Source organism: Halichoeres trimaculatus, unplaced genomic scaffold, assembly GCF_033239565.1.
Source record: "Halichoeres trimaculatus isolate MK-OKI-2021-1 unplaced genomic scaffold, fHalTri1.1 fHalTri1_scaffold_25, whole genome shotgun sequence".
NCBI classification, from domain to species: domain Eukaryota; kingdom Metazoa; phylum Chordata; class Actinopteri; order Labriformes; family Labridae; genus Halichoeres; species Halichoeres trimaculatus.
Genome location: NW_027437203.1, coordinates 367206 through 428065, shown reverse-complemented (window position 1 = coordinate 428065; position 60860 = coordinate 367206). Strand labels below are relative to the sequence as shown.

General features: G+C 43.1%; 2 protein-coding genes across 2 annotated transcripts; one reads left to right on the top strand and one right to left on the bottom strand.

Moving 5' to 3' along the window:
• Positions 1-11289: 11289 nt before the first annotated feature.
• Positions 11290-47492, top strand: LOC141786320 (5-hydroxytryptamine receptor 3A-like). Its single transcript, XM_074665048.1, has 12 exons — positions 11290-11406; positions 28592-28660; positions 28854-28922; positions 29362-29513; positions 34906-34950; positions 35055-35164; positions 36719-36888; positions 37960-38120; positions 39969-40179; positions 40291-40464; positions 40645-40730; positions 46751-47492. The coding sequence occupies exons 1-12, from the start codon at positions 11370-11372 to the stop codon at positions 46985-46987; spliced, it is 1521 nt and encodes a 506-aa protein (XP_074521149.1). The 5' UTR covers positions 11290-11369; the 3' UTR covers positions 46988-47492.
• Positions 47493-55255: 7763 nt separating this feature from the next.
• Positions 55256-56848, bottom strand: LOC141786317 (uncharacterized). The gene has a single exon (XM_074665044.1). It carries the CDS (start codon positions 56846-56848, stop codon positions 56015-56017), a length of 834 nt encoding a protein of 277 aa, XP_074521145.1. The 3' UTR covers positions 55256-56014.
• Positions 56849-60860: the final 4012 nt, after the last annotated feature.

Below are 60860 nucleotides of genomic sequence, written 5' to 3'. Positions count from 1 at the left end.
CAATGTTGAGGAAACAGAGTGCAAAGAACAACACACCAGAAAAAACATTAACATATATATATATATATATATATATATATATATATATATATATATATATATATATATATATATATATATATATAAAGCTGACCTATGTTGGACACAGTACAACACATTTCATTTGTTCAGCATACTGTACAAACTGGTCTAATTTTGTCAGGTTTTTCATTCACTAAATGTTACCTTGTGTATTCTTCTGTTTTAATTCGGAAGAGTCAACTTGTTGACCCAACAGTCCATGGGTTGGAATAGAAGAAAGAGAGTCAGCCTTCATCAGGCATTAGCACAGAGATTTGTCAAAGTAAGGGTAATAACAGTTCTCTCATTTGCCTGTATTTTGAGGTTTACCTCACATTTATATAGATTTCTATATTCTTTCTTATCCTGATTACAAACACACGGTGCTTGTATTGTGGAGCTTTTGTCTGATTCTTTTTTTTTTCTTTTTTTTCCCCCTCTCTCTATTAAAAAGACAACAGACAGGGCAAAGGTGCAAGCTGCTGCCCTGAGCAACATCCTGAGCACACCACCTTGACCAGGAGACTGAACAGCAGTGGGTGTGTGATGTGAGATAATGGGTAGTCACAGGTAAAACATAAAGTACTTAATGTTTTGATGTTAATGACTGACTTCAATGTTCACAACATAAGTTGGCTAAAGCCGTTACAGATCACTTCTCAATGTCTTTCCCCCTATTTAGAGAGGGTCCTTTTAAGGAAGAAGCAGGATCTTTACTGCTTGCATGGTAAGTCAGCAAACAGAGTTATTTCAAAGCATGATTATAAGAATATCACTGATAGTACGAAACTCCCAGTAGTTGTAATGATTTTGTTTCTTTTTGTAGTTGCTGTGGAGTGTCTGTGTGAGCTTTATGTGGACTTCAGTAGAAAATCTCTGGAAACAAATCTGGCTCATTTTTCATTTAATTTGACTTTGCAGGTAGCAGTCAAGCAAGACTGAGGCAAAGGAAGAAAATGACAGAGCTAAAGAGGAAGCTTCGAGAACAGGTTTTGCAATACAACGCCTTAGTGGAGGAAGGTCGGATTGACGTTGAGTTAGCTTGCAGTCTGACTGATGGCTGCATCCTACCATGGGAGGGACAACATGGAGGTATGACAAAGTCTACTTCCCATGCCGTGATCCTCCTTCGTATTGAGAGAAAATCTTTTTTTTTTTGCTGAATATTATTTTTTTTTTGCGTGGGAATTCCAGATTTCACTGATCCCACTTTCCAAAATAACAGACAGCAGCTCTAAACGATATCAGTTTTACTCAATATCTTTTTCAAAACAAAACTCAGAGTAAAACATATAGGACAGAAAAGGGTTTGGTGACATCAGCACTGTTAAACTGTTCAAAATTTCACATCTCCATCCAAATACAATGGCACTGGGTCATGAATACACTCTTATAAAATATATACAGTATAGTGTGTGTGTGTGTGTGTGTGTGTGTGTGTGTGTGTGTGTGTGTGTACTGTGTACTGTGTATGATTTTTGGCTCACTTGTCCTTTCCTTTCCTTAACCTTAGGCAACACCTTCTGGCTGAAAAGGTCTGTTTTTGACTAGGTAATGCTGCTGCAGCGCTTGATGGAGGAGCAGATCATCCTGGTTAGAGATATGTCTCAGCACATCAGATACCTACTAAAGGAAATCCAAGTAGTTGAAACACTCAGGGCACAGACTTCAGAGAGCATTAAAAGTGGAAGTATGTATTGGTTATTTTTTCTACACTGAATGATACATGGCTTTTCTTTGTGAAACACAACAATGCTGAAGTGAAAAAGCAGAAGTATTTTTTTCCCATAACATTGTTGAGAATTTCATTATATGGTAAACAACAATGAATTTCCAATCAATTGACTACTTGTTAAGCACCATATCAAACATTAACCAAGTATCACATTTATTTCTAACATAATCTTGTTTATGATGCAATTATGCCTTGTAGTGTTTATTTGTTGTTGTAGGGTGTAAATTGCCTTTACTTTTCTTGCACCTTGCTACTGTGTAATTCATTTTTGTTTTCCTCTCATTTTCACACAGATTTTGGTGAACTAACTATGGATGCAGCACAGGGTCTCCATAGTGTCCTCAGTCAGAGGTTGCACACAGTCAAACTAGAACACAAAGAGGCTGTGAATTTGTACAGTGGGGGAGCTGCCATGGAAAGAGATCTTCTCGATTTGCAGGTGGACGCTGAGGAGTGGGATGGCTTCACCAGCCCTGAATCAGAGGATGAAGACTAGCAACCAACTGCTATCACAAGTTTGAGAGACTGTATGCAGCCATTGTTCTGACAGAACTGTGAGCACATTCAAACTGTCACCATGTAACTCTGGCAACAACGACATACCAGCACTGGTACCTTACTTGTTAACAGGTCAGCCACTAAAAAATAATTACGGCAAATGAAAATTGTCCTTGAGATCTTCTTGAGTTTTTTTTTTCTTTTCTTTTCTTTCCCCTCCATCTCTCAGCCCCTGTTTCTTCAACACATGCAGCTCTAACACTGATGATTCACTATCAATAAATTATTGTAATGTCAAAACAAGATTTCATTTGTCTTTATTAATGCAAGCTCACATGAGACAACTTTTGTTTATGGATAAAGTGAAAAATTACCGCCAGAATGCAGAGATTGAATCTTGAAAGACAGATAAATGCAGTGAAAGAGCAGGGGGAAGCCTTGCCCCATCTAAAATTAACCTATATTACACCTGTGACCTTGAGATAGTAACAATATGTTGTTAAAGAAGTGTTGTGATAAGACTGTGTAAGAGAATATGTGATTTCAGATTGTTATGTTTTTTTTTGTTTTTTGTTTTTTTAATAAGATAAGATAAGATAAGATATACTTTATTAATCCCCGAAGGGAAATTCATGTTGTTTGGGCTCTCTTCCAAGAAAAGAATTGTACACTCTGATGGCTGCAGGGAGGAACGATCTTCGGTATCTCTCGGTCCTGCAGCGCACAGAGGTAAGACGTCCCCTGCTGCTTTTTCTCTGGATTATGATGGTGTGAAGTGGGTGATCAGAGTGACGGATGATAGCCTCCACTTTCTTCTGTGTATACCTTTCCACCACAGCCTCCAGTGAGTCCAAACTGGATCCAACCACGGAGCTAGCTCTCTTCACCAGTTTTTCCAGTCGCCTCTTGTCCTTCTGCTTTAAACTATTTCCCCAGCAGACTGCACCATAAAACAAAGCACTGGCTACCACGGACTGATAAAACATCTGCAGCAGCTTACCACAGACGTCAATTGATCTGAGCTTCCTTAAGAAAAAGAGACGGCTCTGCCCCTTCTTAAAGAGTGCATCTGTATTAAGGGACCAGTCCAACTTGTTGTCCAGATGTACACCAAGATATTTGTAGGTTGGCACCACCTCCACATCCACCCCATGGATGTTAACTGGCTGATGGCAGAGCCCAGACTTTCGGAAATCCACAATCATTTCCTTTGTTTTTGAGGTGTTCAGTAGGAGACAATTTCTATGACTCCAGTCACAGAAAGCTTTTATCAGATCCCTGTATTCAGATTCCTGTCCATTTTGGATACACGCCACAATAGCAGTGTCATCTGAGTATTTTTGGATGTGGCAGGACTCAGAGTTGTATTTGAAGTCTGCAGTATAAAGTGTGAATAAGAATGGAGCCAGAACAGTTCCTTGTGGAGCCCCCGTACTGCTCATGACCGTCCCAGAGACGCAGTTTCCCAACCTGACAAACTGTGGCCTCTCTGTGAGATAGTCTGTGATCCAGGATCACAGACTTAAGTTCAGCAAGGCTCAACTCTAAATGTTACATGTCAGTGATGTAAAGACTGCACATGCCAGTGGCCAGGCAAGAGGTTTTGACCAATGCCTGACTATCTTGGCAAGAACTCATGTGTTCAAATGCAATAGAACAGTGATTCCCAACCTGTGGGCCGCGGCCCCCTGGTGGGCCGCGAAGGTACTGCAAGTGGGCCGCCAAAGCTTTTCCAAAATAGTTTGATTTTTTGTGGGGGTGGGGATTAAATTTTGTAAAAATAAAAACGTTTCAACATGTTATAGATGCTGTGTTAAGGACTGTGGAGCCTCCAACATGTTTTTCTTGTATTCAGTTCAGTCCTTCATGTTCAATCTTTATTTTAAAAAAGTGCTCCCAGAACGCATCGTATGGCTGGGTTTCCGCTACATGTATAGGATCGGGGCACACCGCCACGACAAAGTAAAAACCGCCATACCTTCTGAATTATGATCTTTTCTTTTTCCGATGTTTCAGGCTTAAATTACTTTGCACATAGCTCTTATACGAAACTAAAACTTTCAGAATGCCACAGACATTTTTGACGCTGCCCAGAATCAAACACTTATCTTTCAGAAGCAAATCATCTCTCCGTGTTCTCATGTGAACGAACTCACACTCATGGTTGAAATCATGTCACGGTCTAAAATAATAAAAGAGAGAGCTCTGGTGGGTATTTGCCGTTCACAGTTCTCAGCTCTCAGCATCGCGCACAGCGGAGTTCTGCTCGAACGCGCACAAGACGCACAAGACGCACAAGACGCACAAGACGCACAAGACGCACAAGACGCAGAGTTACTGGAGAAAAACAATTCCACGCTCCCTGATCATTCATCTGTGTTTACAGATGCACGTTTTCTGTGTATAAGGTCAGCGTAAGCAGAAGTGCCCCTGTCACTCTGTGTTTTATATTTGCTTTAAACTTCATCCTGATCAGCTTGTGGAGTCTGTGATGATGATCAGTGCAGTGCTTACGCTGAGTTCACTCGCGCACACAGATGTAGCGTTGAATATAGTGTTACTCTCACGGCTCTTATATTAATTTGTGCTTATTGCAGCCATATAATAGATAATGTGTGTACTTGCAGGAGGTTGAGGGCTCCTGAGAGACTACAGATCACTCAGTACGAAGGAAGAGTGGACACCATTAACATGAAAGGTGTGGTGATCTGTGTTTCTCTGAGCTCCCTCCCCTCCCCTCACTCTGCTCTGATGACTCTGCACACCTGCGAAGGATCACAATCACCTGGAGGCTGCATATAAGCTCTGTGGAGGAAGGACTCTGTGCCAGATTATTCCCTGCTCACCCAGTGGTACATCGGCTGTCACTTTTGAGTATCTCATACTTAGAAGAAATCTTACTAGTGATTTTCATTGTGAATAACTTGTGTTCTCCTTTGTTCCCCCCAGTGTCTCCACGAGCCTCCTGCCTCTCCGCCTCACTCTGCCACGCTCTCCCACACTGCCTCCTGGACTTTTGCCTGCCTCCATCCCCCACCCCCAGCACTCCTGGAATAATAAAAACCCTTTGCAACTGCTTCCTTTGCCTCCGCCTGCTTTTGGGTCTGAAGTTGAATTACTGGTTGAATACCGTAACAGAATAATCTGGCCATCATGGACCCAGCAACCCCGGATGCTGTGAAGGAAGCTCTCACAAACCAAGGCATGTTGATCGGACGTCATGACAAAATGCTCCACGGAATCATGGAATCTCTCCAGGAACTCCACCAACAAATTACTCAAATTGCCTCCCAGGTTCATCAGCCCAATCCGCTCAGCACCAATCCACCTGTGAGTAACCCACCAGAGCCAGCTCCACGTCTCCCCTCACCTTCCCCCCCACATAAAGAGCCTTTTGTTCCACCTCCTGAGCCTTTTTCTGGTGATTTTGGTTCCTGTGGACAGTTTATTTTGAATTGTTCGCTGGTTTTTGATATGCAGCCCTTGAGTTACCCTTCTGATAAAGCTAAGATTGCTTACATGGTTAATTTGTTACGTGGCCGAGCCGCCAAGTGGGCTACTGCTCTCTGGAAGAATGCATCTCCTGTGTTGACCTCGTTTGAGTCTTTTTCTAGTGAATTAAGTAAAGTGTTTGACCATCCAGTTAAGGGGAGTGAGGCTACTAAGCGCCTCCTAGCACTTACTCAGGGTTCTCTCTCGGTAGCCTCTTACTCTGTAGAGTTTCGCATTTTGGCAAATGAGTGTGGGTGGGATGAGTCCGCATTAATGGGGATTTTTGTTAAAGGACTGTCAGAGCAGCTAAAAGATGAGTTAGCTTCCAGAGATGAGCCATCCACGCTTGAGGAGCTGATTTCCCTGTCTATTAAGATAGATAATAGGCTGAGAGAGAGATCTAGGGAAAGGGCTGATAGAACCCGTAGATCGGCTCCCCCAGTGGGTTCCTTCGCTTCTGCCACTCCTCAACCTCCCCTTCCTCCCACGGTTCCTCCCACACCCCCTGCTGGCCAAGAGGAGCCCATGCAATTGGGCAGGGTCCGTCTGGATCCTCAGGAGCGTTTAAGACGCATGAACAACAAGCTCTGCATATACTGTGGCCAACCTGGACATTACATTGCTTCCTGCCCCCTGACAGTAAAAGACAGGGCTCGCCGTTGACTGAGAGCACAATGGTGAGCCAGACCACATCTCCACCCAGCTCTCCACTACGAATGACAGTCCCATCTAGCATTCTCTGGCAACACAACACCTCTTCTGTTTTGGTTCTTATTGACTCTGGTGCTGATGACAGCTTCATACACGAAGAACTCGCTAGACAACTTCAATTACCTCTCGAGGCTCTCCCTTCACCCAAGAGGGTTACGGCCCTTGATGGGCGTCTCATCTCTCAGGTTACCCATCAGACAGTGCAATTCACACTCATCATCTCTGGGAATCATAGAGAAACCATTCAGCTGTTTGTCATCCATTCTCCAGTGTCTCAAGTTGTTCTTGGTTACCCCTGGCTCAAGAAACACAACCCCCACATTGACTGGAGAAATTCCACCATCACCAGTTGGAGTACCCACTGCCATTCACACTGCCTCCTGTCGGCAGTTCCTGCCTCTAGGAACCCACTAGGGCCTCCTCCACCCCCAGACCTCAAAGGGGTCCCTCCTGAGTACCATGACCTCGCTCCTGTGTTTAATAAAGACCGGGCACTCTCCTTACCCCCTCACCGCCCATATGATTGTGCCATAGACCTCCTCCCAGGGGCACCTCTACCCACCAGTCGCCTGTACAATCTGGCTCGCCCTGAGAAAGAAGCCATGGAGGCCTACATCAAGGACTCCCTTGCCTCTGGTCTCATTCGTCCCTCCTCCTCTCCTGTTGGTGCAGGGTTCTTCTTTGTCAAGAAGAAAGACTCCTCACTCCGCCCCTGTATTGACTACCGGGGCCTCAATCAAGTCACTGTCAAGAATAAGTCTCCTCTCCCACTCATCGATCCCTCCTTTGAGCCCCTTTGTGATGCTCAAGTCTTCTCTAAGCTGGATCTGCGCAACGCCTACCACCTCATTCGAATCAAAGAAGGAGACGAATGGAAGACTGCTTTCAACACTCCCCTGGGTCATTTCGAGTATTTGGTAATGCCATTCGGACTCACCAACGCCCCAGCAGTATTCCAGACCCTCATGAATGACATCCTGAGAGACATGCTCAACCGGTTTGTCTTTGTCTACTTGGACGACATCTTAATCTTCTCCCGTTCCCTCGAAGAGCACCAGAGACATGTTCGTCAAGTTTTACAACGGTTGCTGGAGAACCGTCTGTTTGTCAAGCCCGAGAAATGCGAGTTTCACGCCACCTCAGTACACTTCCTGGGCTACATAATTGCCAAGGGACAACTCCAACCTGACCCCGTTAAGATCCAAGCTGTCATTGACTGGCCCATACCCGCCAACCGCAAGGAGCTGCAGCGCTTCCTCGGGTTTGCTAACTTCTACCGACGCTTCATAAGGGATTACAGCAAAGTGGCTAGCGCCCTCACTCGTCTCACCTCCATCTCATCGCCCTTTCAGTGGACCCCTGAGGCTTTGACTGCATTCAACCGGCTGAAGACCCTTTTCACTAGTGCCCCCGTCCTGAGACATCCCAATCCAGACCTCCAGTTTATTGTGGAAGTGGATGCTTCTGACACAGGGGTGGGAGCAGTCCTCTCCCAGCGAGATCCTGAGACCCAAAAGCTTCATCCGTGTGCCTTCTTCTCTCGCCGTCTGTCTCCTTCGGAGAGGAACTATGATGTTGGAAATAGAGAGCTGTTGGCAGTAGTGTGGGCCCTGCAGGAGTGGAGACACTGGTTGGAGGGATCTGTCATCCCCTTCATAATATGGACCGACCACAAGAACCTTGCCTACCTTCGCACTGCTAAGCGGCTAAACCCCCGTCAAGCCCGCTGGTCCCTCTTCCTGAGCCGCTTTAACTTCACTCTCTCCTACCGTCCTGGGTCTCGGAACATCAAGCCAGATGCCCTTTCTCGCCTCCATTCAACCCCCTCCAGTTCCGAGGAACCTGACCCCATCATCCCCTCATCTTGCATTGTCGGCGCTGCGTCATGGGAGATAGAACAAGTGGTGAAGGAGGCTCAAAAGGTTCAACCTGACCCCAAGACTGGACCTCCAAACTGTCTCTTTGTCCCGGACGCTGCTCGTTCCCAGGTGCTTCAGTGGGGTCACTCATCTAAATTGGCCTGCCACCCCGGAGTGACTCGAACTCTCCTATTCCTCAAGCAGCACTTCTGGTGGCCTAACATGGCCAGGGACACTCGAGAGTTCGTTCTTGCCTGCTCTGTCTGCGCCAGAGGTAAAGCCTCTCATCAATCACCCGCTGGTTTGCTGCACCCCTTACCCATTCCCAGCCGCCCCTGGTCCCACATTGCTGTGGATTTCGTCACTGGGCTCCCTCCATCCGAAGGTAACACTGTCATACTCACTATTATTGACCGCTTCTCAAAGTCTGTCCATTATGTACCCCTCCCAAAATTGCCCTCTGCTCTCGAGACCGCTAATCTCCTCGTTCTCCATGTGTTCAAGCTCCATGGTATTCCAAGTGACATTGTCTCTGACAGAGGTCCCCAGTTCTCTTCACTTGTGTGGAAGGAATTCTGTAGGGCGGTGGGTGCGGCAGCCAGTCTCTCCTCAGGATACCATCCACAAACTAATGGCCAGACAGAGCGGGCCAATCAAGATTTGGAGTCTGCTCTTCGTTGTGTGGTTGCTCACCATCCTGCGTCATGGAGCACCTTCCTCCCCTGGATTGAGTATGCCCACAATTCCCTCACCAGCTCTGCCACAGGTATGTCTCCTTTTATGGCCTGCTTTGGTTTCCAACCCCCTTTGTTCCCAGATCAGGAGCATCAGGTGGCAGTTCCATCGGTGAGGGAACACCTCAGACGGATCAAGGAGGTTTGGAGGAACGTCAGGGCTGCTCTTAACCGGTCTGCAGAGAGAAACAAGCGGCTGGCTGACATCCATCGCTCCCCAGCTCCCAATTATCAGCCAGGGCAGTTAGTGTGGCTCTCCTCCCGTGATCTCCCTCTCCAGACTGATTCACGTAAGCTCACACCACGCTTCATTGGACCATTCCCCATTGTCAAAGTCATCAACCCTGCCTCTGTTAAACTCAAGCTCCCTGATTCCCTCAAGATACATCCCACTTTCCATGTGTCTCTCCTGAAGCCTGTTTCTTCCAGTGACCTTAGCCCTCCAGCCGTTCCCCCTCCACCCCCCCGGATCATTGACGACCATCCAGCTTTCACTGTATCCAAGATTCTGGATGTCAGGCCTCGGGGTCGTGGCTTCCAGTACCTTGTGGATTGGGAGGGCTATGGTCCTGAGGAAAGGTCATGGATCTCACGTAAGCTCATTTTGGACAGTTCCCTTATTGGTGACTTTTATGTGGCTCATCCAGAGAAGCCTGGAAGGACGCCAGGAGGCGTCCGTTGAGGGGGAGGTACTGTGGTGATCTGTGTTTCTCTGAGCTCCCTCCCCTCCCCTCACTCTGCTCTGATGACTCTGCACACCTGCGAAGGATCACAATCACCTGGAGGCTGCATATAAGCTCTGTGGAGGAAGGACTCTGTGCCAGATTATTCCCTGCTCACCCAGTGGTACATCGGCTGTCACTTTTGAGTATCTCATACTTAGAAGAAATCTTACTAGTGATTTTCATTGTGAATAACTTGTGTTCTCCTTTGTTCCCCCCAGTGTCTCCACGAGCCTCCTGCCTCTCCGCCTCACTCTGCCACGCTCTCCCACACTGCCTCCTGGACTTTTGCCTGCCTCCATCCCCCACCCCCAGCACTCCTGGAATAATAAAAACCCTTTGCAACTGCTTCCTTTGCCTCCGCCTGCTTTTGGGTCTGAAGTTGAATTACTGGTTGAATACCGTAACAAAAGGTTTTGTTTTAAAGCTAAATGATTAATATTGTTTACCCATCTACTTATCTAATGACTGCTGAGGGTTTCTGTTGAGTTTTCAGAAAATAACTGCATAATATAACTGTTGAATGTGCTGTGTGTGTGCTGAAGTGAAACTTGGGAGATGCAGCTGCAGGCCTTGAGTTGAAGGGGAGTAGAATATAAAGTACCTTGGCAGCAGACAACATTTTTAATAAGGCAGCATGAAAGTGTGTGATGTGTGTGAGTGTACATTTAACCTTTATTAGGAAAACACAGGATGATGCTGGGAAATGAGAGGAGACATCACTGGCTCACCCCAAAAATAACAACATTTCAGATTTGAAACTGAATGTCTAGAATAGGCTGATCTTAAACTATAGAAGGGTTCAAGAGAGAGTAACCCAAAGTTCTTCTTCAAAGGAAGGCTTTGAGATTTGTATCAGGGCTGTTAGGGAGAGCTAAAGAGGAACCCAGAGCTCTGTCGCATGTTCTTGACTTGCTGTTATCATAAAATCTGACTTAACCAAGAACTTTGATGCATCCTGGTCATCATCTCTTCGATTAACCAACACTCTGGGAATGGTGAAAAGGTAACTGAGATATCCAGGCGTCAGAGAATTAGAGCATGGCTTTGAGGGACAAATAATATCTGTAGAGTACCCTCTCTATTTGTAGAAGGCGGTAGTCAGGAAAAAAAAAAAAAAAGAGTGCACAATTATAGAGTACCTGCTCCTTTTAACAGATATTGCAGTAAGGCAAAAACAGTAAGATTGTCACTTGGAGATAAATTTAAAACACCATTTCCTTTCAATTCAAAGATCAAAAGCACTGAAGAGGAATGACACATGACTGTGTGGAAGCTGCTGGGTAAAGCTCTTCCATTAAAAAGCTTTTCTTGGCAAACTTTGGAGCCACCACAGAGGATGTGCAGAGGAGTAAACTGCTTTGTTTGGAGGAGAAAATGGATTTACCCACAGTGTGCTAATGGTTGAGCTTGATGCCATTTAGAGGAAGAAAAAAAGCTTTTGTTGTAGGTGTGGCCTGCCCTCTTCCACAACAAGGCAGTGATGTGTAAAGTCAGAATCTTGCAGAGAGTCTGAGGGACAGGGATCCTGAGTGACTGGAGACGTTCCACAGTCAGGATGTTTGCAGGGTTCCTCTTTCTGCTCCTCCTCACAGGTAAGCTGGCTCTCTTCTCTTTGAAGCATGCTGCTGTGGAGCTCTACACTTTGATTCCAACTATTCACAAACATTCATGCAGAGTTGATTTCATTGAAGCAAAGTGTTGATGGTGTGTCAGTGAGCTGTGAGCTCTGTGAGCGTGTCAGGTAGAAGCAGCTCCAATCACACACAGCCTCCTGATGCTGAAGGCCTCTACAACCAGAGCCAATTGGACGGTATAAAGAAAGGGATTTTGTTTCTCAGTGGGAGGCTAACAGCTGTAGAATCATTGGAAGGCCAACTTCAGAATGCATTGGGTGAGAGGCGGGGTACACCCTGGACTGGTCACCAGTCAATCACAGGGCTGACACATAAACAGACAACCTTTCACGCACACACTCACACCTAGGGACAATTTAGAGTGATCAATTCACCTGGTGAGCATGTTTTGGAACTGTGTGAGGAAGCCAGAGAACCCACACATGCACGGGGAGAACATGCAAACTCCACATAGACAGGTCCACCGGCCAAGCTGGGAATCGAACCTCTGACCTTCTTGCTGTAAGGCTGCAGTGCGAAACGTTGAGCCACCATGCAGCACCATATTATTGATAATAATAATGATAATGATGATGATAATAATAATAATTTTATTTGTTTAAGACTTCAAAAAACAGAAGTTTACAAAATGCTTTGACAGTCATGAACATAATAGCAAACACAAGCATTTAACATGGAACACAAGCTTCAACCCATATGAACTCAGGCAATACAAGAACCATGCAATATAAAATGAGAGCATAAGGACCAAGATAAAAGGTAAAAACATCAATCACCAAAAAAAAAAAAGACAATAAAAAGGAAATAAAAGGCATATGGAAGCAGAGAACAGGACAGCAGGTATAAAAAGACAATAATAAGAGTGTAAAAAGAATAATAAAACGATGAAATTATAATAATAGTGAAGATAAAATAATGAATGGTAAAACAGTTACACCAAGGTAAGACAGAAATAAAAGAGATGAAATATAAAAATGGAATGGACTTGAGCTTATATAGCGCTTTTCTAGTCATGGACCACTCAAAGCTGCTTTACATCACAGGTCACACTTACCCATCCACACCTATTCGCCCTCACATTCACTCACTGATGGATCCAATCTTTACTATGGTAGCTATCCATCAGTACATTTAACACAGTTACGCCCTTTCATACCCATTCACACCCATTCACACACCACTGACGCAGCAGTGGGAGCAACATGGGATTAAGTGTCTTGCCCAAGGACACCTTCCGATCACCGACTAAGCGCATTCTCCAACTGCGCCACCGACGCCCCTAAAGAAGACAAGATAAAGGACAAAAAGACAAAAAGATGGCATCACATAAAAGCAAGTCTATAAAAGTGAGTTTTTAAAAGAGACGTAAAGGAAGCACCTCTGCACACCTTATGTCCTCTGGCAGGTCGTTCCGAAGTCGAGGAGCTTTGATGGAAAAAGTTTGATCACTTTTGGTTTTGAGCCAAGACTTTGGAATGACCAGAAGGCCTACGCCAGAGGATCTGAGGCTGCGAGGGGGCTCCTCTGGGTTGAAGGCAGTTAAAGATGCAGAAACAATAAGCTTGGTAAACTTGCTGGCAGACGTTGGATTAAAAACCCTTCAATGAACAGGAGTATGATCAGGGGTGTATTTAGTGGTTTGGGGGCCCAAGGCAAACCCAGTCAATGGGGCCCTCCATGTCCTTGTAACTCATCTTCCTCAGAGCTAGACTGGCCTTCCCTGGGTCCACTGTCTCTTTCCCAGAGTCAAGGCATGAGACAGTGCTAATCTTGTACATGGTAACTTAACGCAACTAAATGTATTTCCTCAAGTTCTGTACTTTAGTTTGATTCTGAAAAAAGTGAATCCATAATTTAGTCCACCTTGTCCTGGATTTGAAATCTTTTATGGTCAATTGACAGCTTATTTGTCCCACAGTGGGGAATTTACAGAGTAACAGTAACAAACAAGAAAGTATGAAGTGAAAAACATTACAATAGGTAAATATTGAAAAAAAAAAAAAAAATTAGTAAAGAAAAAATGTGTAAATATCAAGCATATGTAACCCAGGTCACTATTTTAGATACTTTTGTAAAGGTGAATGTGCATTGTTAAAATTCTGCCAGTTCTATAGTTTTACTTTGTTCTTCAACTCTATATTAATTTTCGTGTTACATTAGATCTCGCGTTATTTGTAGATCTCGCGGTAAGTGAATTGTCCTATCACGTTCCTGGATTCAGCGTGAATCAGGAAGTGTAGCTATAAGACGGCGCAGCTGATAGCGTGAGAGACTCGACTTGACTCCAGATTGAATCATCTGAGATCTGATCTATAGTAAAGCTTGTTGAATAGTACGCGGAGTAACTGAACTTATGCTCTAAACATAAACGTGCTAACTGAACTTATATTTTGAACTTAAACGTGCTAACTGAACTTAGAAGACGAAGAAGTGGAAAAACTGAACTTATACCTTGCCAAGTTGTGCTGGACGAGACAAGCCGATGTATTAAAAATAGATTTTGATTGGACTTGGTAAGTTAATTATAGTGACTGGCATGAATCTAATACAGTGTACACTCATCTGTTGGTATGTGTGTTGTTGTATGAATGAGTATGAGTAGGTAACTGTAACAGTTGAGGTGTTGTGTGATGTACCTTTAAGAAACACGGTGCAACGTCACCAGAGGCCGCGGTTGTCATCTTTGTTTTCAGTCTGAGTGGCACTCTCGTTATGGACGCATCCCTGAGTCCAAGAGCTCGTACTCCTTTTTCTATCACTGGACTCACAAGTGATGTATGGATATGCACTTGCTATTTTGTTTGTATGATGGAATAGTAGCCGTATAACCGGGCTTGGTAAGGTTATGCCGTTTGTTAATAAACAAGAGCACTGTAAAGACCCCAGACCTGTGTGGCTGTGCACTTTTGACTACATCTACTAACTTCCAACGCTCTCAAAACCTCACTAAATACGGAAGTATGTATCCAGAACCATCACAATTGGCGCCCGAACATCTTTTCCTTGGACCTTCCTAAATCATCCGGAGTCTACGAGCCATTTCCAGTACTCAGAAAGAGAGTAAACACCGTTAGCCGTTAGCGCTAGCTCACCGCGTGCGTCGGCAACATCAAGGATTCAGACGGACCACATTTTGCTGCACGGAGGAGAGAGGGAACCAGCCTGCCGGCGGGAATTTCCAGGCATCGTTGGACCTGCTGCACGGAGGAGGACGTCCAGTTGAGGTTGGAGCTGGATCTTTTTCTCTGCCACCGGATCTGTCCCTCACCTTTTGCCTGGCGGCTGCGTGTGTGGATTCCCGTTCTGTATTTCTACCGGCTTTGGATGAACTATGAAACTTTAAGGATTCTTGGAGCTGAACTGAACTGTGGATTGATGCCTGCCGCGATCGTGGGATAAACGGACAAGAGAGTGATTTGAGTACTGTGAGTAATGAACATAAGGACTCTGACTGCGTTGTTAAACTCATAAATATTTGAGAGTTGAGAGTGATCAATATAGTTGCTTTATTAATAAGAAATAACAATTTATTGGGGTTATACTCGGTTGAAGTAACTTTTTGAGTCTGTTTCTCTTATATTGTGGCAATATTCTTACTTCATATTGCACTTGCAAAGCCTTAATTGATAATTTGCTGGTGTTTTTTTCTATATATCTCTGCAACTGCAAGGTTGCAGTTTGCTTAAAAAAAATAAAAAAATAAAAAAATAAAAAATCCTTTTGGTTTTGCATGTTTAAGTACATTTGTGTTTTCAATTTTCTGCAGTGGCTTAAGTGTTTTTTTTGAAAAAAGGGAAAAACTTTAGAGACTATAGACGACATTGATAGTTAACATCATGGCTAAGTTTCCTCAGTTTATTGACTTTGAAGACCCCCAAGATGACACTGACTTTGCAGCTCTCCCGAGACTGCCTGTTACAAGACATGTAAGCGCCGACCTTGAACACAAAGTGAAAAGCTTACAGGCCTCAGTCGACATGCTTCAGCAGTGCCTACATGAGTCTCTTGATCTACAGGGGAAACTTCTGGAACACTGGGACAGAAATGACAAGTTAGCTGCTACTAAGCCCCCTGATGACCCCCCCAACCCCATCCCATTGGCTACCTCAACCCCTCAATGTCCTGCTTCTCTTACTGAGGTACCTCCATACTCCAATGTGGCATCGCAATCTCATGCTAAAGTTTCAGAGTATGCAGGGCACCAACAGTCAAACTCTCTCGACATTGCTAATACAACCAGGGTCCTAGCAGCTGCTTTACACCAAGCTAAACTGGAGCCTCCTGTGTTTGCTGGAAACGGTGTGATCCACCCAGAAGACTGGCTGCAATCCGTTAGTACTTACAGGTCCTCTCTTGAACTGTCAGACGCTCAAATCCTTAGGGAGCTGCCACGCTTCCTGTCTGGAGAAGCAAAAAAATGGTTCAGTGTACTCAATAACCATGTTGTCAAATGGACAGATTTTTGTGTGCTATTCAGAACTGTCTTCCTCCCCTCTGATAACCAAGAGCGTGTGATGAGAGGCATCCTTGACCGCGTCCAGGGTCCTGAGGAGCCCCTACCCACATTTGTAGCCCACATGCTCAGTGAGTTCAAGAAACTGAGGAACCCCCCATCTGATATAGAGCAAATAGAACTGATCTGTAAGCACGCTCAGGAGAAATACAGAGTTGCTCTTTTTGGCACACACGTTGACTCGATCATTGACCTGATGTTGAGAGCACATGAACTCCACTCTGTTCTTGGCCCCAGTACCATGCAGCTTCCTCGTTCTCAGGTAAAGAGGATTAATGATGGTGGCACCCACTGCTTCAAATGCTCCATGCCAGGTTTTACATCTCGCACCTGCCCTAACTGCTCCATTACCCAAAAGGGTCCCCAGAGTCCTCCCAAGTCCACACCTGAACCTCCGCAGACTGAGCCTCAAGGCCTGAACTCCAACACTAATGGAGCAAGTACTTCTGAGGGTGGCTCAGCATCAGATCTGGGACCCTCTAGTAGGAGGCAGGGAAACTTCCAAGGGGGGAGGTCATTTCGCAGAGGCAACCCTCCCCCCAGGCACTGACCCCCCCTCCCCTACCTCCTGTTTCGGATGAGCAGCCTGCGCTCAATCACGTTGAGGATGAAACGTCTCAGTCTCCATGGAACACCCCATTGAGAGTCAAAGTGAACTTTAAAGGTGCAGCAATGGATGCCACACTTGACACGGGAGCCTCACTTTCAGCTGTGAGGGCGGACTTGATTTCAGAAAGCAATCAAAGCAAAATAGTTACTACAGCCTGGTCAGGTTTGCCCATTCTCCTGGCAAATAACACGTACTGTGACCCACTAGGAATCACCTGGCTTACCATTGGATTTATGGGAAAGCGTTTCTACCAGAGATTTGTGGTGATCCCTGAACTATCCTCCCCCATTGTTTTGGGAATGGACTTTGCGATACGTGCCTCACTGATCATACATGTACCTACCAGAACAGTGTTCATGGACTACAAACAACCTTTCCCTGATGATCTTGAGGATGACAGGTCAGACACTTGTGACTTTGAATCAGGGACTATGATGTTTCTTGATGTTTCACCATCAGCCCTAAATGACAAAGTTGATGAAGCTAGCTTGGTGAAAGAGCAGAAAGCTGAACTGTTGAGGTTGCTTGAAAACTACGCTGATCTATTTGATGGTCACTTGGGCCGCACATCACTAGCTGAACATGTTATTGATACAGGAGATGCAAAGCCTGTCAACCTTCCTCCTTATCGAACTTCACCTGTAAAAAAGAAAGTAATCGAAGAACAGGTTCAGAAGATGTTACAGGAAGGCATCATTGAGCCAGCATCAGGGCCATGGTCTGCCCCCGTTGTCATCGTGAACAGACCCCAACATGAGCCAAGGTTTTGTGTTGATTTTCGAGGTCTCAACCAACTGACTGTGAAAGACTCATATCCACTGCCACGTGTGGATGAATCCCTTGACTTCCTATCCAGAGGAAAGTTCATTTCCACTCTAGATCTTGCTCGAGGTTATTGGCAAGTGGCTGTTGCTGAGGAGTCAAGACCAAAAACAGCTTTTGTCACACACTGCGGACTGTTCCAGTTCAGAGTTCTACCCTTCGGCCTCTGTAATGCTCCAGCGACTTTTCAGAGGCTTATGAACACAGTCCTGGCTGGCCTCATTTACAAGTCCTGCGCAGTTTACCTCGATGACATTGTTGTTGCCTCTCCAACCTTTGAACCGCACCTAGCAGATCTGGAAGAGGTCTTGGCAAGGTTAAAACCAGCTGGCCTGTCCCTGAAACCAAGTAAATGCCAGTTCTGCCTCAGTGAACTCACCTTCCTTGGTTATCGTGTCACTCCATCTGGCATATACCCTGATCCTGACAAAGTCAAGGCTGTGATGGACTTTAAAGTGCCTACCTCTGCAAAGCATGTGCGACAGTTCCTTGGCCTGTCAGGTTACTATCGACGCTTTGTGGAGGGTTATGCTCGTCATGCAGAGCCACTCTTTGCACTTACAAAAAAGGATGCACCTTTCAGCTGGGACAGCACATGTCAGGCAGCCTTGGACCTGTTGAAAAAATGCATCACTTCTGCACCTATTCTAAGGTTCCCCAACTTTGAGCATCCCTTCTTCATTCACACTGATGCGTGTGATGCTGGACTTGGTGCTGCACTAATGCAGAAAGATGATGAAGGCAAAGATGTTGCTGTAGCATATGCTAGCCGTGCGCTACACAAGGCTGAAAAACCATACTCCACCCCAGAAAAGGAGTGTTTGGCTGTCATTTGGGCCTTGGAACACTTCAGGCCGTACATAGAGGGGTTACATGTCACCATTTACTCTGATCACAGTAGCCTGAGGTGGCTGATGTCTCGCCCAAATCCATCTGGCAGGCTTGCCAGATGGTCCCTTCGCCTCCAAGACTTTGACTTCAACATTGTTCACAAACCTGGTGAACGTAACAAAGTGCCTGATGCACTCTCACGGAATCCTCTCCCAGCTACAGATGCTCCGATGGATCTCTTACCTGCTCATGCTGTCATTGGAAGCCTTGACCTTCGCACCTTGCCTTTGGTAGTATTGGCAGATCGCTCACATGTACGACAGCTGCAGCTGGATGACCCCGTAACTGGGGATTTGCTCCGTAAATTGGAGGAAAGCAGCCAGAATGTGGACAATAATGATCTCTCTCATTATGCTGTTCTGGATGGGCTGCTCTACTTTCACGACCCAAAAACTAAATGTGGTCTGCATTCACTCAAACAAATGAAGCTCTATGCCTCCACTGCCATCCGTGGTACTCTGCTGAAGTATTACCACGACCACCCAACAGCTGGACACCTGGGTGCTTCAAAAACCCTGGCTCGCCTGAGACTCAGGTTCTTCTGGCCAAACATGGCCTCTGATGTCAAGAGATGTGTGGTCTCTTGTTCAGTGTGCCAGACCACTAAGCCAAGTCAAAGAAAGCCAGCTGGCCTCATGGTCCCCATTCAACCTCAGAGACCATGGGAGTACACCGGTGTGGACTATGTTGGACCCCTGCCACGCACATCAAGTGGTAATGCCTACATCATTGTCTTTGTGGATTACTTTTCAAAATGGATCGAAGTCAGTGCAGTGAGAGAGGCTACAGCACAAGTTGCAGCCAACAAGTTCATCAGTGATGTCTTTGCTCGACATGGGGCCCCCTCATTTCTCATCTCTGACAGAGGGACACCATTTGTGAGTGAACTGTTTGAGCATGTTGTTTCAACACTGGGAACTGAGCACAGACTTACAACAGCTTATCATCCACAAACAAACGCCACTGAACGAGTGAATCGAACTCTCAAAACAGCCATTCGTGCCTATGTGGGAGACAAACATACTGCATGGGACAAGTACATTCCCCAGATTTGTTTTGCACTGCGCACGGCACATCATGAAAGCACAGGTCTAAGCCCCTCCATGATGTTATATGGACGAGAATTAAACACTCCCCTTGACCTGGTCACTCAACCCTCCAGTGATGGTGTTGATGACCCCGGTGTCCCCTATCCTGAAAGCCTAAAAGCCTCACTTCAGGAAGCACATGACCATGCTCGAGCTGTGCTGAATGAGAGCCACAAACGTCAAAAACACTACTACGACCTGAGACGCCGTCATGCCTCCTACAACATTGGGGACCTTGTTAGAGTTAAATCTCACCCCAGATCAGATGCGCTGACCAATTTTACTGCAAAGTTGGCCCCACTTTACACTGGCCCTTACCGCATCTCCCAGAAGCTGTCTGATGTGAACTACAGACTCTCCAGGAATGACACAGGAGCAGATGCAGGAGTTTTCCATGTGGTGAATCTACTGCCATTTCATACATGGGACACAGCCTCTCCCCGTGGACGTACAAGTCATGTGCCTGCGAATTGCCAGAGCCCTGAGTTTGTGGACAGTGACCTGCCCCCTGACCTGAATGTCCCAGAGCCAAGCAGTTCGGGCATCCCCGTCCCTGAAACCTCAGACACCCCCTTGTCTCTCCCTGATGACGAAAATGACTGGAACACTGACCCTAATGGAACTCACTCTACACCGACTTCAGTGGCTGACGCTGCCTCAGTGACTCATGACTCCCAAACCCAAAACTCACCTTTGGCTGACATGGTTCCTGTACCTGCTGAACCCTACAACTTGAGACCAAGACATGCCCCCAGAGTGACCTCTGGATGGTCAGACACCAGGTGGACTAATGTTTTTCACACAGACAGACTTGACCTGAGGTAATGCTTTTAAAGTTATTAAGTGTGTGTTTTCATGTTCAACAACAGCATTACTGATATTGTTGTTTATTCAACGTACTAAAGAATTGGTGAATGTTGTTTTGTTTTCAACCTGTTTCATTGTATTGAAATAGTTAAGGACTTGTTTCGTTTAAGAGTCACTGGTCAAAAAAAAAACAAACAAAAAAAAAACATGGGGAATTCACTATGCTGTTTGTTTAAGTTAATTTTCATTTTGCTGATAACACTTTTATGGACTTACACATTATTCAATTCTGACATGTATGTCGGTTACTGTGTTGCTTCACAGATTGCAACCCTGTTTGGTTTGGACATCTTAAATACTTTAGCATGTATGGGAGTATTTTAAGTTCGGACTGTCTCAGAGCGTACGGCTGAGGTCAGCCTTAGTCTTACCAGGGGGGAATATGTAACAGTTGAGGTGTTGTGTGATGTACCTTTAAGAAACAAGGTGCAACGTCACCAGAGGCCACGGTTGTCATCTTTGTTTTCAGTCTGAGTGGCACTCTCGTTATGGACGCATCCCTGACTCCGAGAGCTCGTACTCCTTTTTCTATCACTGGACTCACAAGTGATGTATGGATATGCACTTGCTATTTTGTTTGTATGATGGAATAGTAGCCGTATAACCGGGCTTGGTAAGGTTATGCCGTTTGTTAATAAACGAGAGCACTGTGAAGACCCCAGACCTGTGTGGCTGTGCACTTTTGACTACATCTACTAACTTCCAACGCTCTCAAAACCTCACTAAATACGGAAGTATGTATCCAGAACCATCACATAACGTATCGATGGGTTAAAGCTAATGCTAACAAAAGTTTGGCTACCATGTGCGAGTGTGAGAATGAATGAGCAACTAGCTGCGTGATACGCAGTGTGGGGCTATAGAGATCAAGGAAAAAAAGCTAGACGAGTAAATTTATTAATGTTTTATTTAACTGTTATTTATTTGATCATTTGTTCACTTATGTAATTTACTTGTTAATTTATTATGCGTATGAGTGTTTAAGTTTGGCCTTATTTTTATACAGGCCATGTTTTGAGTTTCCTTTTCCTTCTGGTGTGGATGGATGGCGAGCTGAAGCCGACAAACGAGGACATTGGATCTATCTGTGAAACAAGGACCACATCAGATAAGATTTATTAGTTGAAAGAGACTATTTTCTAGCTTTTGGACGATCGTATCTCTGAAGAAGAAAACATTTTTTTTTTTATTATGAACTTTGAATCCGGTGGACAATCATAACAACTGATGACATGAAGTGTGCCTTATTTGAACCTTTTGTGGATTGACAAAGTGAAGTGAACTTACTAAACAGAAAGAACTGAAGAACTTGAAAAATTTTCTTTCCTCTTTTGTTTTCATTTTATTTTTCATTTTATGTTGAGAATACAAAAACATTTTTTGAAACCCTCATTTACTGTCTGTGTGCCTTATTAAGTATTGCCACCTTATTTATTTCCCTCTTTTTGAGTTTAGATCTTCTGATTTCATTAGCCTTTTCTTCTTATGTTATCCTTAAGTTTATGGTAAAGTAAACCTTAGCGGTAAACATAGGTTACACATAACATAAAACTGGAAAAAAATCTACTGAAAGAGGTGATATTAACAGTTACCATACTTTTTGGTACTATTATTTTAAAGTTAATGTATTTTTATTTGACCCCCTGTCCAGTGAGTAATTTTTCTAAAAAAGAGATTGTGTACAATAATGTTTATCCCCAACTCAAATAGTTTGATTTGGGGATAAAGTGTTTTTTACCACTGTCTTCCTGAAACTAATGTTCAGATGTGTTGTAACATGGAATAGCTCGTTGAATAAGAAGGGAGGGGGAGTACCCAAAACCATCATTAAAGATAAAGGGCTCTAATTTCTTAGACCAGGCGCAGGCGCACCTGCCCTGCGCCGGCCTTCGCCGTGCGCACAGGGCGTGACCGGTGCACTTTGCAAGTTTCCTGCAGTGCCAAGAGAGGTGCAGTACAGGCGCACATGAGCGCAGAGCTGCGCGTCCACGCCTCCCTCCGCGCAAATGGCAGAGAGGGAGGAGAAAAGCCGTGAGTGGGTTTAACACAGCCGAGCGCTGTTTTCACCAATCAAATGAGCGCCTCTCCTCGCCTTTAAATGCCCTGCGGCCGAGGCGCAGCGTCTGATTGGTCTGAGTGATCTCCAGCACCGGGGAGAGAGTGCTGGTAGCGGAGACGGTCAGAGCTGCTGTGCCTGCAGCAGGTCAATGGACAGCGGGGCGCATCGGAGGACACAACGCGCGTCACCGTGTGGGCCAGCTCCCGGGACAGATTTAATCTGTTCCTTTGTCTTTATCCAGAGTAAAAAATTAAGAGGCAGTTACACAGCTGGCTTATCCATTCAGAATACTTTTGATCCACCTGCACTCCTGGTTTGTCATCGCCAAGCAAAGCCTTTGGTGATATACTGTATACTCTCCCAGTCTCTCCACCTCATCCTCCTTACAATAATGTACTCCATCTTTTTAGATCACATTAAAAATAAAGACTAAAACAGAGAAATATGGGAAATCACGGGTAAATCCTGAGTGACACACATTTATTCTCTCCCTCTTTTCTTTGAATTAAATGAAATGAGAGAACCAGATATACTCAGTATCCGATGTTAAGGCTGTTTATTGTTTAATTGTAAGATGTGCATCAAACTTCCAGCTGCCGTCAGGTTAACTTTCCATTATGACAAACGGCTTTAATCTGACATCAGATGTGATGGGACTGTTAATATAGATATAAATGTATCTGCTGGTTCAGACAGTTACATTAAATAGTGATTGCTGTGATTGTTTATTGCATCAAAATGTGCCTGACACTCTGGAAACCTGCCTCTGAGGCTTTGTTGACATGTGCGCACATGTGCGCCTGTCACCAAATTACAGCTGCGTGGGGTGTGCTCCGCATTGCGCCAAGGATAGACCAGGTTGTAGCTGGCGATCTTTCAGCGCACTTTTTTGGCACGAAATTGTCACAGCGGCAACATGAATCTGCCAACACCTCCCCCTGGTGCACCGTCAACTCCCCCTGGCGCGCCGTCACACCCATCTCTGCGCAGACGGTCTACCAAATTGTCAAATTGGCAGCGCACGGCGGTGCGCCGCACGAAATTAGCACTGCGCAGGCTGCGCCAGACTTGCACCAGGCTTGCGCCCCCTGCGCTGCGCCACGAAATTAGAGCCCATTGTCTTTTGATTTATTTTGAGGCATGTGAAGTAAGATTAAGAAAAAAGAAATGCTTTCAATTGAAGAGAACTTCATAAATCAGTTTTTAAGAGATGCTTTGGGGGCCCCTGGAAATCTTGGGGCCCAAGGCAACTGCCTGTGTTTGCCTAATTGTAGCTACGCCCCTGAGTATGATCAACAAAAGAAGGCTGGAATAAAATCAGTTTGTGACATGGGCGTCGCCACCATTCAATGTGAAGGGGTTGTGTCCCCCCCAGATTTCAAAATTCTTCATTTGGACCCCCCCACATTTAACATTAAATATTGGTTCATCCAATATTGGTTTCTATTGCCTCGTAAAAGAATCTATTCCACATAATCGCTAATATCAATCAAGCAATCAATCTTTATTTATATAGCGCCAAATCATAACAAATGTTATTTCAAGACACTTTACAAAAACATTTACAGGTCTAGACCCGTAAATGTTAATAAAATTTTATTAGCAGAAACCCAACATCAAGACAAGATAGAAATAGAAAATACATAGTCGACTACCCTAAACCACTCCATGTTTTCCGGACAACCTTCAACTACCACAGCATGAAGTGAGGGACGGTGCATCTCAGGCAGTGAGAGAGAGCAGCAGGCTGCTTGACACAGGAGGTAATGTTAGTCCTGAATATTAACACGAGGCCACGCTATATTGTTCAGCTAAGAATGATGAAAAGTAGAAGTAAGATAATGAATTGTTGCAATATTTGCTCCTTCCCCAGACATAATAGACATTCGAAAATTTTTAACAAAGAAGCGGGAAGTAGGTCTAAATGTACCCACAATACAGGTGTTTTGCTATGGAAACGTTAGCTGACTTATTCTATATTTAGAAAAAAACAGTGCTTAATGAATCCATCCCGATCCCGTTTGACAGCAGATTGATAGCGAGTCAGAGGCAGGAGCAGAAGCAGGGTCAGCAGCCTGTGACGTGAGGGACAGTGCACAGACTTCAGTCACGGAGGTGAGCGATTTACGGTGCTGGGCTGGAAGTTACAGGATGGGTTTGGGCAAGATGACTTTACATTACTCCACACAGCTCTACAAACATCTAATATGATTGCTGATTAGTTGAAGTTTCTTGTATTTAGTTTCTATGGGCTCCAGATCAAAAGTTACTGTATGTATGAATGAATAATCATTGTAGCTAGGGGTGGGCAATATGGCGAAAATATCAAATCACAATTTTTTTTTAATATAAACTCATAATGGTGATTTTCTCATGATTCATTGTTTTTTCTAGACTAATTTGCACGTTAGACCATTTTTCCCTATGTCTAACATATAAAACATGTAAAACCCTAAAAGAAAATAAGTGACAGTTAAAAAAAGAAATTTTCAGAACATGTTTTAATTAAAATAGTGCAGTTTTGATAAAAATCTGCAATGAATAACAGCATAAAAGTTAATGAACATCAATAAAGTGAACTTTTGTAACAAAAATGAAACACACCAAATAGCTTATTGAAAAAGGTCAAATATAAATGCAAACTCAAGTAAGTGTTTTTCTCTTTATGTGCAACAATTTAGAACAAATATTATCTAACTGCAATGTCTATAATCTGAATGAATAATACAGCTGCCTTAGAACAAACGTTTGTTCAGACATCTTCAAGCTTTTATTTACTTTTCTCATTCTGCCATGGCTTCATGGCAAGCAAAGCAATAGAGAGAGAGAGATGTATGTTATTCTAGGTGTTTTGTGTAGGAAAGAGGCACAAGTTATTAAGTGGCACAATTTATACATATAAACCAGTTTGTATGTGCCACCATTACATTGACAAAACTGCTCTTGTTCTTAAACATATTCACTGACTAAAGTTACTGTTGGTTGTTAACATCATCACATTGGTTCATTCTCTGAAGTTCTCTGCTCGACAGAGTAATTTTGTGTTGTAAAAGGCTACATGTAACCAAAAAGTCATTGTTGGTGGTAAATTTTGTCATATTCATCTCATTATCTTAGGCATGACAGTGAGTTTTATGACAGTGTGGTAAAGGCTGACATTTAAATGAGAACTTAATGTTGAGTCTGAAAAATGTGTCTTAAAAGTAAAAATTAGATGTTAAACTACCTGTTAAAATACATTAGAATGCAGCAAATATCATCTAATTAACCACCGGAACCCATACCAGTGTGTCCCCCCCACATTTAAAAAGCTTCTGACGCCCCTGGTTTGTGATCTGACACACAGATTTCCTTAGTTAAAACCGAAGCTGGACTAAGTCCAGTAAATAAAAGCAAATCTAGGCAATGTTCCTTTACGTGGGTTGGTTCCTGTATTGTCTGAGTTAGATTAAAGGAATCCAGAGTTTCAATAAAATCAACAGACAAGGGTTGTGAAGGACAGCAAACATGAACTAACTCCTGAATGAAAACAGTGTATATTTTGGGGGTCTATAAATAATTCAAATTTGAACAGGGTCTTTCTGTATGAAAAAGAATGCAAGGTGCTCAAAAGAACTAAAAGTGCTGAATGTGATTGGGGGTGCATTTAAAAATCTCTTTGTAAATGCCAGCCACCCCCCCTCCCTGACCAGAGAGCTGATTAAGGTGAGTAAAATCAGGGGGGGTAGTGAGGCTGTTTTGTGAAATAAAGTCATGACATAAAAATGTTTTGTTGTTGAATAATCTGATGTTTAAAAGACCAAAATTTGTAGATGTACTGTTAAAAACAGGGTGGGGTACCGAGGAAGCAGGGGAATGTGGAGTAAATAGGAGGGGGTACAATTTCTTAGAGGAGGGGGTTGACAACGTGAGGACGTTGTGTGGAGTGGAATTGAAGATTCACAGATGGAGCTGATGTGGAGGGATAGAGGAAGGCGGGGATTGGTGGGTGCGTGGGCGGGGCTTACCGGGGTGCTTGGTGGTGACCAGAGATTACTGAGTGGTGGCAGGGGGAGTGGCCTGTTTGTGGGAAAATGAGCTGCTGGGTGCGAACTGCCAAACTGGTGAGGAGTGGACCATGTGTTGGATGTTGTGATAAAGTATTTAGCTACCCCGCCTGTTAGGACAAATCCCATCATGAGTTGAAAGTGATGCTCTGTCCCAAAAGAGATTAAAATTGTCAATAAAGCTGTTGTAGGCAGGGCAGGTAAACTGGAGCCAGGTATGAAGACTGAGAATCCTGCCCAAACGTTCTGCTCCGTGACCAAGTGTGGGGATTTGGCCAGAGATAAAGAACTGTCTTTCCAGTGTAGCGTGAATCGGTGTCAAAGAATGACTAATTGATTATTAACAGCAGAATGCCAGCATTCCACCGGAGCGAAAGTAAAACTTTCAAAAGACATTTAAACTTACAATAGGTGAGTTTAAATTTAAGTCGGGGCACCACCCAGTTTTGGAGACAGGGAAACAGGGAAACTCTAGAAAGGTTTACTGTACGAATTTGTGATTTAATAATTCATAGAATTATTAATTATCAAGTCTCAATATCAAAAGGCTGCTACATCAAACGTGAATTCTTTTGAACGGTGTACAGAGGCCGTTAATTTCAACCACACAAAGACAGAAAGCAATTTCTTTATACATGAAAAGTTTATTTACTAACTAAAAGAAGAAATATGTGCATGAATAAATGAACAGGTAAAAGATATAAAAGGATAAATGCATTGATGAATGGAAAGTGAAACTGATCATAAAAACTGGAATAAATGGAAAAAAATGACATAAACCAACCCACATAAACTAACTAACCCACCCAAGATCTCTGGGGCATTGACCACGATATACCAATAAATGCAAGACAGTCTTACACAAGTTCTGAGGCCGATGACGAGAGCGGAGGGGGCGACAGAGATGGCTGGGTCCCGCTGCAGATGTCTGCAGATGTCACCACATCTGAGAAGCTGGAGGCCTACTGCAGGTCATCTGAATGTCACGGAGGTGATGTCCGATGAGTTGAGTCCGTAGAATCGATTCTGACAGCGGCAGGTGCAGCTGGAACAGCGGCGATGATGCAGGGTGTGGGGTTGAAACTTTGGCAGAGTTCCAAAGTTGAATCACTGCAGGGAAAGCAGTGAGCAGCGCTCATCTCCTGACGTCAGCGCCTGAGGGGGAATCCCCGTCGATCAGCTGGGTGTCTCAGGGAGAGACTCTCAGGGGGTTTAAAGTATGAGACCAGGTCAGAGCTGCGAAACCAGGTCCCAGCCTGGCTTACGTTACACCAGTGTCCTTTAATACATTAAAAAGCAAGTTAAAATCCATCTTAGTGATTTCAGATTTCAAGATCTTAGAGACAGAGGAGGGGAGGGAAGGGAGTAAGTGAAGAAGTTTGTCCAGGATGACGGGGGCAGTGGCGCCAGGAAAACAGTGCGTTATGGCGTTAAAAAAGCTGTTGGACCTGGTTATGGAGTCTCCGATAATTAATGTGGTTGGGGAGAAAAGAGGACGAGGAGATGAGGATCCGCATGCACTGAAGCCTTCTGATGCCTGGAGCTCCACCTGTGTTGTAGAAGCCTAAGAGACCCTTCCATCCCAGATAAGGTGGGCCGTGCCGCCTGGTTCGAGCTGGTCTTCTGAGGAGCCAAAACAGCAGCGGAGGGAGTCCCCTCCGCTGGAACTGGGTCTGACAAGGGAGGTGGGGCCAGTGCAGCAGCAGGAACAGCGGCGCAGACATAAGTCTCATCCCTCAGGGTTCGAGAAGCGGTAAGAGAGGCAGAGTCGTGATGGTGAAGAAACCCTCCCCGCCGCTATTGACCTCCCCAGCGATGTGCCACCTTGTGTAGAGTTGGCACAACTTTTACGGTGCTTAAATTCAGCTTGGATGTATTTGTCTGGTGCCTTGCAACTCTAATTAAAATATTATCTATAACAACACAAAAGTATGAATAACAATACTAAAATGCAATAAAAACCTGTAAAAAGTCCAAACATACGGATGGACTTTTGAGATGGATTTGATGACGTCACCCTAGGCTGAACATTGCGTGAATGAAGAAGATTTGTCTTGACTGATATTAGGACTTAAAAATCAAATCTCAGTCCAGTCTTTTGAGGACAACAGTAAAAGCTGCTCCTGATCTGTGGAACATGCATAATGAAAGTGTGCAGCAGATGATCTGATGAACTTTCACCGATTGAATACATAAACATGGAAATAATGACAAATAAAAAAAACTTGTGAACTCTTTCTGTGTCAGGTGGAAGCAGCTCCAATCACACTCAACCTCCTGATTCTGAAGGCCTCTACAACCAGAGCCACTTGGAGGGTATGTATGTTTAGGAGCAGAAAGCCTTTCACTGAGCTGAACCAGACCAGAGTCTGGGCCCTGTCAGACTGGGTCCAGTTTTTGTCTGGGTGCTGGTTTTATGCTTTAAACAGGAAGTTCCTTTTCTGATTAACTTTCACTGATTGAATACACAAACATGGAAATAACAACAACATGTGTCTTTCTGTGCGAGGCGGAAATGCTGACAGTTACTCAGAGCCTGTGGATGGTGCTCGTGATGATGATTCAATCCCATGGAAAAGTAAGTACTGTAAATTCAGAACCATGTCCATGGCATATTAGGAAAGTGAAATAGTTGCTGTGTTTACAAGATGTTGCTGCCACTTGTTTCCTGGTGTTTGCTGAAGCAGTTTGTGAAGATGATCACCAACTCACTGCTGAGTATTTGATAGTATTCATTAGTGTATGTGGTTTGTATCAAAGTGTCAGTGGCCTCCTCCAGCTCTGCATGCAGACCCTGTCTCAAGCAGAGCTGACACATAGACGGGCCTGTTTCTTAGGCTTAGATAGATCTGAAGCAGAGATGGCTGTTTGAGGTAAAGCCAGTTGACAGAACTATTTTATTCAAACCAGTAAAAGAAACATGAAGTGACTGGTCTCCAGTCTACAGTTAGATTTAGTGACTGCTTCCTTTACGGGCAAATTACTGTCTTAATGTAAATGTCTTGTCTACTCTCTAGGTGATTGGCCCGATCATTGTACTGACGTTGATGTGATAAACCACTTAAATTTGACTGACAAAGTCAAGTTCTACCTGGCCAGGCCAATCCAAGACAACAAAAGGTCCATAAACTTGACATTGGATATACACCTCTACAGCATTCTAGACGTGGTAAGTGTTTTTAACATTTACTTACTGTTTGTTTTCTTCTGTCAAAGCTATATCACTGCTTTATGGATTTATGTCTGTGGAAGTAGATCTCAGGCCCCGTTTACACGGCAACGTTTCATCTGAAAATGCTAAAACGCTGTGAAAATGCAGTGATAAAAATCTGCGTTTACACGGAAACACTGATGGACTGAAAACGCTGTAGTAAGCATACCAGGCCTTTAGGTGGTGCTATAGCTGTCTTGCTCAGAAGCCGCTTTTGGGAGATCTCCACCGAAGTAGAGTTGAGCCAGTCATCTGGTGTATTGGGGAATACTAAGTTAAAAAGTGGAGCAAAAGATGCACATTTTGTTGAAAGACAGTCAGCAGATACAGCAGACTGAGCAGCACAACACTGTAGTTCACGAGGATCGTAACAACGGTACTGTTGTCCTGTTGTATGCGTGTGCGCGAGACAGAGTGTGACGTTAGCATTTGCACTGAAAATGCCGGCTAACTGATCACACGGCAACGGTGTCGGGAGCGTATCAGAAAAATCCCACTCTGGAGGCCGTTTTCAAAAGTTTGCGTTTTAGGTCGGCTGAAACGCAACAAAACTTTTGCGTTTCACCCTAAAACCGTTGTCGTGTAAACGGCCCCTCAAACTCAATCTGTATGTAGTCAAACCATGGACCAATGAGCAAGTCCAGATTCTAGAGCTTGCAAAGCCCCCATCTGTTTGTGGAAACTTTTAAAAGTTTTTCGTAACTTTTTTCTGGTGCTTTAGGCCTCCTGCAGGCCTCTTTGGGATGGTCTGCAGTGAATCAACTAACTCCAATCTCCCCATACTCAGCTCTCATCCTCCCTCCCCCCCAAAGGCCCAAAAAGCTTTTTCACAAGCCTCCCCAAAACCAAAAGAGCCTGTGAAGAACCTCCCTCCCAAGGCAGAAGCAGTTTCTTTTATTCCCTTGTGTTAGAAGTTTCTTTGGTACCAGATGATTGGAAAGACGTTCCTTTCCTCAGTACAACATGGTGATTGGCTGTTCTTTTTACTGAAGATGTGCGTAGGTACATATTTGGAAGGTGTGCATCAGTATTCCGCTTTGAGTTCATAATAGAAACTTCTGTTACAACTAAATCTGGAGTAGACCCAGGTTCAGTGTCCTCAGATGTTTCCATGTTATTTCTGTCATAGCTGGCCTTGGACCTGCAAGTCATCCACTACTTCAAGAGGGAGAATGTCTCTGTCACTAGTGGACAGGAGACGTGATGATTTCTTCATTTGATGAAATCTTTAAATGTAAAAATGTTACTCAGAATTCAGAGATCCTTTCAGGTCTTATTGATCTAAACAGCAACATTACAAAATTCAGCAAGCTCATCCATTCGGCAGTGTCCAGCTTCATCCGCTGTACTCTTAAAGACATTAAAGGGGACATATCATGCTTGTTTCTCCTTTTCTCTATGCCAGACTAGGATGCCTGTAAAGCATTTCTGCCCTCAGTACAAGTCATTGAGTTCCTTCACTGCCCCACAATAGCGTTCTCAATATCCTCAATTTAGACCATTCTGAAGATCTCGTTGAAACGCTCCGTTTGGAGAATGACCTCCAGTAACCTTGCAACGTCACATCCCTCTGTGCTCTGATTGGTCAGTTCTATCAGAGGGGCGGAGGGGGTAGAGCCAGGGGGCGGTTTTGGCAGCATGGCAGTATTTACAAAATCGCCATATTGGATGGGGCAGACCGAGCGAGTTTGCTGTTTGCCAAAACTTCACCGTAAGGCATTGATAGCACTAATAAAATGGCAGAGTGTAGGAGACGTCCTTCTGTATAAGACCCCGAGTCAGACCCGGACGGTTCTGCAGCTCAGGAGGAAGAAAATCCACCTCGACACAGATCATCTCAGGACGCTTCAGTGTGTGACTAACTGACATCACAGAGGAGGAGCTGCTTTATCAGATTACGCCAATAGAAAGAAAGGTATCTCATGTCGTCACGTTTGAAATCACGCGACCATCTGGAAATGACCTATTTTCGGATGCATCAAATCTCGTTCCAGGATATGAGAAAAAATACGGTATATCATTTTTTGAAAATTCAGGGGGTGAAAGGTCTTGTTTTCAAATTTATCATATTATATGTAAGTATTAAATCAGGGATCAGTGTGATATGTCCCCTTTAAAAGCAATGTCGTCATTTTACTCATACCCCAAAGCTTAGGGGGCAGGAGGGACAACTGGCAGCTGAGTTTAAACTGATAGGCATTCCTTAGTTTTAGCCTGTGCTGGCTGCTTTACGTAAGATGCTGTACAGTTCTCAAGTTTTTTTTATTGTCCCTAAAAAATATATATTCAACACTTATATCAGCATAGCAGTCAGTCTTTCTGATATTGGTCTGTTTTTTTTTCCTTTGTTTGTCTCTTTAACATAAATGACTTGTGAATTTTAGTAATAGATTTTGTAACCCTGACTGTCCTCAGTTCCCAAAAGTTCAGTGTCATAGAAAAGAATAAAAAAATGGAAAACACTTTATTTATCCCCAAGGGAAAATTCAGGAGTCACAGCAGCAATCAAGAAAACAAAAGCAAGAAAGTGAATAGAAAGTGCAAAAAGGTCCACAAGAAAATAGATGCCGACAGCCCGTCCACCATGTCATGTCTGTTATTGTTTGCAGTGATCTCCACTACAGAGTCATGTCTGTATTTATCAATGCAGTGATCACCACTACAGAGTCATGTCTGTTTTTATCAATGCAGTGATCTCCACTACAGAGTCATGTCTGTTTTTATCAATGCAGTGATCTCCACTACAGAGTCATGTCTGTTTTTATCAATGCAGTGATCTCCACTACAGAGTCATGTCTGTTTTTATCAATGCAGTGATCTCCATTACAGAGTCATGTCGTTTTTTTTTAATGCAGTGATCTCCATTATAAAGTCATGTCTCTTTTTAATGCAGTGCCGCCTAAGCTCCATCTGCTGCCTAAAGCACGAAGCACGCTTAACTTACAATGGGTAACTCACATCCATCCATGGTAAACTAATCCCAACAGCAGCATAATCCATAGCCCAACGTGAGTGATCACCACAGTTATTCAACCCAGTTCTGTCTCGAGAGTCACGAATGCGCACGTTTACAGAGAGGGCTCAGAAGCAGCCGACCAATCGCAATCATGAGCATAACAAACTTGGAGAAACAGACAAATTACTGAGAAAGGACACACCATGGCAGATACCAACTGCAGACAAAATGTGTAGCAACGTGTACCAGACTGTCCAAATGTGTCAGTTACTAATCAATGGCTCAATCTGAGATTGATCACACTTGTGAATCTAATGAAACAATATACTGTGCAAATTAATTGTGTGTATTGTTTCATTAGGTTCACAAGTGTGATTGGATCTCTGCGGTACCGTGAGTGTGTGGTATCATTTCCACTTTTTCCTTTACTCTGTGTACAGCACGGTTGTGTCATTAGCTCTCAACTATCTTTGTAGTTTTCCTTGAAACGGACTTTCCTTCTTTTCAAACTTACCATCCTATCGATCTGTAGTAGTTTTCACCATGCACTCTGTCTTTTTTTCCCACAAGGGTGTACACTTTTTTCGATGTTCTGACGACTGTTTTTTCTGTTAGCCTTTTAGCTCCCCAGCACTAGTGATGTCTTTTCGATGGCGTCATATATGTGTCATATGTCGAGCGAGCGATAAAACACACATACGAGCAAATTATCTCGTACCACATGCGCATAGTAAACTGCCGCATGCACTTTTTTATTCCTCGCCCGCACAATTCAACAACCGAGAGCGTACAGGGAGATGCAAGAGAGTAAAAATACCCAGCAAGAGCTAAAAAAGAATGCATAGTGATAGGTATATGAAACTCTACAGCACGCGCACAAGGAGCTGCTTTGCGCGCGCTGGGGTGTTGCAGTGCTCTCCCTCCGTGCACTCTGCTTGCTCAAGTCACAGACTTTTGACAGTTTGGGGGCGGAATCAAGGGGCCAGCCCTGCCCTCTTATGATTGGTCAACACCAAAGAGAAACACACCCCCACATGGGTGCCCTTTTCAGAATTTTACGCCATAGACAGGAAGAATTCGTGTATGGTTCATTCTTGATTATTCTGTTTCAAAACAAAATAAAAAAAAAATGAAAAAACTGACTTGTTTTTTTGTTTTTCTGCTTTAGAACCAAAACCGAATAATGGAATAACAGAAACACAGAAAAAAAACATGTTTTTCTGTCCTGGTTTTAAAAATGGAATAACTAAAAATAATAAAAGATTGTCTCAAATTTGTTTGTTTGATATTTTGTTTTTAAATGTGAACATCTCTATATAAAAATTAGACAAATAACTCACATTGAAGGTTTATACAGACATGTTCCTGCGCTTTTTTTTTTTAATTTAAGTAACAGATCGCTGATGATCCACTCCATCTTATCCGCACGCACATGCACACTCCAGTGTGTTTCAATGAGACAGTAAGTGCACAATCTGCTGCTGTCTGATCTGCCCTCAGATAAACCAAAAAACATCAGAGAAGGTGATTAAGCTGTGTATTTTTACTCTCTTGCATCTCCCTGTATGCTCTCGGTTGTTGAATTTGTGCGGGCGAGGAATAAAAAAGTGCGTGCGGCAGTTTACTCTGCACATGCCGTACGAGATAATTTGCGTGTATGTGTGTTTTATCGCTCGACATATGTCACAAATATGACGCCATACTTCTCACTCTAGCTCCAGCTCTCACTCTGACTCTCCTTCTGCGGCTCATTTCTGCCAGATGTGTTGGTTCAGTTCTCCTCCTGGCCTTGTGTTTCCCTTTTGTTTGTGTGTCTTGTTTCACACCTGTATTTGATTGTGTAATTGTAATTTCATTGTCTTTGTTTTTACTGCTTGAGACGCCCCATCTCCTGTGGATGTGGATTTCTGCAGCAGACAGAGGGGCATTAAGAGTACCTTTGGGGGGCATTTCCTCAAGTATAAATGGTTTACTCTACCCATGTTTGGGGTCTTTTCTTCACTCTGACCACTCGCGGGTTGACTTTTTCTTCGCAAAGAAATTAAAACCTTGCTGGCTGGAAAAAGTCTCCATTTCATTCTTCACCAGAAACAGGAAAATTTCCACAACAGATTGCTCCCTTGTCTATGTAGTCTCTCTGCTGCTTAAGCTCCTCATATCATGTGGCTGTGCCATGCCTTCCAGTGAGTTTTCCAGTATTTTTGGGTTTGATATTGGGATTTTTTTTTTAAATAAAACTTTTATTTAGTCTGCATCTAGGTCCACCACCTCTTGTTTCCTGCCCTTGTGGTTCATGATAGATTTTTTTTTTAAGCTGTTGCTGGCTTTGATATTAATCAAATGTAAGTTTATCTGACCTTTTGTGCTTGATCAGGATTTTTTCTCTTCTCACAGAAAGAAAAGGAACAGGAATTAGTCGCTTACTTTTGGATAGACATGGTGAGTTCTCTCTAATGACTTTTTGTTTGACTTAAAAAACACCTCCCTATTAAAGGATCAAATTATGACTCAAATATCTGAACTTGACATGTTGTTCTTTTTAGTTCTGGAAAAATGAATTCATTGAATGGAAAGCGAGGGATTTCTGTAGGACTTATGGGATCATTGTTCCTGCTGAGCTGTTGTGGAAACCAGATTTGACCATTGAAGAAGTGTAGGTTCATCTTTATGTCCTCCACACCAGAAAAAGCTCTTTGCACATGTCTTTCTGACCAAACTCTTTCAGTTTTTGTTATAAACCTTTGTTTTTCTTAAACACATTGACCTGTATCACATCCAGTATCATCAGACAGTTCCTTATGCTCCTCACCAACCCCAAACCCCTGCAATGGGACATACTCTCCTCCAGAGCGTCACATGAGGCCATGTGTCTAAGTGGTGACGGCATCTCTGGATCGTCTGTCAGTCAGATCCAATGTGTCTGTACATGTGCACTGTCATAACTCTAATCAAATAGAAACAGTAACAGAGCTTTGTCTGTGTTTTTAACCTGTTTAACACGTTCACATGAAGAAAACCTGCCCTCTGTTAATTCTGTGTGCACACTGATCACTTTACTGGTGAAATGTATCATTACTAGATTATTTATGAATTATTCATGCTTTATCTAGAGTCTATCTAATGGTGAACTCTGAAACGTATTTATATAACCTGGTTTACTGTGTCTCAGAGAGATAAAAGTTATAAGTCGGTAAAAATATCCCGTTCCTCTATTCTATTCTATTCTATTCTATTCTATTCTATTCTATTCTATTCTATTCTATTCTATTCTATTCCTGTTCCTTTCGCCTTTCCTCTGGACGTCTTTTTAGCCCTGTCTTTTCTCTCCCATGAAACTCTGTTGATGTGAAGTTTCATGTAGAGAAGCCTGAACTGCTGCAGCGTCTAACCCGAGAGTGATATTCCATATGGGGCGTGTCTGTCAGTGAAAAGACTTCCACAAAGCCTGCTCTTGTGTTTCCTCAATCATCGCTCCCATGATCAGTCTCCTTCATCCCCTCTCCTCTCTCCTCTGAGCACAAGTATCGCTTTGGGACAGTCTTCAAAATGGCGACTGGCAAAGTACTTCCAGTAACGCAGAGGAGAGAGGATACTGCAGTTTATTACTTTGAGACACACCCACTCTACAGTTAGCCTGTTAGCATGGAGGAGACTCAGCCTGCTGGACTTCATCCTGCTTTATTATAAATTGATTCACTGAATCAACCCTTGGAGGGAGATGACCTCTATAGACAAAGAGGACTTAACAGGCCTTAAAGGATCCACTAAAAGCAAGAATCTGGATTATCAAGCCAGAGCAGAGATCTACTGGTGTTTCAGTTCTAAAGGTCCCCCTTTGAACTTGTAGGGAGATCTTATCTAGATGACAGACTGGTGATACTTTAAGCCACATCCAGAGTTTACCAGGACACAGGTCTGTACCAAGTCCCTCTGCACCTGTCCTCTCTTCATATGTCCATGCTGCTGTCTGAGGTGTTAGGGCTCAGTCTGTGCCGTCAAAGTGTTTTTCTTATTTAATCACTGAGATGAGCTCAGAGCTTCATTTGACTCAAATGATGAAAAAGTTGAAATGTTTCTCTGAATGTACACTCAGGTGTGTGTCTGTTCAAACTGTTGGCCTTCATTTAAAGAGACTCTTTCATGCAATGATTCATCAGTTTGAATCTACAGCATGCTTTTAGAGTCACTTGTTTTTTTTCTCTTTCAGAACAATCAAAGATAAGCTCTTTAACACTCAGTATCTCACTGTGAGGTTTAATGGAGGGATATATCAAAGAAGTGGCATGGTGCTGGTCAGCACCTGTAAGATGGATTTCTACAGATTTCCCTTTGACACTCAGATCTGCAACTTAACATTCAAGTCAATCCAACACCCGTGTGAGTACAACTCTGAATGTTTGTGTTTTTAACATTAAATCTCTGATTCTTGGGATCAGGGACCAAACATGCTCCACATTTGACTTTTTTTTTTTTTTTCTCATGTCTACTATTTGTTACAACAAGCTGTTTGTTCTAGCCTAATTACGACTGTGTGGGACCTTTGGACATGTAGAAAACACATTTCATTTATTCATTTTAGAGTGAGATATTTTCATTTTTCCATCAAGATTATTATTTGACATTAAGTTATTTATTGTTTGTTTTGTCTTTAAGGGTAGAGTAGGATTAACTTTCATATTCTGGTTGTTTATGATTCATATACACACTTGCCGGCCACTTTATTAGGCACACCTGTCCAACTGCTCGCTTACGCAAATTTCTAATCGGCCAATCGCACGGCAGCAACTCAATGCATCAAGGCATGTAGACATGGTCACGAGGATCTTCTGCAGTTCAAAGCGAGCATCAGAATGGGGAAGAAAGGTGATTTAATTGATTTTGAACATGGTATGGTTGTTAGTGCCAGATGGGCTGCTCTTAGTATTTCAGAAACTGCTGATCTACTGGGATTTTCACACACAACCATCTCCAGCATTTACAGAGAATGGTCCCAAAAAGAGAAAATATCCAGTGAGCAGCAGTTCTGTGGATGAAATGCCTTGTTGATGCAAGAGGTCAGAGGAGAATAGCCAGACAGGTTGGAGCTGATAGAAAGGCAACAGTAACTCAAATAACCACTGGTTACAACCGAGATCTGCAGAAGAGCGTCTCTGAATGCACAACACGTCCAACCTTGAGGCAGTTGTGAAGGCAAAGGGGGGTCCAACCTGGTACCAGCAAAGTGTAGCCAATAAAGTGGCCAGTGAGTGTAAAAGAAAACTTGCTAACTCTGTCAGCGTCTACCTGGCCTCCATCACACAGGTCTATGAGCAGGTCTAGAACAGTTCACCGAGGTCAATGGGTCTGGAGTCCCCTCGTACAGGACTTCATGGCACCAAGAGCAGAAACCTTGTCTTTGTTAAAACTGGAAGGAAAGTCTCACACTTTTCTCTCTTTCTCCATCATCAGCACGGCAAATGAAGCTTCTTTCACGTTTAACCAATAATGACATATTATCGTTTACTCGTGATTCCATGAAGACTGAGTCAGAGTGGCTTCTCATGAACGTAACCGTGGATACCTCAGAGGTCTACAATTTTGGCTTCCACTTAAGCGTGCTGGTTTACACAGTGAGTACCAACAGATCTGTACCCACGCGCACACACACACACACACACACACACACACACACACACACACACACACACACACACACACACACACACACACACACACCCGCACACACACACACATAGAGCCCATTGGTCCATCTCTTCCAAACAGGCCGATTGAACAACATGGACTGCTGCAGAGCATTAGCTTGTTTGGATCAACACACACCTGTTCAGCTCCCCTCATCCTGGACAGCTCAAGTTTTTCTCCTTTCCACTAGTTTGGTTCCAAACACTGATGTTGCTTTGAAATGGCCAAACTGTCCCCACTGCTTACTGAGTTGAGTGTAGTTCAGTCTATAAAGAGAGAAACAGTGAGCATTAAACAAAGACTTGGGGCTCTAATTTTGTAGCCCTACGCCGGCCTTCACCGTGCGGACAGGGCGTGACCAGCGCACTTTGCAAGTTTCCTGCAGTGCCAAGAGAGTTGCAGTCAAGGTGCAGAGGAGCGCAGAGCTGCGCATCCACGCCTCCCTCCGCGCATATGGCAGAGAGGGAGGAGAAAAGCCTGAGTGGGTTTAACACAGCCGAGCGCTGTTTTCACCAATCAAATGAGCGCCTCTCCTGGCCTTTAAATGCCCTGCGGCCGAGGAGCAGCATCTGATTGGTCTGAGTGATCCCCAGCACTGCGGAAGATATGCAGGAAAGAGCTGGTAGCGGAGACTGTCAGAGCCGCTGTCCCTGCAGCAGCAGGAGAATGGACAGCAGGGTACATCGGAGGACACGAAGCGTGTCACCGTGTGGGCCAGCTCCCGGGACAGATGTAATCTGTTCCTTTGTCATTAATAGGAGCACAAAATTAAGAGGCAGTTACACAGCTGGCTTATCCATTCAGAACACTTTTGATCCACCTGCACTCCTGGTTTGTCATCGCCAAATAGCAGAACCTTTGGTGATATACTGTATACTCTCCCAGTGTCTCTGCCTCATCCTCCTTACAATAATGTACTCCATCTTTTTAGATCACGTGAAAAAAAAAGACTAAAACAGAGAAATATAGGAAATCACGGGTAAATCCTGAGTGACATATGTTTATTTTGTCTCTTTTTTCTTCGTCTTTTCTCTCCCTCTTTTCTTTGAATTAAATGAAATGAGAGAAGCCAGATATATACTTAGTATCAGATGTTAAGGCTGTTTATTGTTTAATTGTAAGAAGTGCATCAAAATTCTAGTTGCCGTCAGGTTAACTTTCCATTATGACAAATGGCTTTAATCTGACATCAGAGATGCGACGGGAAAATTAATATATATACAAATGTATAAGCTGGTTCAGACGGTTATATTAAATAGCGATTACTGTGATTGTTTACTGCATTAAAATGTGCCTGACACTCTGGAAACCTGCCTCTGAGGCTTTGTTGACATGTGCGCACATGTGCGACTGTCACCAAATTACAGCTGGGGAAGGTGCGCTCCACCTTGCGCCGAGGATAGAACAGGTTGGAGCTGGCGAGCTTTCAGCGCACTGTTTTGGCATAAAATTGTCACTGCGCCAACATGAATCTGCCAACACCTCCCCCTGGTGCGCCGTCACACCCATCTCTGCGCAGACGGTCTACCAAATTGTCAAATTGGCAGCGCACGGTGGTGCTCTGCACGAAATTAGCACTGCGCATGGTGCGCCAGGCTTGTGCCCCCTGCTCTGCGCCACGAAATTAGAGCCCTTGGACTGTATGATAACCCATATGATGCTAACCTGCTGATTGAACAGCTCATTGATATGCAATGGGCACAAAGACTGTTCAGCTTTCTTAACTGAAGTATTGGAACAAAAAGACCATCCTGATCTTAACCATGATTTCACAGATGACCATAAAGAGGCGTTCAGTCCTCTATGTGGCCAACTTCATAGTCCCCGTCCTGTTCTTCCTGTGTCTGGACTTGGCCTCCTTCCTGATCTCAGAAAGTGGAGGTGAGAAGCTGAGCTTCAAGGTGACTGTGCTGCTGGCTGTCACAGTGATGCAGCTGATTCTGAATGATATTCTGCCTTCTTCTTCAGACAGGATCCCACTCATAGGTAAAGGAGCTCAGAGTCCTGCACTAACTGATGGATCTTTAGCAGCACCTACTAACTCACTGTGAGCTCACTGATTGCTTTGCTCTTTCTGTCACTGCTTTCTTCTTTCAGCCGTCTACTGTATCGGGGTTTTTACTCTGATGATGCTGAGCCTCTTGGAGACCATTTTGATGATGTACCTGATGGAAAAGGACCATGTGTCCCAAGACCAAGAGGCAGATAAAGACCAAAGCCTGGATGAGGACTGCAGGGACCAAGCAGGAAAAGTCCATGAGTGCTTCAGAGGTGAGATTCAGCTCAACTAATGTCAATATTACAGAAGGCTTTCTGACAGAGGAGGAAACAGACAGCTGCTTCATTTGTGGAGCAGCAGAGTCTTTCTCCAGATCTTCCTCATGTAGAATCTATCATTTCAATTTGTTGTCTCTTTGTTCAGGCTCTGAGCTGTCCCATGATTCTTTACAGACATGAACAAATCCATTCCTTGTGTGCGTGTCTTTGACCAGTCCCCTGCTGGGATGCCTCCTGAGCTGCTGCCAGGGGTGAAAGAGGTCAGTATGAAGTTGTACACTCACAGGCCAATTTATCAGGCCCACATATCCAACTGCTTGTTTATGCAAATTTCTAACCAGCTAATCACATGGTGGCAACTCAACGCATTTGGGCATGTAGACATGGTTGAGACCACCTGTTGCAGTTCAAGCGAGCATCAGAATGGGGAAGAAAGGGGATTTAAGGGACTTTGAGCGTGGTATGGTTGTTCTGTGGGCCAAAATCTCTCATTGGTGCCAGAGGTCAGAGGAGAATAGCCAGACTGGTTTCAGCTGATAGAAAGGCAACGGTAACTCAAATAACCACTGGTTACAAACGAGATCTGCAGAAGAGCAGCATTGAACTCACAACACGTCCAACCTTGAGGCAGATTGGCTACAGCTGCAGAAGACCACAGTGGGTGCCACTCCTGTTGTTAAGAACAGGAAACTGGGGCTACAATGTGCACAGGTTCACCTAAATGGACAATAGAAGATTGGAAAAATGTTGCCTGGTCTGATGAGTCTGGATTTCTGCAGCAACATTTGGATTATAGGGTCAGAATTTGGCATCAGCAACATGAAAGCATTGATACATCCTGCCTTTTATCAACGGTTCAGACAGGTGGTGGTGGTGTAAAGGCTGCTTTATGCTTGACGCATCCACGGGGTCCGTGTGGCTTCATGTCACAAACGACGTGATTTTTTGCACCTACGCCCCCTTGCATGGTCTTTTTCACACTGAAAATTTCTGCATTACTTATAGATAAAAAATATTCCAATATGCCAGATGGCAGAAGTGGTCCAAGATCAGAAATAATTCATGGTGTGAAATCGTGACCACTCTCGACAGAGAAGATGATTTGGTTAAAAGAACCTGGAAAAATCTCAGGGGCAGATTTGTAAAGCTGTTGTAAACAAAGCCAAACTTCTTCGACTCTTGATGCCGCATGGGGTGTTAAAAAGCATAAAAGCTTCACGTGTTCTCTTGCGCGGCTCTCATGCATCTTATTCCCATGCGTCCAGTTCGTGTGGAAAGCACAACATCGTCTTCTGATGCCTAGTGCCAGCAGGATAACGCTCCATGTCATAAAGCTGGAATCATCTCAGACTGGTTTATTGAACATGACATTGAGTTCTCTGTACTCCACAGTCCCCAGATCTCAATCCAATAGAGCACCTTTGGGATGTGGTGGAACAGGAGATTCTCATCATGGATGCACTGCCAACAAATCTTCAGCAACTGTGTGATGCTATCATGTCAATATAGACCAAACACTGTGAGGAATGTTTCCAGTCCATCCAAATCCTAAAACCAGTTGAAAAATCACTATAATATGCATTTCGCACGTTCAGACCTGAATGAGGTTTTAAATCGAGCAACAATAATGAAAAACCAAGAAGAGGGAGTGCGACAAAAAACATTTGGAACTTATAATTAAAAAAGACAGAAAGAAAGAAAGTAAAAGATTGTTTATCACCCCATGAGAAGTTTAAGACCACAGGCTATTGATGCTAAAATGTGCTCAAAAGTTTTATTTTCTGTCAGACATTCACATGGTCATGCTCTCCTGATGGCTAAAGCTAAGAAGCTGTCTCTTCTTGAACTTGACTGGATCATCGAGCTGCATAAGCAAGGCCTTTCATAGCGTGCCATTGCTGCTGAGGTTGGACACAGTAAGACTCTCATTCCAATTTTTTTTTAAAGATCCTGAGCATTATGGACCAAAAAAGTCAAGTAGTAGACCCCAAAAAATTGCACCCCTGCGCTGAGCCGGAGGATCCGATTGGCTGTCTGTCAAGACACAGGGCGGTCCTCAGCCCAAAATAAGGCCCTTACTAATGCCGACTGCAACGGAATAACCGTCAGACAGCATCTGTGGGAAAAGTGTTTCAAAAATAAAAAACAAATCCAAAGACCTTGGTCTCCTACACCACAAAACTGCCCTTTCAGACTTTGCCGGGGAGCATCAAACATGGGACATTGAAAGGTGAAATAAAGTTTTATTCTCTGATGAGAAAAAATTAACCTTGACGGTCCAGATGGCTTTCAATGTTACTGGCATGACAAGGAGATCCAGATGTTTTCTACCCGGCACAGTGGAGGGGGTCCATCATGATCTGAGGCTTTTCATTCAGTGAACACTGGAGCTTCAGGTGGAGCAGGGTGGTCAAACGGCAGCTGGTTACGTGCAGATGTTGCAGTGGCCATCCCTAATGACTGAGGGCCTTGGTCTTTGTGGTAACAGCTGTTTTTTCAACAGGACAACGCTGCAGTTCACAATGCTGGGTGGATGAAGGACTTCTTCAGGGAGAATAACATCACTCTTTTGGACCATCCCGCATGTTCCCCTGATTTAAATCCAATAGAGAACATTTGGGGATGGATGGCAGGGAAAGTTTATAAAAATGGCCATCAGTTCCAGACAGTTGATGCTCTTTGTGAAGCCATCTTCACCACTTGGAGCAATGTTCCAAAAAGCTTCCTGAAAACACTTGCATCAAGTATGTCTAACAAATTTTTAAAGTGATTAACAAGAACGGTGGAGCTACTCATTTCTGAGACCTACTAAGAAAAAAAATTGTTTTGGTTTGGAGAGTTTATTGTAATTTTTTGAGTGATGGTCTTAAACTTTTGATCAGCTGATAAACAGCCTATTTCAGTTTACTTGTTTTCAATAAATTACATTTTCAAAGTGCTTTTTGTCACACTCTCCCTTCTTGCTTTTGCATATTGTAGCTCTACTTAAAACCTCTTTAAGATCCAAATGTGCAAAAGGTAAATTCTAGCTATTTTTCAACTGGTCTTAAGATTTTGATCAGGTCTGTATTTCTGTGGAACTACTTTGATCAACTTTCTCAGTTGGTTGCACCAGCATGTGATTTGGCTACACCCTTTATTCATTAATTGATTGATTGATTGATTGATTTGTTTATTTATTTGTGTGTAGGAACTCTAGCTATTATTTTGCCAAATGTTTAACTATAAATATGAAGTTTATCTGCAACAAGCTCTGGCTGACAAAACGGGTTATTTTTTTATGTAACTGTGAAAGAAGACAACAAAAATGCTTCTTAAATAAAGAGACAAACAGACACGCATGTGTTCACATGTCAAGGTTATTATAGTTTCATTGTTCTGTTCAAACAAAAGAATAAAAACTGAGGCTTTACATAAAACAATAACTAAAATTTTTAAATGAAATTACAAAATGTACTTATAACCTAAAATGATAGAGAAAATGTTTTTTTTGTTGTTTTTTTTGTCTTTGTCAATCTGTGTCATACATGAACACATTACTTTTACCAATCAGGAGTGCTGACAGGCTGCCAACACTCCTGAACATGAAGGGAGTCTCCCATGTTTTAACATTTTCTCCTGCTGTTACCCTGGCTTGTGATTTTTCCTCATAATCCCACAACTTTAAGTTTGATCCTGTGAGTTCTGATATTTTTCAAAATCAAATCAAGTCCTGTTCTTGGGCGTTGCATTGAAAACTCAGAAACCACCCACCCCTCTCTCTTAGTTGGTTTGATCCAAAGATGCTGCAGGAGACCTCGGACACAGAGACAGGTAACTGTGCAGCACTTGTTGATGAGGAGTTTCTCAGAGCCTTAGCTGTTTTCTTATTTTCATTTTATGTTTCAGGTGTTGACCCGACATGTCTTGAGTTAAACTCTTGCTCTGGTTAAAAGACTGATTTTTCCTGGGGTTAGCCCTGATCTCTCTATCTAACATAAGCTCCGGCATGCTCTAATGTAGCATCCTCTTCAATAAGGAGAGTTTAGAGCAGTGTGAATCTTATAGTGAGAAGGCTGGCTCTTAAATTGTGAAACGCTTGTTGTTGTGAAGTTCTGTCTGTCTGTGTGTGATGCTCTTATGCGCTGCACGTGTACTCGATGGTGCTCCTTCTTCAGAACAGGAGAGGTGAAGGAGCCTGACTGAGCCAGTAAAAAAAGAGGGCGAAACTAAACCACGTCTTGTACGGTGACTGTGATAGAGAAAGCATTACAACATATGCACTCGCACAAACGCGAGGCTGAAAAAAAGGTCGTATGATGCGACCATTTTGGTTGCAGTCTTGAGCAGTACTAACGGCTGCAACCTGCAGGGAGGTGGGACTAGACATTCAGCCCCACCTATGTCACCAACTTCACACGCCCAGCCCCGACCACATCCACTACGCCATTGTGGTTTGTTCAAGGACAGTCGGGATTTCAGAAACTCGATTGAAACAGTGTACTTTCTGACTAAAGGCTGACTTAGAAAGAATAAGTAGTTTACCCAGCAGCCTTGCATCTTCGTGTATGATGCAGCCTCCCCAACAGACTGCAGCATAAAACAACACACTTGCCTCCACAGACTGATAAATCATCTACTACAGATGTTTCAACAATTATTCACACAAAATAATACAAAACATGAACATTTGACTGAAATTCTTCTTCTTCTTCGCTGTCCACTCCTAAAAGGAAAGCATAACATGACAATAAATTTCGATACAAAAGTAGAATGTTTTTTCAATGATAACTACAGTTATTATTTAGTCATGAACATATTTACTCAGTCTGGAAGAACTAGAGGAAGGATAAGTATTCGTTGAGTATATGTTTAATATAACTGATAACTTGAAGTCATTTTGTTTTCAAAGTAAAAAAAAGGGAACATTTCTAAAAAATAAAATAAAAATAGTCACTGACCAATAAAAGAGTCTTCACTCAGGAACACCAGCACAAATTTGGCAGAACTTGGAACAAAAGCCAGGGTGCATACATTCAGAGTAGATTCCCTGCAGCTCCCCTTTCTTCCCCCTTCCTGCACAGCCTGTGGGCAAATAAAAGATTAATTAACTAACAGTTCTTATTTGAAGCCCAACTTCATTTTTTCTATGTGCAACAGGTCTGCATTGGAGGCTGCATTTGCAGATGGGGTATTCTGAAAGACAAAATATTTATTACATTAGAGCCATTGACAGCCTCACACTAGATGCACATGTACTTGTAATGGGGAGATGAAAAGGGAGGGGTAGTAGTAAAAGTTATTACGTGATATGTTAAAGTAAAATAAATGAAATCATTAAATTTAGACCATACCTCCATGGTGGACTGCTCCAGATAAATGATTCTGTAGATGGTAAAGACATTTATGATTTTGTTGGGTCCGGTAAGGACTACATGGACTATGGTACTCTGCTGGAGGAAAAACATGTTCATCAGTCACTCAGAAATGGGTGGGATGCTGTGGAAATATCCACACACAAAAAAAGAAACAACTGACCATTAGATTCAAGACACACAAGGCCTATTAGCATTAGTGTTCTTTTACATTCTGGTTCATTCATTCAGTCAAATAAGTTTTAACTACAACTTTAACACATTAGATAACGTTTTTGTTACATTACATAACGTAACTATTTAATGTAACTTCCAAGTTCGTCACTTTCGACATACGCAATGAAAATGACAAACACAGACATACACCCCCGCACACACACACACGCACACACACCGCTAAATTGGGGTTGCAACCTATGGTTACAACAACAATGCTAAAGCTAACACTCACAACGCTGACTCTAATATCGCGTAGGATAATGTTACCACACAAGCTAAATGTTGACCATTAACCTGCCAAAATAACCTGAAGCTATACAACAGCAATATACAGCAACAGAATCGCCATGAGATATGAACAAAGCTTTTCATTCATTGCATTTATTGTAGCAACAGAATTTCACTCACCGACATGAACCATCTTGACACCAAAGCACGATGGGAAGAGGTGGAGTAACCTGGGGAGGATTTCTATATTTGGAATTGTTGGGCGGACCTGGACCTTTGTGGACGGGGCTGGACGTCTAGCCCCGCCTTCCTGCAGGCTGCAGCGATTTGACACTTTCTTCCTTCATTCAACACCTCCCCCCATCAGCAGCTTCTCAGACAGAGTGTTAGGTCCACTGTTGACTTTCATCTCAATGACTCCTCTTTTCCATCGTCTTCTTCCTCTAACTGCTCTAATACACCATGGTTTGTTTTTTCAGGGCAGCAGCAGCCAGCTGACCCAGGAGATCCAGGACTTTCAGAGTCTGAACAATGAGCTGAGGGAGGTTTTGAAGACAGTGGTTCTGCTTCTCAGCAGCAGGAAGGAAGAAAAGGAGCCCGGCTACTGGACCACAAAGACCAAAACACTGAACCGGATTTACTTCATTGTTTATCTCCTAGCTGCCAGTGTGTTCCTGGTATCTGTGTTTTCAGTTTGGCTCCATGAAGACCGCTAGAACATCTAAAGAGTGAAACCAACAGTACAGAGAGTCATAGAGTCCAGATGTTCAACAAGTCAGAGTTAAAGGCTTGATTTTGAGGATCAGTCCTGCTTCCTTAAAGACCCTGGGAGGACTCTAGACCTGATCCTCAAACAGTCTTACTCTTTTCCATTTGCCTGTTGGTTATTCAGAAGTTAATAACTGCTTCTTTCTAAATTTCTAAATCAGGGGCTGTGCAGAAGAAAGTCACCGGTTCGTTCCCAGCCTGGCCGGTGGGCCTTTCTGTGTGGAGTCTGCATGTTCTCCCTGTGCATGCGTGGGTTCTCTCTGGGTACTCTGGCTTCCTCCCACAGTCCGAAAACATGCTCACCAGGTTAATTGGTCACTCTACATTGTCCGTAATTGTGAGTGAGTGAGTGAATGGTTGTCTGTCTCTGCGTCAGCCCTGCGATTGGCTGGCGACCAGTCCAGGGTGTACCCTGCCTCTCAGGTGTCACTTTAATCCCCCCAAACAGATGGTCCTCACAGAGCCTTCCCACTGAGCAAAGGGACCATCAAAGGACGTCCTTTGAACGTCTGTTTGCTCAGTGGACTCACTCACTCATTCACTCACTTACTCACTCTCTCCTGCTCAGACGTCCACTTGACGTCCAAAAAGCTGACGTTCCAAAGTTGAACTGCACATTGTCGTCCAAGTGGGGTCATAGTTAGATGTCCAAACAGCTAACCTAACTTGAACGTTGTGTAGATGTCCAGAACTGGTCTTGGACCGACAGATGCTGTGGTGCTACATGCCAAAAAGCATGACAGGCAAGTGTTTGGGGCCCCGAGCTCGAAGGGGGCCCCAGAGAGCTGACCAACTTTCATTCACTACAGAGCAGTGACAGTGAAGAGAGTTTGCAATGACCACCTGTGCTCAACATGTTCACTGAGCTAGCAGGCTAACAACAAACACAGCTAACTTGGACAATACTTTTTCTTTAGCTATCAAATGAAAACTATGTCCAGATAAACTGAAGTGTCAAGCTAAGAATGTTAAATCACAGAATTCACAGACAAGAAATTTAGCTCATATCCTGCTAGGGTGCATGGATGGAAGTTATTGTATGTTGTGAGCCAGTGGTGTTTCTATTTGATTTGATTCTCCATGTGTGGTCAGTAGGCTTTCTGCTTCTTAAACTGTATTTCTTTCTTTCCTGTTTCATGTTGTAAATGTAAACCTAGTGTCATAATGCAGGCTTCAGCAGACACTTTAATCTTCTGAACTAGAACCATGTTAAACCCTTTTCCTCTGATTGAACTAACTAAAAAATGAAGCAGAAGGAAGTAGAAGAACAGGGTCACTTTCCAACAAGTGTTGTCACTGACAGGTTTATTTGTGAGGAAGAATTTATTCAGAGACATTTGAAATGTGATTTAAAGAGATTAAAGGAAGTGGAGAAATGGAGGATAAATAAAGGTAGAAAACAAACCAACATCTTTATCTTAGAAAGAAGCAGAAGAAGAAAGTGATCCAGAGAATGAACAAGCCTGAATTGAAGCCTGGATTGGATTGGTGAGACATTTCACAGTCTCTCATTGTACAGCATGCACAGCAAGCTGCCATCTGTGGCCTACAGGCCATAGAAGCTGTTAAAGAGGATGAAGGGAGCATGAAAATGTTGCTTTGAGAAAGAAAATCAAAGCCAAGCATGAACAGTTAGTCATCAACTAATGATAACAACACCTCATAAACACTGATATGCACATATCTATATCTATATCTATATCTATATCTATATCAATATCTCCATATCCTATGTATGTATGTATGTATGTATGTATGTATGTATGTATGTATGTATGTATGTATCTATCTATCCATCTATCTATCTATCTATCTATCTATCTATCTATCTATCTATCTATCTATCTATCTATCTATCTATATCGAGCAAAGCGTTAGTTCAGGCACGGGGTCAATCTGCTTGGCTTAGCTCTCGTTCACTTGCTGAAGTGAAGCAACAGATGCACATTATGTTAAAAGACAGTCAGAAGATTCACCAGACTGAGCAGCACAAGCTCAACAGAGTTTCGCACAGATCGTAACAACGGTACTGTTGTCCTGTTGTATCTGCTCCACTGAAAATTCTGGCTTACTGTTTACACTGCAACGGTGTTGGCAGCATTTCGGAAAATTCCACTCCAGAGGCCGTTTTCAAAGTTTGCATTTTAGGTCGCCTGAAATGCTGTTTCCTTGTAAACGCGGGGCCGAAGCGCAACAAAACTTTTGCGTTTCACCCTAAAACCGTTGTTGTGTAAACAACCCCTTAAAGTGTGGTTTCTTAATGTGTGGTCCTCATGTCCAGAAAAAGGCCACAAACACATCTTGAAGTAGACTAATGTGAACCAGTCTATGTTAAAGGTCAAATCCATGTAGTGCTGTGGAACTACAGGAACATGTCAATAAATGAGCTCATTATGGAAAAGTTCCCTCATTCCAGTGCTTCACTTCATAAAAGCCAGCTCATATATTCTCTAGGTTCAGTTCACACAGAGTGAAATGTTTCAGCACGTGCTGAAACCCTCCTCTATCCAAAACACTCACAGACAGACTTCTGGCTCGCAGCTGTCTCTCAGAGCGCAGTCACACTGACCATCTGAACTGTGCAAAAACACGTGTGGCAGGGCGGAGTAATATTTAAGATTTTCACAGTTGAACACAGTTTTACAATACTTAATGTAGGCCTACAACAAATTCAATAAAAAAATGTAAAACTACTGTGACTCTCCCCAACATAAACTAACTAACCAACTAAACTAAAAGAAATCCAAACAAACAAAATCAACTCAAAGCAAGTTGAGGCAGACTACACAGAGGAAAGTGCAGGGACAACACACACACACACACACACACACACACACACACACACACACACACACACACACACACACACACACACACACACACACACACACACACACACACACCACAATCCTCACTATTATCTGGTGCAGCTTATTGTGAGTCAGTCAAACCAACATGCAAAAGGTGGAGGGCCCTCACACGGGGTGTCTAGCCTCCCAAACTAGTAGAGTCAATTTCTTAAAGGAAAAAAAAAAAAGTTGAATCACAAAAGAAAAGCAAACAAGCAAACCCAGTTGGTGAATTGTACTAAATTAATAAGAGAAAGTAAAAAGAAACTACTGTATGGACCTGAATATAGGATGACCATGATTATAAGACAACCCCCTCTTTTCAGGACCAATCTTCAGAAAAAGACTGATCACCAAAATTTACTTTGTAAATGTATTTTATTGAAATTCAGAGACAATCATTGAAATAACAGAGCCTGCTTTCTTTTCTGGCTTTAAGTACAATCACTCAGATCAGTGTTTCAAATCTGACGACAGCTCTGGTGATGGACATGCCTTTGTTATTTTGTTGTTATACAAAAAAAAGAAGAAGAAGAAGTCGATACCAGAATGTTGCCTAGGAAAATCAGGCTCACTATCAGTTGCAGTATTGTCATAAGTAAGGCTAACTATATGTTTTCATTTTTTTTTATACATGTTTTATTTAAAGTTTATGTATATGGTTATATAAATGTGTCATTGTAATCCCACTTTAGTTTCATCTTTTTTACATTAAAATGAAAACATCAGTACATATCTTGATGATAACAAGCAAATATATGGCTTTCAAATAGGGTTTTTTAGTAGAATTTTACAACTTTATTTCTTTATTTATGTCAGTTAGTCCTTTATTGTCTAATTCCCCGTGGTTATTATCATACCATCCCCGTGTTTTATGTTTTATTTTAAAACAGCTAAGATCCTTCAAGACAGATTCAAGGAGATTTCTGAGTCAGACTGAAGGTAAAGTTATGGTAAAGGAAAGTTTGAGGGCTCTTACTAAGTGCACATGGCATTCAATCATGAGGATTCATCCCATAAAACACTCTTCTTTGACTTTCCGTCCCTTCTGTTGTTTATTTGTGTTAGAAATAAATTGGAGTCTGATACCGAGTCAGCAGATCTCTGTAAATATGTGACTTTAAAATAAAGAGTGTTCAGCAGCAAACACTGAACAAATACAATTTTCTGCTTTCATCTGGAGTTTGCTGCTGTTTTCTTCTCACAGGGAACAAGACTCAGACAGATCACTGCAGCTTTCTACTTTTTCATGTTGCCCTCATTGTTTCATAGGTTGCATCTCAAAGCTCCAAAGTTTCATCTTTCCTTCCTCCACTGGAGTCGTTCACTTGTGTCTTAGTCCCTCCTACCAGAGATGTATGGGAGACACGCAAAGAAATAAAAAGAGGAGAGAGGAAATGAGGAAATGAAGAGAGGAGAAAGGAATTGAGGAGATTTGTTTTTAGAGCAATGAAACGTCCTCTCCTCTGCAGTGTCACATGAAGCCACATGTTTCACTGATGACAGCTGGTCACCTCTGGATCATCTTTTCAGTCAGCTCTAACAGCTGTTTGTGTGTCTGTACATGTGTGCTGTAATAACTCTGATCAAACAAAAACAGTAACAGAGCTTTGTCTGTGTTTTTAACCTGTTTAACACGTTCACATGAAAAAAAACCTGCTCTCTGTTCACTCTGTGTGCACACAGATCACTTCACTAGTAAAATGCCTCATTATCAGATTATTTATGAATTATTTAGCCTGATGTTGGAGTGTTCAGTTGTCTTCTTGGGTCTGGACGATAAAGCAAACTTTACTCGATCTTTGATCTTTAGCCTTTGGTGTATTTTTTTAGTGCCACTACAAGAGGTTAACCTGACACAAAGCTTGAGTGCAGGTGTCTTGCCTGCCTGTTACTGTTATCCTGTAATTTTTCTTGCCCTTTTATCACTGGTAAATGTACATTTTATGAACTAGTTTTTAAAGGCCCTGCTAGGAACAAGGGTTGGAAATTAGCACTCGCTATAAACTCTCTCTGCAGCACATCAGATTGATGCTTTGTAGTTAAACTGCATCTTCCCCATCAAATAAATTCAAATTCAATTATTAATTTTGTTGGTCCACACAATTAAAGCATCTAAAAAATAAAAAAGATTAATTCCTGAGAGATTTGAATTTATCCTGAAAAAAGGGGCAAAATAATTCACACAAAATACATTTTTGACACATTTATTGATTAAAAAGAGATGAAGGACCAGGCTGACTGTTTGTATTATTGTAGTTAAGGGTTGAGGTGTCCTTGAAAATGTTGTTATGATCTATTGTTCACACAACAGGCCCCCCGCCACCTTCTGCTCATTACTCCTGAGTGTTTACTGCCATCTAGTGGTCATTTTGTAGAAGTGTGTCTTAGAGAGGTAAAGCAGGGGTTATCGGACAGAACCAGACTCATGTTAGACAGACATCTGTCTCGACTGTGTTGGGGTTAGAGAGAGACAGATAGAGGAGAGAGAGTGGGAGAGAGAGAGGGGGGGGGGGGGGAAAGGAGGGGGGGGGGGGGGGTAGGGATACACACACACGCACACAGACACACACACAGACACACATACACACACACACACACACACAGAAAGGGAGAGAGAGAGAAACAGACACAGTCTGAAGTTTGGCGCTGTGGCGACAGTTAAGGTGAAACCAGCAGGCCAAATCCAAAGCTGTAGTAGCTGGTGTCGGACAGGAGCACAGCAGCAGGCCGTCTTCTTCACCGATCCCCAGGAACCTACAAGACAAACTCAGACCCTCCCAGAGAGGTGTATGGTCAGTAACTATAACAGGACAGTAAGACTAGAAGTTAGACTGACAGAAAAAGAGGGAAACAGGAGCCCTGTGTGTCAGTTCCCCCCAGCAGTCTAAACCTATAGCAGCATAACTAAGAGCTGGTTCAGATCTGATCCAGCTCTAACTGTAAGCTTTATCAAAAAGGAAAGTTTTAAGTCTACTCTTAAAGGTTGAGACCGTGTCTGCTCCCCGGACCTCAACCGGTAAGTTATTCCAAAGAAGAGGAGCCTGATAACTAAAGGCTCGACCTCCCATACTACTTTTAGAGACCCTAGGTACAACGAGCAGACCAGCATGTTGAGAACGCAAAGACCTAGACGGATTATACGGAACAATTAAGTCTTTAAGATACGATGGCCCGATGCCATTAAGCGCTTTGTAAGTCAAAAGAAGAATTTTAAACTCTATCCTAGATTTTATAGGTAACCAGTGTAGAGACGCTAACACTGGAGAGATGTGCTCTCTCCTCCCAGTCCAAGTCAGTACCCGAGCGGCAGCATTCTGAACCAGCTGAAGAGTCCTAATAGACTTATTAGGACAGCTGGATGAAAGAGAGTTACAGTAGTCCAGCCTAGAAGAAACGAAAGCATGGACCAGTTTCTCAGCGTCGCTCCGAGACAAGATGTGTCTAATTCTCTTGATATTGCGAAGATGAAAAAATGCCGTCCTTGAGACCTGTTGGATGTGAGAGTTAAAGGACAGGTCCTGATCCAAAAGAACTCCCAGGTTCCTGACAGTGGTGCTGGAAGCCAAGCTGATGTCGTCAGAGGCGGCGATGTTGTTCAAGAAAGCTTCTCTGAGATGTTTAGGTCCAAGAACAATGACTTCAGTCTTCTCTGAGTTCAGCAGTAAGAAGTTTCTGCTCATCCAGGACCTTACGTCTTTGAGGCATGCTTCAAGTTTAGATAAGCGGTTGGTTTCTTCAGGCTTCATTGACAAGTAAAGCTGAGTGTCATCTGCATAGCAGTGAAAGTTTATGGAGTGTTTCCTCAATATAGTGCCGAGAGGAAGCATATACAAGATGAAAAGAATCGGTCCGAGCACTGAACCTTGAGGAACTCCATATTGCACCCTGGTGTGAGAAGAAGAGACGTTGTTCACATGAACAAACTGATGTCGATCCGAAAGATACGATCGAAGCCAGGCTAAAGCGGTTCCTGAGATACCAAGAAGACTCTCTAATCTCCTCAGAAGAATGCAATGATCAATAGTGTCGAAAGCGGCACTAAGATCAAGCAAGACAAGCACAGAAAGAAGACCACTGTCCGAAGCCAAAAGTAGATCGTTGGTTACTTTCAGCAGCGCAGTCTCAGTGCTGTGGTGAGCTCTGAACCCAGACTGAAAGACCTCAAAAAGACTGTTGCTATGAAGAAAATCACAGAGCTGACTCGCAACAACTTTCTCCAAGATCTTAGAAACGAAAGAGAGGTTAGATATCGGTCTGTAGTTGACAAAAGAGCCTGAATCAAGTGTAGGCTTTTTAAGAAGAGGCTTAATAACAGCAACTTTAAAAAGTTGGGGCACGTAGCCCGACAGTAAAGACGCATTAATCATCCTTAGTAAAGAAGATCCGACCAAGGGAAAGACTTCCTTTAACAGCCAAGCTGGGATGGGATCCAGAAGACAAGTTGATGGTTTGGCTGAAGTGACAGTTGAATCCAGCTCTGACAGGTCCACAGGCGAGAAGCAGTCCAGGAGTATATTAGCTCTAAGCGACGTTTCCGCAAATTCGCCATCGATCGAAGGTTCTATCACGGTTGCATGTAACACGCTACTAATTTTATCTCTAATTTTTAATATCTTATTGTTAAAAAAGCTCATAAAGCCCTCACTGCTAAGCGATAGAGGAACGCATGGTTCAGTAGAGCTATGACTGTTTGTCAGCCTGGCTACAGTGCTGAAAAGGAATCTAGGATTGTTTTTATTCTCTTCTAAAAGAGTCGAGTAGTAAGTTGCACGCGCAAGTCGCAAAGCCTTTCTATATTCATTTAGACTATTTTTCCAACGCAAGCAGGATTCGGTTGTTTTAGTCGAACGCCATATTCTTTCTTAATTTCCTCGATTGTTGTTTGAGCTCACGAGTTTGAGCGTTGTACCACGGAGCGGAACGATGTCGTCTGAGAGTCCTCTGTCTGAGCGGAGCAATTGAATCGAGGACGGCTTGAAGAGAACCCGTGGTATCCGCAACAAGTTGATCAAGCTGAGAGGAAGCACAAGAGCTCTCTGCAAAAGTAGAGCAAGAATTCAAGGCAGCAGGAATAGCTTCCTTGAAAATGTCTACAGCTCTGTCAGACAAGTTCCTGGACAGGATGATTTTGTTCGCAGGTGAGAAATCCGACAGCAAGAATTCAAAAGTAATGAAGAAATGATCCGACAGAAGAGGATTCTGCGGCAAGACAGCCAAGTTGACAGGTTCCACGCCATAAGCAAGAACAAGATCCAAGGTGTGGTTAAAGCGATGAGTAGGATGGTTCACAGACTGTGTGAAACCAAAAGAATCCAGTAAAGACATGAAGGCAATACAAAGACTATTGTCAGCGACGTCCACCTGAATATTAAAGTCACCGACAATGATAATTTTATCCGACAGAAGAACGATATTAGAAAGAAACTCTGAAAAGTCGGAGAGAAATTGAGAGTACGCGCCAGGAGGCCGGTAGACGATAACAAACAAAAACGGTTGCGCGGTTTTTACAGCTGGATGCAAGAAACTGAGAAAAAGACTTTCAAAAGAGCTAAAGCCTAGTTTAGGTCTAGTGCTAATATTAAAGCTAGAGTTAAAGATAGCTGCCACTCCCCCCCCACGGCCTGTGTCTCGAGGGTTATGAGTATTAAGGTGACTGGGAGGAGTGGACTCGTTTAAACTAACATATTCACCCTCACACAGCCAGGTTTCAGTCAGAGCAAGTAAATCAATGTGATAATCTGATATAAGTTCATTAACTAGCACAGCTTTAGATGATAAAGATCTAATATTTAACAAACCACATTTGACTTTAACGTCATGTGGTTCATCCGCACCGGAAGTTTTAATTTTTATAAGATTATCATAATTCACTCCTTTATTATTATTATTATTATTATTATTATTATTATTATTATTATTATTATTATTATTAAAGTAGTAGTTGTTGTTATTATAATAATTATTGTTGTTATTGTTATTTTTATTGTTATAGAAAAAGGGTCTCGGTCGGGGAAACGACACAGTCTCTATGTTACAACAGGAGTGGCTGGGAAACTGCACTAAGGGAAACGCAGAGGAGCGTGTAGGACTGCTGCTCTGCTGCCTGGTCTCCACTCTGAGTTGTCAGATGGGTAAACTAATAAAATCAGCCAGATTTCTAGTTAAACGAGCTGCGCCATCCAGAGTGGGATGAACGCCATCTCGGCTAATTAGACCAGGCTTGCCCCAGAAGGATCGCCAGTTGTCTATAAAACCCACGCCATTATCTGGACACCAGTTCGACAGCCAGCGGTTGAATGAGGAGATGCGGCTAAACATCTCATCATTTGCCCTATTTGGCAGGGGGCCAGAGAAAATTACCGAGTCCGACATAGTTTTGGCCAAAGCACACACCGACTCCACATTAATCTTTGTGACTTCCGACTGGCGACGTCGGGAGTCATTAACGCCGACATGTATAACTATCTTACGAAATCTACGTTTATCCTTTGCCAGCAGTTTTAAGTTGCCTTCAATGTCGCCCGCTCTGGCTCCCGGGAGGCACTGAACTATGGTGTCTGGCGTCGCTAATTTCACATTCCGTACTACCGAGTCACCAATCACCAGAGTGTTGAGTTTCCTAGCAGGTGTGTTGCTAAGAGGGGCATATTTATTGGAAATGTGAACGTTACGGCTGTCCGGCGTGCGATTTTTATGCTTGCGGCTATGTTTCCCTCTCACGGTCACCCAGCCACTACATCCCGGCTGCTCGGGATCTGCCGGGGGGGAGGCTAAGCTAAGACGGCCCGCACCGGCTACAGGGGGCTGGCTAGCATTAGCTAAATGTGGCCTAGCTTCGGTGCGGGGCCGCGTCTCCAGCTCAGAAACCCTCGCCTCCAGAGCTACAAATAAGCTACATTTAATACAAATATCATTATCCGTAAAGGAGAAAGAGGAATAACTAAACATCTGACACATCGGGCAGAAACGAGCCGCAGAAGGAGAGTCAGAGTGAGAGCTGGAGCTGGAGTGGAGAGACATCGCTAGTGCTGGGGAGCTAAAAGGCTAACAGGAAAACCAGTCGTCAGAAACACCGAAAAAGTATACACCCTTGTGGGAAAAAAGGCGGAGTGCTTGGTGTAAACTACTATAGATCGATAAGATGGCAAGATTGAAAAGAGTGAAAGTCCGTAACAGGTAAAACAACAGATAGATTGAGAGCGAACGACACGACCATGCTGTACACAGAGTAAAGGAAAAACCGGAAATGATACCACAGACTCACGTGACCGCAGAGATCCAATCGAAAGAAAGGAAGCAGATATTGAGAATAGACTTGTGTTTGGGAGGTTGTTGGTTTGATTAAGGCCTTGTTCACATGTCGCCGGGTATTTCTCAAGAACGAATACTAAAAAATGGTTCTGACTTTTCCTTCAAGTCTTAATGTGTACTTAGGTCTACATTTGGCAAAGGGTGTAAGCAGGGAGAACTGAAAGACTCTGGAACTTTGGGACTGTGCTGTAATTCCCTAGTGTTCTGCTTCAGAAAGTAGTTTCATCATGAAGTTTTGATTTATTGTTGAAACATGCTGTAAAAGCTTTATTCAAAATATCAAGTTGGTTGTGTCATGAAGGAGGAAGAGGAGGAGGAGGAGGAGCCATTCCTGGTTTCCACCAGCTTCAGGAGAAATACCTAGGATCAGTCTACTTCAAAGAAAAAGAAGCTCGTGGGAGACTCCAGATGTTGAGGGAGGATGTGAACATCTTCATTACCTCCTGGAGAAGGATGAATCTGGGAGGATCCTGGCCCACCTTGCTGACACTGTTTTCCTACAGGAGAACAACCGTTCTACTGTGTCTATGGCTGTGGTCCAGTGTCTTCAAGAATACGGCACAGCCAATGAGGAAGTCATGGTGCTCCACACAGACAAAGAGTTCCTGACTGAATTAACATGAACAGATCTTTTTTCTTTTCTTTCTTTTTTTTGGGTCACTCTTATAGGAAGGTCCTGTAGACGTCATAAATGGACATCCAGTAGATGTCAGACTAAGACCATGTCTGGAGGAACAGTCTGGAGACCAAAGTTAGACGTTTAAAAATGACTGAAAGGACGTCCTTTGACTGCCTCTTTACTCAGTGGGTTCCTGTTATTTTACAAGGCATGCACTGTAATTTATTTTTTAGAGTATTATACTGTATATGGGAACATAGTGTATGAATGTATAAAAAAAAAGTAAAACACTGGTAACACTGCAGACAGTATGTTACTGTTATTTTACAGCAAAGTCACTTTTGTTGTGACAGTGTTTTATAACCATGAGTGAGTGAGGAGGGGACACAGTGGATGTGAGACCCCGCTGTACACTGAGATGTTACATTACGGCTTGAAGGTTGAATTGTCCATGAGACCTGGCCCCAAAGCCAAGCACACATCCATCGTTTCAACCACAGAGTGCACTGTAGTACTGCTTTTGACCAGTAGGTATGACTGAAACTTTAATATAGTTGTCATCAGCAGGAAAGTTGACGGATCATTAAAGAATAAAGATTTCTTCAGAATTTCAGGTTTTTTATAGGAGTACACACCACAGGAAGACACTAACTCTCCAGGCTCAGCTGTCAGTCCTCTACATGAGCTTCTGTCGTCTTGTTTTTCAGGCAGCACCCTGCGTTTAACTATTCATCTGGATGACTAATGTCTGTTGGTTCCTGCATAAATTTTACTGTCTCCTGTGTTTGAAAGGAGAGTCAATCCCGTGTTTATCTGATGATTTTTTTTTTTGTTGTTGTTTGTTTTTTTTTTGGTGCAGAAGTTAAGTAATGAAAAAAAACTCCATAATGTTTTGTACATCATACACATGAAGTTGAATTAAAGATTCTGGGTGCTCCTGCAACAGAAAAGTTATTGTATTTCAACATGTGGTGTTCATTTTGGAACAGACTGAGAATCAAGCAAAGGCTGGACACATACCAGAAAACTTTTAACCAGATTTCACCCCCATAGTAACAGATAACAGAAACAGTAATTCACTGTATAAATGATCTAAAAACATTTTAACCTGAACTCAAATTATAAATTAACATAACTGTTTTATAAGTCTCTTTGAGATCCTGTGTTGGTGTAATCAACACAGCCGTCAATAAAAGGCAAACTAAGCCACAGAGCCAGCTGCTTCTCTACTTTGAGGATATTTGAGTGGACTACCCTTTATTTCTTGTTCAATAGGGCTGGGTTTGTTTTTCGCTCTGGGATCATGGGCCACGTGTTTTGCCTTGGTGAGCCTTCTTTAACATTTCTAGGACTCATCAGAGGAACTAGAGCACAGAGAGGATTAAGGAGACTGAGGATGGGTCATGAAGACAAGGGAAATGAGGAGCTGGTGAATTTACATGTTTTTACCTAAAGTGGGATCTTCATAACCCCTGGGTTTCTTTGTGGTCCTGCACAGTCCACAGAGCAGCACCTTGATGGAGAGGATCTTTCTGTGTCTGTTGTGTCTTTCAGGTGAGAAAACTTTCCTTTGTTGATATTTAAAGTGTGTACCACGCAGAGAACCGGAAGATCCAGGGCTTGAAACCAAGTGGGGCCTGGACATGGATTGGTTCATACAGAGATCCCGAGGTTTTCTGGTCCGATGGGTGTGGATTCTCATTCAGGTTCTGGAGTCAGGGTCCAAACCAACTGGGCTCCAAGAGTGTGATTTGTGGAGCTGCAGATCTGCAGGATTCAGGAAAAATGGAACCTGAAGTCCTGTAAAAGTAGATTCCCATTTGTGTGACATCTGTCACCATGTAAATACAGATCACTATTTAGTTGGGTCATTTTGGAGCGAAACGTGACTGCGGTGAGCGAAGGTCGGTTTCTCAATGGATTTGTCATCTAGTAGGGCTAAAAAACCAATTTAGCTGGGGTGTATTTTTTAAAATGGTGGGGAAAATTTTTTAGAGGCCAAAATCCAAAATGGCTGTCATGGAAATGATCTTTTTGAAAGCTCGACCTACAATGATGAACAATACATGTTTTCAGACCTTATTTTTGTTTAGAAATACATATTTAAGGTTTGGATAATGATTTGACCTTATTTGAACCTTCAAATTCAAGATGGCTGCCACTTTTGGTGTTTTGTTTAAGGTATTTTGGGGGAGTTTTGCCGTTTTGGGGGCATATTTTTTCAGTATTGTTACAGAGTCTCTAAAAGGTTAGAATGGAATCTCTCCTCATGATGAGTTGAGTAATATACAGTTAAAGTTCACAGAAATAACATCTGAAGTCAATAAAGTAGATGTTTATGTGTAAATAACACTTGTTGATTACCCATTTCCCATTAAAAAGGACTATGCAGAAATGACTTTTCAGGTCTATATCACAATATTTTTGGCTATATTAAATTCTTTTGCAGTTTCAGACCAATGGAAATGAATAGATTCCTTTATTTCGCTCCCATTTAAATGAATGGAGATTTATCATCACTATGGAAACCACTGGAGCAAAGACATATGTGTGATGTCACGAGGAAAACGCAGGCTGTTTTTGAATTCACCTACTACATACTGTGTATGAAAGTAGTATGTAGTAGGTACTGCATACTGCATACTTCACTTGAATGTAGTATGTACTATGACTGTTCTGTTAGGTTTATTTTGTAGCGAAGCGGAAACAGGATTCATTTTCCATACTTAATTTTGATTGTACAAAACAAACCATGAGTAGCTGCGGATTGGATTTTATGTTCCTGACAGAGACGTGGAATCAAGCCGGTGAGTCTTTCAAGTTCTCCGAGCTGCTTCCTCCAAACTGTTATTATGTTAATTCACCCCGAACCTCAGGCAGAGGTGGTGGGATAGCATCTGTTTTTAAGTCATCCTTCCTATGTCGGATTTCTCCGTCAATCTCTTTTTCAAGCTTTGAACTACAGACATTTATACTCGATTCAAATCTGTCAATCTTGTGCGCCGAGGTTTATCATCTACCTCAGTACAATAAGGATTT

What these genes read in the sequence shown, in the direction of transcription:
- LOC141786320 (XM_074665048.1), top strand. Translation starts at nt 11,370, where the DNA reads ATGTTTGCAGGGTTCCTCTTTCTGCTCCTCCTCACAG. An exon ending in TCTACAGCATTCTAGACGTG is followed by an intron (nt 29,514 to 34,905) that starts GTAAGTGTTTTT and finishes CTCTTCTCACAG; the next exon opens with AAAGAAAAGGAACAGGAATT. An exon ending in TAAGCGTGCTGGTTTACACA is followed by an intron (nt 38,121 to 39,968) that starts GTGAGTACCAAC and finishes ATGATTTCACAG; the next exon opens with ATGACCATAAAGAGGCGTTC.
- LOC141786317 (XM_074665044.1), bottom strand. Translation starts at nt 56,848, where the DNA reads ATGTGTCAGATGTTTAGTTATTCCTCTTTCTCCTTTACGGATAATGAT.